A 72,089-nucleotide genomic window follows, 5' to 3' on the forward strand; every position below is an offset into this window, starting at 1 on the left:
TGCACATTAGAGCTCAGGTCCATTGTCATGACAGCTTAAACATTCAAATGAGGTAATTCCACAACACCTGGGTACAGATCCTACTGGATCATTACTGAGGCTGTCTATAGATTTGCTATGTGCTCCATGATGAACTGAAGTGTTAGCAAGAGTAAAACTGCATAAATACAATGAATATCAGCGCCACACAATTTGGCACACTTTGCAAATTAATTAGACAGTAGCCAATAGTTTCTGAAACATTTATCTTCATTGATAAAAATATCAGCAACCAAAAGAAGAGGTAAGCTCAAACACCATGTTGCTTGTTCTTCAAACTCCTATTACTTGAGTTTTATCATTTTCATTCCTTTATTATCAAATGCAGTAAAAGCAAATGACTCTGATGCCCCTCTGAGGGATTTCTTAACAATTCCATCTGCGGTGAGTCTGGGAAGAGTTTTCTGTAGCCACCATCATGATAAAGCCGCCTGGAAGGAGTGACTTATGGTCAGCATCGCAGTGAAGCAGTCTGGGAGGACTGACAGTGTTAGGGACCTGGGTTCAATTCCACCCTTAAGCGACTGTCTGTGTGGAGTTTTTACTTTCTCCCTGGGTCTGCGTGGGTTTCCTTCGGGTGCTTTGGTTTCTTCCCACAGTCCAAAGTTATGCAGGCTAAGTGGATTGGTCATGCTAAGTTGCCTGTAGTGTTCAGGGATTTGTGCATTAGGTGTGTTTTAGGGGGATGGGTTTGGGTGGGTGCTCAGAGGGTTGGTGCGGACTTGTTGGGCCAAAGGGCCTGTTTCCACACTGTTGGGATTCTATGATTGAGTGTCCTGCAGTCAGCATCACGGTTAAGCAGTCTGGGAGGAGTGTCTTGCAGTGAGTTATTTTGAAAAGAAGACAAGAGTGATGTCACAGAAAATCTATAAGTTCTTTGGCTGGTGAGAATCTGTTGTTAGGACCATCTGTATATTATAAATCTCAAAGAAATATAAAAATAATAAGATTATATTAGAAGATTTCAAATTTCCCAACTTAATACTGGGATGGATGAAATGTGAAAGGCTAAGAGGAATGAAATTCTTAAGAAGCATTGAGGAAAGTCTCACAGGAGAAGAAGTGGTGTTAGACTTAAGTTTAAGGAACAAAGACAGGCAAGTGGTAGATGTTGCAGCTGGATAGCATCATTGTCAGTCCCTTGCAGATGAGGATGACTCTCTTTCATCCTCAGGGTGAGTCTGTAGTTGGCTGTAGAGACTGATACAGCTACTGCAAATTCTGTTACACTTGGGGTAAGTGGTGGTCATGAGAAGAGGTGGGTGGGATATTGATGTGGCAGTGTGCTCCTTTTGCTGTTTTCACCTGGCTTCCATTTTTCCCTACGGCAAGTCTTGAGGTTCTCAATGCCTTACTAGTTGCTCCTCCTCCATTTTGGATGGTCTTGGGCTAGTGATTCCCAGGCGGCTGTGGGAATGTTGCACTTCACCAGTGAGAACTTGAGGGTATCACTGAAGCACTTCTTCTATCCACCTGGGGTTCTCCTGCCATTTCAGAGCTGTAATGGAGCACCTGCTTGGGAATACTCCTCTTGGTTATGCAGATGATATGCCCAGCCCACTGTGGCTGATCAAGGGTGGTCAGTGCCTCGATGCTGAGGATGGTGGCCTGGCCAAGGATTCTGGTGTTGATGCAGCTTTCTCCCCAGTGGATCTTCTGCAGACAGCATTGGTGGTACTGCTCCAGTGCCTTGAGGTGTCTGATATAAATACTCCATGTCTCAGAGGCATAAAGGATGGCAAGAGCCACCATAGCTCTGAAAACCACGATCTTGGTGTCAGATCTGATGTTGTTCTCCAACACTCTCTTGCTCGGGCAGCTGAAGGCTGCGCTAGCACACTGGAGGTACTGGATCTCTTCATAAATACCTGCATTGACTGACAGGATACTCCCTAGGTATTTGAAGTGATTAACATTCTGCAAGGCCTCCCAGTGGATCTTGATGATTGGGAATTTGCTCCACAATGCCAGGCCAGGTTAGTGATGGACCTTCTTCTTGCGCATGTTCATTGTGAAACCCATGCTCTCATTTGCCTCTGTAAAGGTGCTGACAACGGTCTGGAGTGCATCCTCTGAGATTGCATGTACACAAGTATCATCTGTGTACTACAGCTTGATGACACTGGTTGGGGTGACTTTGGTTTTGGCTTGAAGGCAACGGAAGTTGAATAATTTCCCACAGGTTCTGTAAGTTAGCTCCATTCCAGCGGGGAGCTTGTCGGTGGTGAGGTGAAGCATTGCAGCGAGGTAGATTGAGAGATACATCTCATTTGGCCCTGATGATTTATGCATTTTCAAGCCTGGTAAACCTGTTAATGCCTCCTCACTCTCAATGCTAATTAATTCAAGTATATCATAGTCCCACTCCCCGATTTCTATACCTTGGGGTGATGATGAGGCCCTGCTTGACACCGGTCTAACAGAGAATGGGTCAGTGATGGAGCCATTTGTCATTACCATGACTTCCATGTCATGGTAGAGCAGGCAAAAGATGGTGAAAAATTTCATGGTACAACCAAAGCAGAAAAGAACAGTTCCTGATTGACAGTGTCAAAATTCTTTGTAAGGTTGAAGAAAGCCAACTAGGACTATGATATACTTGAATTAATTAGCATAGAGAGTGAGGAGGCATTAACAGTTTTACCAGGCTTGAAAATGCATAAATCATCAGGGCCAAATGAGATGTATCTCAGGCTGCTGTGGGAGGCAAGGGAATAGATTGCAGGGGCTCTGACATGAATTTTTGAATCCTCTCTGGCCATAGAAGGGATCCAGAGGACTGGGGAACAGCTAATGTGGTTCCATTATTCCATATGGACCAGGAAACTAGTTGAAGGCAAGGGGATACAGTTTTAGGGTGAAAGGCAGAAGGTTTAGAGGAGTTGAGGAGAACGTCTTTCATCCAGAAAGGATGTGAGTCTGGAATTCACTGCCAGTTGAGACGAGTCATCCACAACCTTTAAACAGTGCTTGGATCAACACTTGAAGTGTCATAACATTTAAGGTGGTGCCTCAAGTGCTGGTAAGTGAGACTAGAATATATTTAGCTTTGTGTTGGCAGTACAGATGTGATGGGCTGAAGATCCTTTTTTGTACTGTATGATTTTAACATTCTATAATTAGGTGAACACCTGAAATGTTATAGCATACAAGGCTGCAGGCCAAGTGTTTGAAAATGGGATTAGAAAATTGATGCTTTGCTCAAACACAATGGGCTGAAGGGCATCGATTATGGCATGTAACAAACCTTCCAGAATTCTGCAAACATCTTCTATCCCTCAAAGATAAAAAGACTTTTGGAGTGTTTGCTTACAAATGAGTGTACATCAGAAAATCACATTCAGCTGGATCATGTTGTACATTTAGAATGTGCAACATTTCCCATTGGCTGTTGGAACAGAGGTAATGTCTCCTTTAAATTTCAGAAAAAACTGAGGGAGAGTACACCAGATTGCATTTTGAACATTTGATCCTATATGCAATCTGATTTTCTCAACTAAAATATATTGGGAGATTCGTAGTAAAGATGAATTTAACTAAGTTATATTTTGGATTAGAATTTAAATTCAATATTCTGGAAATAATGGCAACATTTATTTGTATATCTGTTGTATGCTGCCAGCTGGCAAACTTCTCTACAGTCAGAATAGCTTCATGAAATTACACAAATCTAATTTAGGATCTAGCTTAAGAAGGGAAAGTTAAAATGTTCTGGCTAACTTTTTAAGCCACTTGTGAATAATAGTTCACAACAAAAAGTCAGTTTTTTGATACAATCTTGGCACAGTTTTTCTGGCTGATGGATCAGATTTAGATTTACTTTTATTGTCATGTGTACTCAAGCACAGAAGTACAGGAGTATAGTGAAAAGTGTACAAAGTCGCCAGTCTCCAGATCCATTTTAGTGTACAAAAAGCAGAATTAAAAACAGAAGCAGAAATAACAGAAACAGCCAAAAGAAAATGGACCATCCAGATCACTCTCCCACCTCCATCCCTGTGTCCTCATTACTGGAGAATAAAGCCACAAAGTCCACCTGTCCGTCTGTAAACACTCAGGTACCCGAGTATCCAATGCTACCATACTGTTGGAAAATATTCCATCCACTGGATTCCCACTGGATTAGTTCAGAGTGCTATTTTGGATCTTCAAGCCCAAAGGAAATGCCCAAATGAAATGTATGAAAGCTTCATTGAAATTATCATTCATTCTGGAATAGTGTGCAGACATAAATACTTTTTAATTTTTACATCAAAATGAAAACTGAAAACATTAGACAAGGCGCAGTTTTGTCAACATTAACAGCCTATTCCAATACCAATTGCTAGATGGCAGTGTGAGTTGGTTCTTTGATTTAAAAAAAACATTTTGATGACAAACAGATGAAGTTAGCATGATTCTGATTATTCACTGAGGAAACATTTCTTAGAATTTTTCAAACATTTCCAGAAATATTTACGAAGATTCGTCATGGATTTGATTCATTTTGTTAACAAAGGATCACATAGAATTGCAGTGATCACGAGGACAGAAACAGGCCATTCAGCCTAACTGGTCAATGTTTGGGCTTATGCACAATTTGAACCATACCCAGTCCTTCCTCATCTTACTCTATCAGCATTACTCCCTGATATCTTCTCCTTTACTTGTTTAGATAGTTTCCCCTAAAACATATACATAAAATTTGCTTCAGCTAGTTTCTGAGCTAGGAAGTTTCCTAATATTTTTGGTCTATCTTGAATTATAATCTTGTATTATTTGCCTTTAGTTTTTCTATTCCCCTTAAGTGAAAAGTCTCATTCTCTCACTGTTTAAAATTTTCAATCAAAGTAAAATTCTAAATTCCGTGATGGCAGAAAGCTGGAATGATACCAATACTGAGGAGGATTGCAAGAAATTACCAGGTAAACATTAATAAACTCGCAGAATGGGGAAATTATTTGCAAATGATGTTGAACAGAGATAAATGTGAGGGAGTGTACTTTTGTAGGAAAAATAGGAGCAAATTGGAAGGTGCAATTTGAATGGGGTCATGGAATGAAAGGATCCCCAGTACAGACACCCTAATCACTGAAATTGGGCCATAGGAAAATTTTATTGCAAAATCTTGTAACTCAGGGCAATTCAGGGGTCATGAAAGAAGAATTCAAAGCTTACAGTCTGTGCGTGTGTAAGAAGGGGGGAGATACAGAGGGAGAGAAATGCTGAGTACATATTAGGTCTGCTGCAGTTGTCTGTATTGCTAGGTAGGCAGCTGAACCACACAAATTCTGGGTAGGGAACTTGGCAAGGAGTTAGATGGGTCTGTGCTGTTTGAACTCAGGAGGATATTCTTCAAGTTAGTGGGCAGCTAAATATTGGAGTCATGCTTCAGAAGAAGTCCTGCGAAATTAAGAAAGTGACATGCTCATTGGTTGTGTTGTGGGAAAACATGAAGGGTTCAGAGGAAGGCTGCACGTGTCACGACTTCAGTACAACTGAGTGAATGGGAATTGTAAAGCCAATAAGCAGAATTTTCTGGATGTAACTGAGGAAGATTAGACCTCAGAGCGAGAAAAAAATCATAGAAAGCTTTAGCTTGTTGAAAATAGCTGTCAGTGAAGAACTAGAGTTATGTGTATGAATAAACATTGGGGAGCATTTTTGAAGTCCAGCTAAGCATAGAGGTAAAGGTATGCTTGACCAGAATTTTGAGGCTATTCATGATGGTACTGTACTAGAGAGGGAGTTTCAATGGAGGCAAGATCAATACATGTGAAGAATTGTAATCCTTTATGAAGTTTGATGAGTCTTAATGATCCATTATCTAATTAACATCTGGGGGATAATGTAGAGAAAATGGTTGGGGGCGGTGTTTATTTTGTGTCTGCCATACGCTGTGTGCTCTTGGGTGTTTGATCATAAACTGAGACAAATGTTTATTCTGTGTTACGCCATAATTTGAGTTTATATTACAGATTGCCTTACAAATGTTGTATCATAAAGCTTACTGTTTGCCCAAAATTGTAAAATCTTCTTTCTCTTTCTCAATATGTCCCCATAATCTTACATTTTGAAGAGTTTGGAAATAACAGGTTACTGGTCCCTAGCCAGACTGTAACATAAATTTATTGGTTTAGCCCCGGATCAAAACACAATACTCATGTTTATGTTAATAGTATCAATTTAGAACTCAATCATTGGTGTTTAATTTTTTTCTTCAATTTAGCCTATTTTGGTTTAATCAACCTGTTCAGAGATGTTATTACACACATTTGAAGCACGTAGGACTTGAACCTAGACCTCCTGGTCTGGGGTAGGGACGCTACCACTATGCAATAAAGGCCTCTTCATTGCTTGTTTACTCTTTCCTCCAGAATAAACTTCAGCTGCTCAGTAACATTCTGAACCTAGTCACCACAGAAGCAATATATTAAATTGACTTATACTGCAGCTGCAGAAATGCCTGTCTGTTCTGTTAACAATTGATCCTCTTTCACTATTGCATTTGCAATCTCCCTTCTGCCTTGCTTCCATGCTCATACGGGTGAAACATCCTTGATGTTAAGGACTTGAAAGACAGGAACTTGTCTGGGAGAAGTTTGCATCATCAACATCATTATGAAGTTGATTGGTAGGAGGGTGTTGCAGGTCAGTATCAGTGTAAAGCAGAATAGGAGAATAGATTTCTTGAAAAGACAGCAGTTGTAGGAGAGATAAAACAATGGCAGAGTGTCCTGTTTACTTGTTCTACCTGTCAGAGCTAAAGTGTGAAGGAAAATAGCTAGATGATTTTTGGGTAATTTCCTGTGTGTCTCTTTAGAGTGACTAAGTGGTTTGAATCAGGAAATGCTATTACAGCTGAGGAGTACAGTTAGGAAATTAATTACTGAAATACAGTAGATGACACGTTGCAGCTGTAGCATGTGGGATCTTGTGGATGCCAATATGATTCACTGTTGCCATGTCTGCAGCAAGTGTTAGCTGCTCAAGGAACTTCGACTCAGGGTTGATAAGCTGGAGTCTGAATTGCAGTGGGCACTGCAACACCACATCAAGAAGGGGGAGAGGTACGTGGACATGTGTTTCAGGAGACACACATCCATTAATTACGTGAAATTTAGTCCTTGATCAAGGACAGGAGGGTGTGGCTGCAAGTGAGGTAGGTATTAGGATTCAGAATTTAGCTTTGGACAGGAAAGGGGAAGAAAAGATATGCAGAAGACAACAGCAGAAATTAAGACCAGAATAAGTAATAAAGTGAAAAGACAAAGCATGAATCTGTTTTTTTTTTGAATGCTCACAGCATTTCTAACAAGTTCGATAAGTTGAAAGGACAAATTCAAATAAATGAATACAGCATGATAGATTTAATGAGATGTGGTTGCATGGTGACCAGTAGTGTGAGCTCAATATTCAAGGGAGTTGATTGTCAGGAAGAATAAGCAAAAAGGAAATGGAGGTGGGGTAGCATTGTTCATTGGTGGCAGTCAGGAAATCTCTCTTCAAATACATTAGACTTTTCAGTGGTGACGGTTTGAAACTAACGTTTATGGAAATCAATACCTACTACCCCCACTGCCCTTCTCATGTCTTCCTCTAATTTACTAAATACTCTTTTTTTCCCCCTCCATAATATCCTGCTTCAGTTCTATTTTATGTCTAGGAGCTGGTGGCTGTTTGAAATCACTAACTCCAGGATATGAGATTCTAAACATTTCCTTTTTTGATGTAAGAAGAAGGATATCAAAACTCATATCTATTGTCATAACCAATTCTTCCCTTAATGGCCTAGCCTCAGCTGGTGACAGAGGTCTCTACATGGTTGTGAATTCCTCTTTAACCGCAGCAGGGCTCCCTTCTCGCCTTCAAGTCTTGACACCCTACCTCACTTTTCAGCATGGCTCTTGTTACCACATATACTGGCTTTGCTTTGTTTCACTTCTATGAAAGAAGGAGAGATTGCTTTCAACTGCAATGTCTCAAAAAGGCTTGAAATCACCAGGGGAAAGCATTCTTGTACTTGCTTTCCCCATATGTATCAAGGCCGCTTATCACACTAGCAAAGAATGTAGATTCACTGCTTGTTGTGGGCTAATTTCTGTCTGGAGTTGTTTAATTTTAGTTAACTCTTTTATTCTCTAGTTCTCCCATCAATCCTGCATCCTCTGCTCTCAACTCAATATTTTCCAATATTTTCTCTGTTTCTCCTTATAGTATCCCTCATTACATGTTTCTATCTGCTGTCTTAATTCTAAGATGTCACTTTCCCTTTTTAACTTTGTAACTCGTTCCCTAGATTCCTTGCATTTCTTACTCAACTGCAAGGCGCACACGTGGGTGCTGAAGGCCAGTTTATTACAGAATTTCTTTATCTTAACTTCATCCTTCAAAACCTCCTGACAGACTCTGTCAAAAATAGATTTGTAATTCCCATCACAGTCATCTTTTGCTTCAGGTGTCCTACTTTCTCAATCAAGCTTTCTATTAACTGTCTAGAAAAGGCCAAAGCCATTGCACCTTTCTGGTTTCACTTCAGGGTTATTCCACAAATGTTTAGCTACAATCTAAGACTGATGCTTCCCAAATTTAAAGCCAATTAAATTTTGACTTCTGTTCAGACATCTGATATCAGATATACCACTTCTGACAGCCTGCTGATTTTGGATGTCATGATCACATTACCTGATATAGGCAGTGGACAATTTGAAACACTTTTTAAATAGTTTCCTGAAGTTGTTAAGAAGCAGCAGTTGATTATAATACATTATAGCTGTTCCTGTTCTTCCTCCCACCTCAAGCTGCACCTCCATTTCCTACCTACTAACCTCATCCCACCTCCTTGACCTGTCCGTCTTCCCTGGACTGGCATATCACCTCCCCACCTATACACTCCTCTCTCCATCTTCGATCCGCCTCCCCCTCTCTCCCTATTTATTTCAGAACCCTTTCCCCATTCCCCTCTCTGATGAAGGCCCAAAACGTCAGCTTTTGTGCTCCTAAGATGCTGCTTGGCCTGCTGTGTTCATCCAGCTTCACATTTTATTATCTTGGGAACTGCAGATGCTGGAGAATCCATTATCTCTGAATATAATACTTTGGTTAGTTATACAAAAAATATTCAAGAGTGACCGATGAGACTATTCCACTAATCCCAAAACTAGGAGCGCTGGACTGTTCATCATTCATATCATGTAGTCTGAGTTGGACCTGTCTTCGTTCATCTCTTGGACTGATGTAGGGCAGCTCTTGGTCCCATCAAGGTAGTGCATCCACTTTTTCTCTTTCTTCCCACCTGTCCCTGTTGATGTATCTTAATTTGGTGCTACTCATCTCTGCTGTGTCAAGCAACTGTCTAAACCTTCTCAGGCAATGATTATGGGAAGATACACGATGCCAGGATGACCGTTGTCTCCCCTGCCCATCTCCTTTATGAAGATTAGTTTTTGTTCCTTCTCAGAACAAAAGTTTCTGATTTTCTAAAATGCTGTATTCATAATTGAGTAGTGTGGTGCCTGGTAAATCTCTTGTGTATCTTTGTCAAAAGCTAGTTTATACTGCAACACAGTTAAGTGAGGTGACAGGAAACACTAAACATGGAATACTAATACAAACTCAATTCTAAAGGTGACCCCAATGTCCAACGCTTAGGTATTAGAGCTTAATAATAGGAAACCTCTGTTAGGAAAAGAGTTAACATTTCGAGTCCAGTGATTCTTGTGCTCTGACGAAAGGTCCCTTCTCGAAACGTTATAGCTGTTTTCTCTTCGTAGCTGCTGCCAGACCTGTTGTGTTTCGATTTTTGTTTGGATTTTTGTTTCAGATTTCCAGCCTCCACAGTTCTTTGCTTTTTGCAAAATAAAGTCTAGTATGGTTCTCATTTTCAAAACAAAAAATAAATTTTATTTCATGCTCTGATGAACAGTCATTTAGACTTGCTCTCTCTCCAAGGATGCTACCTGACCCGCTGTGATTTCCAAAATGTTCTGTTTTCAGATCTCTTAATTTAAAAGCGTGAGTTTACTTGCTTTTATTTGAGTCGGCGTCGTCGGAATAATCTCCTTTGGTTCTGTGTTATATCTCGTCAGATCACAGTTTGTTTGCTGCTGGAAGTGTGATCTAATCCGTATCGAGTCTGTGGAATATGGTTTAGAGCCTTGGGTATTAGTGGTCTGCTCAGAGATGTAACTTCTTTCTCACGTGATGCGCTGGGGAATCCCTCGTTTGGCGGAGCCCCCAGTTCGACGCGATGACGTTGCCGCGCGAGGATTGTGCATGCGGACGTCGTGAGCGACCGCTGGGCGCTCGCGATCCTGAGGCCAATTCAGTCGGCGCCATATTGCGATCCACTGGGGAAAGAGAAAGAAAGTGAGTGAGCGCGGACCGGGAGACGAAGGCAAAACTTTGGAGAGAAGCTGAGGGAGCCGACGCCCGCTTCAGGCTGAAGCAAACTGCACCCAGTTTGACGCCTGGCGAACTCAATGGTGAGCGATGGAGGGCAGCAGGAGGCGGCTGTTGTCGTTTGTGGAAGTTGTGAGTCCGCCCTGGCCGTTTACGGGGATTCGAGTGAGAAAGAGGATGGACTGTTGTCCCATGTCCTCGGGAACTTAGCGCAGGGCGGAGCGGGGAGGACAGGCTCCGGGGCGAGCGGTAACATCCAGCCCAGCCCGGCCGGTAAACGGGTAGCGAAAATGGTCACCTTGGGAACTTGTGCCCTGTCAGTGATTGTACTTCAAATGAAAAGCAACCATACTTGGGCGGCTGGTGCCGGGATGCGAGAGGTTCAGAGGCAGTCCCGAGTGCCCGGGAGGTGCGGTAGGGGTCCCCGTCCCCAAGGCAGTCGGCTGTGAGGCGTTGTTTTCCCCGGAAAAGTTTCTGTTTTCGCCTACAGGACCCGTTGCAATTAAGACAAAATCACCGTTTTTTGATACTTTTGTGTTCACTGGTGATATGTTGTATTGGGCTTTGCGCCGGTCCCGAGTTAATTATACTCTCAGATCATAGGCGTTGACTTTTCATTTTCCCTAACAAAAAAGTCGTAGCAACAAGTCCTTGTTTTCTCAAGTTGTCGTTTTTGGGCGTATGCTTCTGGTTGAACTGGTAATACGAGCTTTCACTGGGTTTGAATTTATCGGTTAAATCTAGCGCTGGAGTTGTTCGGATTGAACGCCAGTGTCTGAAATTGACACACATGCTGTCAAAAAATTGTTTAAATTGGTCCACTTGTCAGTGTAGAACATACAGTGCTTAACAATTACGTACATATACATCTCGGAAAGAACTTGTTTAAACTAATCCAGTTTCTACGGTCTCTCAACTCAAACTTTAATGTTGTTTGAGGATCTGAATGTGAACTAATTTATCAAGCCTGAAATCAGGAAGCGCTTCGTACAACGGCTAGTGCAAATTCAAAGGGCTGTGGATGTGAATTGAATTGTTGAGGACTGTGGTCAGAAAACTTGCTGGGTGCCTGTGTAGAGTTATGGAACAAAGACAGGTAAATGGAAGTTTAGGTATGGATCACCTCTTGAATATTTGAGTGTTTGAATGGTCAACTCCTATTTCCGTGTGTTTCAGTTTAACATTTAAATGTCGTAAGTAGTCAATTTATAATTATCCTGATATTTCATGGAATTCATTCAATGTATTCCTCTTGCAGCGCTCCTAATTTAGCAGAACATTTTAAATGCTTTTTACCCGAAGAGAATATGCTGCCTTATTCAAGTTATAAAAGCACATTACTAATGAAGAGAGTTTACTTTTCTTAATTGAATTTCTCAGTCAAGTTAACATCAATTTTTTTAAAAATTAAAAACATTTGCATTGGAGCTGTATCTGAGTACTCCGTTGTGATCTTTTGTTCATCAGTGCTATTAAATCTAATTGTTACAGGGCAGTCTGCTGATTTTTCTAGTGACTTCTTGAAGGAAACTCAGAACGTTTTTGGAAATCTTGGCAATGCTAAGAGGTTGACTTTTGGGGCTACAAAGTTTATAATTTAAATTAACTAAGTTTTATGTTGATGCGGCATTGCTGCAGTCATGTTCTGGACTCTGCTTGAAAGAATGCCTTGTGTGATGGGATTGGTTTGTGTAGTGATAGTAACTTAAAGAAATAAAACAAACAACTGTGAATGCTGAAAATCTGAAACAGAAGTAGAAATTGCTGGAGAAACTCAGCACATCTGGCACCATCTATGGAGAGAAGGCAGAGTTAATGTTTTGAGTCCATTGATCCAGTCTTGTGCATTTTCTGTTTGTGATAATTTAAATATTAGTTAAGCTGTATTTGGACTCTTTGTCCCTCCTGTCCATTCCAAAAGTACTCGACATCTTGCGTAAAATGTATTTAAGATTTTAGAATGCACATAAATTGTGGGATGTTTAGTTTTTCTATTAAAATTCAAGATAATGATCTAAAGCTCTAATTGTAACACAGAAATATTTAGAAATTGCACCTATGTTGGTGATGTTCCTCCAAATTGTTCTAAAACACATCCTAATTTCAATCTGTGAGACTGGTTTCCATTCGCTTATCACTCTTCAATTTTTTCCTTCTGGAAAAATGTTTTAATGCATTTTCTTGTGAAAGAAGTATGTAGGATCTTGAAGGTGGACTATTTCATTGAGTTATTGGAATGATTTATAAAGGAAGAAATGTCAAAAGATTGATGGAAAGCACTCTGCAAATGGTGAAACCAGGTTATGGGGTTTTGGATATCACCAGTTCTCAAGTTCGCTTGTCATCTACCGGCATAAAATGGCGAATGTATAAAATGAATCTGCAACACATTTCTCCATTTGCTAAAGTAATTGCTTTCAAGAAAAACATCTATAAAGATTAGATTACAGTTTAATAGTAAAATTGAAAGGTATGAAAAAGCTTCAGTTAAGTAATTAGTTTGCATCTCAAGATGTTCATGGAGATAGACTTGGAGGTGATGCTACCATTAAATCAAATTAATCTAGCCTTTCTTTTATCAAAGGTAGCCACTGCTTGGCACTGCATGGTGCTATTGTTACCAGTTACTTATTAACAAAAGCTTGAATTTCATAGAAGTTCTGTTGGCTGGCAGGACTTGCTTTATTGTTAAAGGAGTTAAAAGTTGATTTGCAGAAATGTCAGCAAGTAACCTGACATTGTCAAAGATCAAAAGTCATTGAGCCAACCAGTTGGTTTGGCCAAAGTTGTTTCCCTCAGGACATGATGATAGGTACGTAATAGGTATTGCCAAATTCTTTGCTTTACTTATTCCTGACCACTAGTTGATTTTACTGTTGGCTTTCCACTGATTTTGATTTTAAGGCTCCTATTCTTTGTCACTGATCTTGAACGTGGTTATTGTAGTGTTGTCTCTGGATTTTTAGCTCGTCCCCATGTCTGGATTAATGAACGTTGAGATGTGAAATCTAGTAGAGTCAGTAAGGAGAGATTTTAGGTGAATAATTGTAGCTTGATTGTGCCACTGTTGACTCCTTCAGTTGCTTTACATGTGACCCATCCTTTGTAGCTGAAATCTCCATACCTGGAACAATTCTGGTGAATCTTCTCTCAACCTGGCAAAGGTCCTAGAATATTTTGTAAACTATGGTGATCAGTAATGAGGCAAAGCACGTGACTTTTGGTCTCACCCAAATTTTATATAGGCTAGGCATAACTTCCTTACAATCGATACATGTTGACTACTGTCAGTGTGCCGTTTAACCTTCAAAGATTGAAACACACAGGCCCTTGGCATGCTGTATTTCTGCATGCTAATCAGAACTGTCAGTCAGACTGTTTTGCAGCCACATGTCTCTTCTGTCGAATACGTCACCTTTCACCACTTGCTATTGAATTCCATCTGCCATTGTCTGCGGGTTATAATAATATATCTAACAGCTGATTAGTATCATCAAGGTTTGACACACATCTAAGTTTGGCATAATCAACTACTTAATTTTTAACTGTGTTCTCATAACTATATCCCTAATCTGTCAAAGATAAAAGCAGTGATTGGAGCTCTGACCCTTGGGGAATGCCACTGTCAATCACGCTCCAGTCTGAAAAAACATCTGAACAGTTCTGAGAGGCCACCAGATCTGAAATGTTAACTCTGATTTCTCTTCACAGATGCTGCCAGACCTACTGAGTTTTTCTAGCAACTTTGGCGTTTGTTTCTGAAAAATATCTATTTACCACCTATGTTTGTGGCTGATGTTATTGGTGGACAAGTTGAATCTCAGGTTGAATTCTTGTTATCCTGGATATTTTGGTTTGCTTTAGTTTTCTTGAAGTGGTTTCTTGTGCAAAATGCTGCAGCGTTTAAACTAGAAATGAAGATAGAATAAACCAAACAATTTACTTGGAACGATAGTTCAAGCATTTTCACCCACACAATAAATATATAATCGCAGTAATTACAAAATGCCACTTTGTAAATTGAAAATAAAAACAACAGGCTTTGTGTTGAATCCAAAAGACACCTTGTGTAATATCCAAAGTTGCAACTCCAACAATACTCATGAGTCCAAGTCTGGAACACCTTGGTTGGTTTCTTCCACTTGTGATTTCATTTTATGGCCTGGAACTGTATGTAGCTTATTCCTGAAGCTATTGTAAGCCTGACCTTAAATGTACTAGCTTTAAGTAACCTCTTCAAGGTTTTATCCCAATACTTCTGATCTGGGACAAATGTTAACTCTTCACTCAACAGTAACCTACTTCATTATATCCTTTCTTTCGCAGGGTTGCTTGCTTACAGACATCTTTGTCCAAGTTATGGAACTGTACAACATGAACACAGACCCTCCGGTTCAACTTGTCCATTGGCAACCAGATATCCTAAATTTAATCTAGTCCCATTTTCCAGCATTTGGCCCATATTCCCCTCAACCCTTCTTATTCATATACTCACCCAGATGCCTTTTAAATGTGGTAATTGTACCAGCCTCTTATGTTTGCATCTAAATCATTTATATAAATGATATGAAGCAGTGGACCCAGCACTGATCCTTGTGGCACAGGTCACAGGCCTACAATCTGGAAAGCAACCCTCCACCATCACCCTCTATCTTCTACCTTCAAAGTCAGTTCTTGTCCAAATGGCTAATTCTCCCTCTACTCCATGTGATATAACCTTGCTGACCAGTCTACCATGAGAAACCTTGTTGAACGCCTTACTGAAGTTCGTATAGATCAGGCCCATTGCTCTGCCCTCATCAATCTTCTTTGTTACTTCAAAAAAACTCAGTCAAGTTACTAGACTGAGCAAAACTAAACCAAAAATAAATCCCTCTAAGTTTTCATTCAGTTTAAAAATATTGTAAGTTCAAAAATCTCTATAACAAACCTTAAGGATAGGTGGCTGCTTCGCCAAACAATCTTAGACAAAAATCTATTAAGGTGTGCAAAAATCCATTAATTCCAAAGCTCGACCTTGAAGACTGTTTAAAAGAAAACAACATGGCTACAATAATATTTGTTAATTTTTAAGCTTTGGGCACAACCAACATGATACTAACACTCAATCTCTCAATTTACATCATATGTGACTTATCATTGTTAGTCCTTAAACTGTTTTTTAACCAAACTAACAGTCCATTCCATATGTCTCAATTTTGTTAACCAGATTTTGTGACACTTTGCCAAATATGTACTAAAATCAATACTACATCTATTGCATTTCCTTCCTTCATAAATCTTCTATTGCTTCGTAAAATAATTGAATTACATTAGAAAAAGACCATCTGTCTTTTTTGGATCTAAGTTGGTTCTCTTTAATGAACTTGCACAAACATAGAAAATAGGAGCAGTTATTGGTCATTCAGCCTGCTACACTGTTAACTAACTAATCATCCAACTCAGCACTTTGTTTCTGTCTTCTGCTAACACCTTTTGCTCGCATCAGCCTGAAGAACCGTATTTATCTCCCTCTTAAAAACATATTTTGGCCTCGGTTGCTTTTGTTGCAGAGAATTTCACAGGCTTACCATTCTCTGCCTGAAGAAATTTTTCCTGTGACCCTAGGTTCTGAACTCCTTGGTTATTGGGAGCATACTTTCTATGTTTACCTGTCTCATCCTGTGAGAATTTTGTAGGTTTCTCCGAGACTTCCTTCATTCTTCCAAACTACAATGCATGTGATCTTAACCGATCCAGTCTCTTTTTGAAGGTCAGTCTTGCTGTGTCAGGTATTGGTTTGTTAAATCTCTATTGCGCTCATCCCATTGACAAAAAATTCTTCCTCAGATAAGGAGATCACAACCACGCAGTACTCCAGCAGGGCCCTGTACAAATCAGATTTCTCCAAATGCCATTTTAAAAAATTCTAATCATTGTTTTTAAACCTTACCATTGATGTTAAATAGATCATCCTCTCGTCTCCATAATACCCTTCCTTGCACAGAGGTCGTTACTGTCATTTTCCAATCCATTGGAAGCCCCTGTATCCACAGAAGAATGGGAAAATATGGACAGCCATGGACACACTCTCCAATTCCTCCTCCTGATGATCTGGATATAACACCTCTGAGCAAAGTGATATATTCAGTCTAGCACAGTCAGCTTTTCTAGCAGATCTTTCCCTTCAGATTTCATCCCAACTGCTAACTCAATCATCTCTGCTACTACAGATATTTTGAGATTCTTCATTCTTGGTGAGAATTTTTTTTATGTTTACTGAGTATTGCGGCCTTCCCTGATGCCTTTAAGTATTTATCGCTGTGTTTGTGTTAGTTGGCATCTACAGACATACCTACTTTCCGTTTAGTTGTGGTAGAAGAAAAGTTACTTTCATTGCCTTGTTTGTCTGATTGTTTCCTCACCAGTTTTATTTTCGTCTCCATTTCACTTCTCAATGTTTGTATTGGTCTGGTTCTTGCTTGAAGTATTTACCCGACATGCAACACGCATACATATTGTATCATGTTTTCTATTCCCCCTTGTGTTGTACTTATTGGAATGCACATCTAAGAAAACTCCTTAGATTGCCAGTTCTTTAACTTTCCCTTGCGTTGATTCTGTTGCATCTAAATGAAAGGGGTGTATATACGTATTTGGGGGTGGGAGGGGGGGGAAACATATGTAGTTCCACAAGAGAGAGCGTTGAGCAGTGCTAATTGGAAACGTTCTTTGCAAGACCTGGCACTGGCACGTCGTGCTAAATAGCTAAATTTCTGTATTCATTGCTTCACTGTGTATATTTCTCATTCTTGGCTATGGCTGGTGCTGTATGCATAAAGCCCACAATGTGTTGGAGTTTTGCTGTCTTGATGGTGACCAAGAAGTGGGAAACCTGATAGTGCTGCTGCTAATAGAATCAGAGTATTGCAATGCTTGAAAGATTCTGGTGCAAAGCTGTATTTGCAGGCTATAAATGAGGTCTTCAAATATTTAAATATTAGAAGCTTTTGACCTTCTGCTCCTAAGGACTAGGATGCAACGAATAGATTTGAAAAAAGCAACAGCAATTTATCCAGCATGGGGAATAAAATGCTGATTGGTTGGACCATTGGCATGGAGAGTTTTTTTTAAATATTCACTCATGACATGTTATTGTTGGCTGGTGCAGATTTATTGCATCTAGTTACCATTGAGATAGTGGAGGTGGGTTTCTGCTTTGAACTGCTGCAGTCTGTGTTCTGTAGGTAGACCCACAATGTTGTTAGGGAGGAAGTTCTAGTGTTTTGCACATGGAAATCTATTGCCTTTGCTTCAAAGTCAGGATGGTGAGCAGTTTGGAGGTGAAATTGCAGGTCGTGGTGTTCCCATGTATCTGCTGCCCATATCCTCCTATCAGTTTTTATGGTGGAATATACTTCAAGTATTCCTTTTATGAGAGACTATATGGGAGGAGTTGAGTAACACCATCATCACTAAATAACTAATATTACCAAACCAGTGGCACTAAAGGCAGAAAAGTCCCTTGGCCCTGATGGCTTGCATCCTAAAAGAGCTAGCAGATGAAATAGTGGATACGTTGGGTTGTAATTTTTAAAAAAAATTGGATTCTGGTGAAGTGCCAAAGCATTAGAAAACTGTCAGCATGACGCCTCTTTTCAAAATGGGAGGGAAGGACAAAGTAGGTAGCTATTGATAAATTAGCGTAACAGCTATTGTTGGGAAAGTATTGGAATCAACTATGAAGGAAGTAATAGAATGTGTGGAAAGTCATTATCTAACCAAGCAGAGCCAGTATGACTTTGTGAAAGTGTAGTCGTGTCTGACAAATCTATTGGAGTTTTTCAAGAAAGTCTGAACTAAAGTGGATAGATGTGTTGTGCTTGGACTTGAAGACGACATTGGACAATGCACCTCTCAATTGGTTACATCATAAGAGCCCACTATTGGAGATAGTATATTGGCATGGATAAAGAATTGGCTCATGGGTCGGAATTAGTGAGTGGGGATAAAGGTTTCTTTTTCAAGTTGGTGACCTGTATTCACTGGGTTTCCACAGGGATCTGTGCTGGAGTTCCGACTGTTCACAAGATATATCAGTGAGCTAGATCAGTGATCAATGTACTGTAGCCAAATTTGCAGAAGATGTAAATAGGTGGAAAGGCAAGTAGCAACAAGTGTACAAAGTTTACAGAGATATTGATGGGTTAAGTAGCAAAAAGTTGGCAAATGGAGTTTAGCGTGGGAATATGCAAAGTTCATTTTGGAAGAGAGAACAAAATAACAGAATATTAAGTGGAGACAAGCTGCAAGACAAAAGGACTTGGAGATATTTATTCACAAAAAAGAAAGCTCGTACATGAGTGCAACAGTTAGTCAGGAAGGTTAATGGAATGTTGGTCCTTATTTCAAGTGCCTTGAAGTATCAGAGTAGGCAAGTCTTAGTGCAACTGTGCAAGGTGCTGCTATGACCATGCCTGAAATACTGAGAGCAGTTTTTGTCCCATTATTTAAGGAAAAATATCGTTTCATTGGAGGCAGTTCAGAGAAGGTTCACCAGAATAATCCCTGGTAGAAAGAGATTAGCCCTTGCTCATAAGTCAAACATGTTGGATCTCACTCATTGGAATTTCGAAGAATGAAAGGTGATCTCCCTGAAACATTTGGATTCTTAAGGGACTTGACAGTATTAATGCTGACAGGATGGTTCCCTTCATGGGAGAGTTCCAGAATAAAAGGATGCCAGTTTAATACAGAGATTAATAATTTCTTTTCTGAGGGTTGTGTCTTTGGATTCCTTGCCATAGAGCACTGTGGAGGTATAGTCCTTGTGTATATTTAAGGCAGAGAGAGAGATTGGTCAGTAAGGGAATCACTGGTTATGGGAAAGGGCAGGAAGTGGATGTGAGAAATGTCATCAGATCAGCCATGATTTTATTGAATGGCAGAGCAGGTTTGAGGAGCTGAACAGCCTACTCCTACGGTCTTAATGTCATGGTTTGGAAGATACTCTCGAGCTTGGTCAATTTCTGCAGTGCATCTTGTAGGTGTTACACAATGCTACTACTAAATGGTCGTGGGAGTGAATATTTGAATGTTCAGGTGGGCTGTTTTGAATTGGATTGTGTCAAGCCTTTTGATACTATTCTCATTCTTGCAAGTGCTTTATATTCCATCACACTCCTGATTTATGCCTTGTAGATGGACTTTGTAATTGGAAGCTTTGGAGAGTCAGGAGGTCTGTTACTCATTGCAGGATTCTTAGCCTCCGACCTTCTTTTGTAGCCATTGTATTTCTATGACTAGCCCAGTTGAGTTTCTAGTTTAATGGTACACTGCAGATGTTGACAGTGATGAGTTCAGTGATGGTAACACCATTGTGTTAAGGGGCAATTATTAGATTGCCTCATGTTAGAGGTGGTCATTGCTGGTCGACATATCGTGTGAAAATTAACTATGAGTGACTTGGCACTTGTCAATCTAATCCTGGATGTTATCCAACTCTTGCTGCATTTAGGCATGGACTACTTTTAGTAATCTAAAGAATAAGGAATGGTATTCTGATGGAGAGAAAATCATTGAAACCATTGAAGATGGTTGAGTCTCGGATGTTACCCTGACAAACGGGGGTTCTTGGTGCAATTGTAGTGCTTCTACCTCTGGACCAGGAGGCCTGTGTTCAACTCCCACCTGCTTTAGCGGCATATAATAACATCTTTGAACTGGTTGATTCTAAAATAGGTTCCTTGAGGAATTCCTGCGGAAATTTCCTGGAACTGTTGAGATGTTATTACATACCTCTGAAACAGGTGGGAGTTGAACACAGGCCTCCTGGTCCACAGATTGAAACACTACAATTGCACCAAGAACCCTAGTTCGTCAGGGTAACATCTGAAACCCAGCCATCTTCAATGGTTTCAATGTGGATCGGCCGTGCTGAATTGCCCGTAGTGTTCAGGTGTGCGTGGGTTATAGGGGGATGGGTCTGGGTGGGATGTTGCAAGGGGCGGTGTGGACTTGTTGGGCCGAAGGGCCTGTTTCCACATTGTAGCAAATCTTATCTTCCTTTTATAGTAGGTATGACTCCAACAAGCAGAGACTTTCCCCAATTCCGGTTGACTTCAGTTTTTCAGTTAAGAGGCAACCACATTGCTATGCGTCTGGAGTCGCATGCAGGCCACTAGGTTAAAGATGGCAGTTTCTTTCCCTAAAGGATATCATTGAACCAGGTGGGATTTCCTAACAGTGGACTATGGTCATTAGATTGTTAATTCCAGATTTTTGTTTTATTAAATTCAAATTCCACCATCTGTCATGTGATTTGTATCCAGGTTCCCAGTATCCTTCCTCAGTAACTGGATTGATCTTAATTCTTGGAAAAGGCAGGTGGACAGATTCTGATTGCTCAAGATGTTGCCATCATAAATGCAGTAGAAGTTGACAGTCTTCATGACCTTCTTGTCATATAAAGTTATGTACAAATTCCTTTTGCCTTGATAAAACGGGATCCAATGTCTTTGTATGTGTGTATTTACTTGAGTAGTTGACGATCTTAAGTTGATTTCTGCTGTAACTCAGTGCGTTCAAGATTATTTAGTGGTTTTTTCAGTGGCAGAATTGCATCTGATAGACACGTTTTTTTTGAGGCTTGCAAACATGGCCTCATTGAGCATGATTAGTTTTATGTCTGTAGCAAATGTTCAATGGGACATTGTTGCTTGATATGGTCTGCTCGTCATTGAAACAAATGACTACCTACCTGACCGCACACCATCACTGAAATACATTTGGTTACTTGCTTGACTGATAGGCTTGGTGGCAGTATCTTACTAGTGGAGAAATTCATGTTTAAACTAGCAGAGAATGGTTTACTATATGGGAGAAACATGAGACAACTGGTTTCACCTGTTCAGTTTATTGAGACACCTTCCTCTTCTGGGGTAACCAGAGGTAGAATGAGCACTGCTCAGAGCCAGAAGTGGTGAATACAGGCTCTTTTGTGTGATTGCACATTATGCACTGATCATCTGGTGATGGCATCTGTATTATGCAGGATAGCCTAAAAATGTCCTGACTTACCAGTAAGCCTACAATGAACACGTGGCTAGGGCCCTACTAACAAAGTTATCAATCAGATCTATTGTGTAGTACGTGGAACTATAGGAGTCCTAATGTGTATATTGTCCAGTGAACCTTGGTTTGATAGTATTTCACAACCCATTGACCATCTTCAACAAGAATAGATGGTTTGTTCTTGCTGCATCACCTTGCTAATGATGGCCCAGCCAACCAGCGCTCTCACTGTGGAAATGGTATCTTATTTTTCATGTCTGCTTCTTGCATGGTCCTGTTGAGTGCAGGATGAAAAAGCTTCAACTGTTTGTCTCCTTTTTAGCAATGTTGAAATTCTATACAACGAAGCAATTGTTAATCATAGAATAATTAGAGCAGAGAAGGAGAATGTTGTGCATATTGTGTGCACACTGTCTCCCTGCAAGTGAAATTCAGCTTGTCTGGCTCACCGTATACTTTCCTGTCTCGCTACTGTTTTAGTCCCTTCAGATAATTGCACAGTTCTCTCTCAAAAGCTGTAATTAAATTGCCTACAGCACACTTTTCAGGCAATGCATTGCAAATCAAAATCATTGGCTGTGTTTATATAAAAAAACTCATCTTAGTACTTTTGCTATGACCTTAAATTAGCATCTTGTAATTCTTGATTTTTACTCACCGTATCTATTTTGCCCGTATTCCTCATGATTTTGAACATCTCTATCAAATTTCCTCCCAATTTTGGCTTTAAGGAGAACAACTCTGCTCCTCTACATTCACAAATCTGAGATTCCTCATCCATGGAAGCATTTTCTTCAATTTTTTTTTGTGTGTATCCTCTTTGAAATCTTTCCTGTCTGAAGTGTTCCACCCAGCACTTGGCACAATTTTAAAGCATTCTTTCATGGGGTGGCATTATTGTCGAGGTCAGCATTTGCCCATCCCAGAAGGCAGTTAAGAGTCACTCACATTTTTGTGTGTTTGGACTCCTTTGACGACTTGACTGGGAAAGAATGGTGGATTTCCTTCCCTTTAAAGGCATTATTGAATCAGATTTTTTTCCCCACAATAATCAAAAGCGGACAAATGGTTGCCGTAAGGCTAGCTTTTTGTTCCAGATTTTGGTTTCATTAAACTCAAATTTCACCATCAGCCTTGGTCAGATTTAAATCCATGTCTCCAGATGTGGAACTTGAGCCTCTGGATTATTAGTACAGTGACATTACCAGTACACAGCAGTTTTCCCATGTTTCTCCAGTTGAGGCTGACTTTTATTAATATTATCAATATTAAAGATTTATCAATGCCTTCTCCCCTTTACGCTCTTGGCTTTTTTCTCAATGTGCTATGCAGCCTTCAATAATTTATGCACTTATACTCCGGTGCCTCCACTCCTACATCGCCCTTAAGTTGCCTCTTGTTTTACGTTGTTTATTCCTGCTCCCTCCTATCAAAATCTACTTCATACTAGTCTGCACAAAATTTCTCACCATATGCTCAGCTGCTTGCATTACCGTCTTTTCTGTGTTTTCTTGTGGTAAGTCGAGTTTATGATGCATCCAAATTGTGCATCATCAGCAAATAGTGAAATTAAACCCTTCGCCCACAATCATTAAAGTAGGTCAAGTAAAGTAGTGATCCTAATACTCATCCCCGAGGGAGCCCACTACGTATGTTCCTCAAGTCTGGAAAAACAATCCTCCTCTGTTTTCTGTCACTCTGCAAACTTTTGTATCCCTGCTGCCACTCCTAATTATTACCGTAGCTTTGTTATGGAGGTCAGTGTTGCACTGGGCTGGACAAGGTCAGAAGCCTCATGACAGCAGGTTTTAGTCCAATAAGTTTGTTTGAAATCACAAGCTTTTGGAGTACTGCCCCTTTGTCAGGTGAATTGCATCCTTTATTTTACATTGTTCCTCCTGCTTTCTCTCAAAATCTACCTCTTCACACTAGTCTGTATTAGTCTGCACGAGCCACCTGAAGAAGAGGCAGCACTCTGAAAGCTTGTGATTTCAAATAAACCTGTTGGACTATAACCTGATGTTGTGTGACTTCTGACCTTGCCGTAGCTTGTTTCACTTCTTGCCGTAGCTTGTTTCACTTCTTGCCGTAGCTTGTTTCACTTCTTGCCGTAGCTTGTTTCACTTCTTGCCGTAGCTTGTTTCACTTCTTGCCGTAGCTTGTTTCACTTCTTGCCGTAGCTTGTTTCACTTCTTGCCGTAGCTTGTTTCACTTCTTGCCGTAGCTTGTTTCACTTCTTGCCTCACCTTTTCTTGCCCTTTGATAGCTTCCTGACTTCTTCTCTTCCTACCTGTGCGAGCTTCATTTAGCAGCTCTGCCTACCTGACGCCTAAGTTTTCTGATTCTCTGTGGTTGTCTCGTATGTATTTTTTTTTGTTTGATCATTCCGCTTTGCCAGCGTTGTCTCCAGTTGATTATTTCTCGGCTCGAACCATAAACAGGTAAGAAATTTTAAAAAACTTTTCAGCCAGCCAATGTGGTGTCTGTTCTCCTCTTAAGACCCACTGGAGTAGTGTGTTGTTTATGAGCCTTGATGTTGTGAGTTATACCAGATGTTCATTTTTTTAAAAAAGTGCAGTACCCCAGTTTACATGACTTTCAGACCAAAGCATGAACCAGGTTTCTGTACTGATCAAGAATTGTTTATTGCAACTAATTAGACAATTGCTATAAGTAAATAGATACAAACCCTACATACAACACTACTAACTAAAATTCTCATCCCCTTATAAACTTCCGTATTTACACAGAGAAACAAATAGGAAAAATAGGTTATTGGAGATAGAAAAACTAGAATGTCAGTTCGTTGGCATTCGCTTCCCAATTCTGATCTTGAGGTGTTCCTTCTTTGGCTGGCCAGACCCCTTGTTTTGATATCTTTCTCTGTATAGTTACATTCGTTTATAAGAAGTATAGAGTAACTGATTCACTTGGCAAATGTCTCTGATTTATCAATTCGAAAGTTTTATGGCATGAAGCAATTGCTGCAGGCAAGGCCATTAATCACAGAATCCCTACAGTGTGGAAACAGACCATTCAGCCCAACAAGTCCATACTGCTGCTCTGAAGAGCATCCCACCCTGACTTATTCTCCTACCCTTTCATTTTCCCATGTCTTACCCAAACATCTCTGGACACGATGGGCAAGTTAGCATGGCCAATCCAGCTATCCTGCACATCTTCGGACTGTGAAGGGAACCTGGAGGAAACCCGTGCAAACTCCACAGAGACAGTGGCTTGAGGGTGTAATTGAACCCTCGTCCCTGGTGCTGTGATGCAGCATTGCATATCCACTGAGCTATCTGAATTTTGGGAATAGAGAGCAGTAGCCTCTGGGCTGGGAGAAGATATACACACTTTCTTTTTCTTCTTTCTCACTATATCTCTGTGACTTGTTTTCCACTTCAAGCTGCTCAGCCATCTGAGAATGAATCTCAGTTGCTAGCAAGCAAAAGGTTTCAATCATCAACTCATTAGTCCATGGACCAATCAATGACTTAATTCCAACTAGAGCTGTATCAGTACAAACCCTTGGCTCCAGATCATCTCCAATGAAAACTTCAATTTCTGTTTAGTCAAATAGCTGTTTACCATTGGTATCAGGTTATTGGCTTTCAAAACTGCAGTCTTTTGCTTTCAAACACTGGTCTGTAAAACAGTTTTATCCATTTCAGCCCCCACTTGTTAAAACATGAAAATAAGAATGCACAATCTTTCCACTCTGTTTGAACTTTGTCCAACTTTTATCATCTTTATGTACCATTGTAATCCTTTATTCCTTTTGCCTTCACATATATTTGTCCAGTTTCCCTTAAGTGCATCTATACTATTGACTTCAACTACTCGCTGTGATAGTGAGTTCTACGTTCTTACAAGGCTTAAAGATTCTTCTGAATCCTTGTCTGAAAAACACATACAAATATAAGTGAAATTATGTGGCATGCAAGTCCTAGACTCGCTTTTCCAATTTTGCAGCAGCTTAACTGGCAAACTGTAAATGAATGCTGAAGAAATGATAGACAGTAATGCATTTTTTAGCATCAAAGCATCACTGCTGCAGATCTGTGCTTGGTCTTTATAATTTTGTTTTCTCCTGGTGATACATGAGACACTTATGAATTTTCAGAATCTTTCTACCACAAGTAAAATAAGCTGGTTTTGGAGACTGTATCCTGCCTGCGTTATTAAAATGAGCCTTGAGGCCAAATTTTAGATGAGCATCAGGTCTCATCAAGATGCTGAGTTATCATTGACGGAGGAACTAAAGACTGCAGCTTGCAGTTACGCCAGTGTTGAAGTTTGCTGTTGAAAAATCAATGTCCAATTTTGTAGACACGTTGAACCGTTAGCCTCCATCCATTTTTTTTTCCTCATCTAGCTTTCTAATATCCCTTAAATGGATAATCAGCTGTCCTTGCTAATTTGGCCTACGTGTGACTCCAGACCTACAGTACTATGGTTGATACAGAAATGTCCTAACAAGTGTTTGTCTAAAGTTGGGCAGTAAATACTAACGTTGGTAGTGATGCTCTTACCCTTTTAAAGCATTAAAAAGAAAAACATTCGTAGCACAAGGTTTCATTCCTATTTCTATTGGCTGCTTCTCTTAGTTTGCGCACATGTTCTTGCTCCTAGATCTGCAGGACATTCTGGATAATTTGTCCATATCTTATGATTGCATTCTCCAATCTTATATTTTAACCAAACCCTGCTGCCCCAGCTCAAATCTCCCAGTTCCATTCCATACATGTTTCTTAAGTGACCACTGTTAGTCTCTCTCCTTGTGTCTAAATCTCCCAAGTCCATTTCTCCTATCTGTTGTCCCCTCTGACCACCATGTGGATAACCTAGGTCATCCCAACGTTGCATTTTCCTGCACCATTTGTCCAAAAAAACCATCCCTTTCCCATCACACCCGGAAAAAGATCGGGCATTGACATTACAAAGCGATGAGTGCTGTTCGGACTACGAATCTACAAAGCAGTCCTTGGGAGATTTGGCAGCCACATTGTGGCTGGATTGAAGTATTCCAGCCATGGTTTGATGTCTGTTCTCATAGATATGAATTTCTGTTTAAAAGTAAGACTAAATAGAACTTTGGTTATCAGAGCTAGGTTCAAGATTTCTTTCCTTGGACTGATGATGATTACTCATTGCTGCAATTTTTGTGGTATAGGTTTAGGGGATTGAATGAAGCAATGGAACTGGATCAAGGATGTGATTAATAGAGCCGATGATGAATGTCAAGTCTTTTGATATTGAATGCTTAGCATGACCTTGTCCTGGTTGCTAATACCTACAATCCTCCTTCCTTGGACAAAATGTTACTAATGCCAATAATCTGTTAATCCCTAATGTTCATCGTATCTCTGTTTTTGAGGCTTGAGTTTATTTGTTTATGCCATTTCCTTCTGTTCCCCTGTTCAATTCCCACCGCTTTTTATTTGTTTGATTTATAAAATATTAGTTGTCATGTGTCAGCATGCGACTTATGTTTTTTGTACTGCTAATGTCAGATCATTATTGAGTGCATCTGTAATTTTGAATATACTACCTGTATTGAAAACTTGCAATGTCACTTGCAATTAATTGTGTTAATTTGTATGTGTTTTAATCCAAATGCATTCAATGGAAGCAGATTGTGAGAAGTAACTTTTTTACATTTATTGTCAATTCTCAGACATAACCATTGATTCATTTTTAATACATTTAGTGAGTAATGTAGTGTGGCTCATGGTAAATAGGCAACATTTCAAGGCCTGGATCAATGATCCAGAGGCACAAATTTAACTTTAACTTGAGCAACTGGCGAATTAGTTTCAGTAATTAAATGTGGGATAGAAAGCTGGTAACTGTAATGATGACTGTCCAATTAGTAAATTGTTGTAAAAGTCCATCAATTTTACCTATGTCTGTTGAAAAAAGGAATTGGCTAGCCTTTATTGGTCAGATCTGTGTGGCTCTTAACTGTCAGCAACAAGGTTGACCTATAGCTGCCTTCTGAAATGAGTTTGGGACTGTTATAAATGGGTGGTGCTAGTCTTAGTGTTAACATTCTGTGAATAAAGAAAATAATTCAGCTGTGAAACCGAGATATTTAAACTGCACTATCTAAATTGCCATTTAACTTATTCAAGAGATTAGTTTATTTATAAAACAAGTCTTAAACTGAAATTATTCAAGAAAAGGTCAGATTTTAGGTTTGATCAGTTTTCCAGTATAAATAGAGCTGTTCTATATTTCAAGCTACTGATTGTATATGATTCTTCAAGCCATTATTATATTTTGGTCTAATTTTTCTCGAGTATCACTTTTACTTTTTAGTATAGATGTATAGATGACCTAATTCATATCAAACAGCATGTCAGAAATTTCCCATTTTCCTTGACCATTTTTAAAATGCAACTGTACAGTTTTCTTAATGGTTTTGTAAAGAAAAATGCAATATTTTATCTTTCCATAATTCCAAACAAATTCTCTCCCAACCCCGAGACCCATGTTTTGGCTCCCCTCTCCGTACCTGGATCCTTGACTTCTTGACCTGTAGACTGCAATCATAAGAATAGGCGATAGCACCACCTCCACAATAATCCTCAACACCAGTGCCCTGCAAGGCTCCATACTCAGCCCCATACTGTATACTGTTTATAATTTCACCCCAACTCAATTTACAAGTTTACTGACAACGCCACCATTGTAGATCAGCTCTCGGGCAATGCTGAATCAAAGTACAGAAAAGAAATTGAGTGCATAGCAGCATGGTGTAAAGATAATCTCTCCCTCTTTATTTTTGTATGGGCAAAACAAAGGAGCTGATCATTGACTTTAGGAACCAGAGTGGTAGACTTATCCCTGTCTGCTGCAATGATGCTAAGGTGGAGATGGCATCAAGATCCTGGAAGTGATGATTGCCAGCAACCAGGCCTGGTCTACCCAAGTGGATGTGACATTCAAAAAAGCACAACAATATCTCTTTCCTCGGGTGGCTAAGGAAATTTGGCATGTCCACAAAGACTTAAATTTTTATAGATGCTTCATAGTAAGTGTCCTATTTTTGTGCAACACAGTATGGTATGGCTACTGCTCTTCCCAAGACCAAGAAACTGCAGAGTGTCATGAACATAGTTCAGTCCATCATACAAACCACCCTTCCATCTGTTGACTTTGTCTGTAGTTCCTGCCGCCTCACGAGAGCAACCAACATAAAGACCCCTTCCTACCCGTTATACTCTCTTCCACCCTCTTCCATTGGGCAGAGTTGTGAACTGCTGTCGTACTCAGTGCTGTTCGGAAGGGAATTCCAGAATTTTGGCCTGGCAAAAGTAAAGGCGCAACATCATAATTCAGTCACAATGGCAAATTTGCAGATAATTGTGTTCCTAATCAACTGCTGCCCTGTCCTTCTAGGTGTAGAGGTCACAAGTTCAAAAATTGATGGAATGCAGAAATTGAAACAACATGCTTTCATTGTGCGTTGTTGGTGGACGGAGTGTGTCTTAGTTTGGAGCATAATTGTCCTGAATGGGGTTGAGCTTTGAGTGATATTGGAGCCATAATCATCCAAGCAAGTGGAAGATATTGCATCACACTGTTGAATTGTGTCTTGTTGGTGGACAGGCTTTGAGGACGTGAGTTACTCACCTCAGAGTTTCCAGCCTCTTAAATACTGCCGTAGCCACAGTATTTATATGCTGGACCAGTTCAACTTCTAGGATGTTGTTTGTACAGATTCAGTTATATTAAAACCATTGAATGTAAATGGGATATAGTTCACTTTCTACTTATTGAAGATGGTTAAGCCCACAAATCTGTAGTGTGAATTCTACTTGCCACTGGTCAGCCCAAGTCTGAGTATTGTCCAGGTTTTGTTGCATGTGAACATGGACTGCTTCTGTATCTGGACTGTTGCAAATGGCATTGATATTTGACTTCTAAATTTGACCATTTAAGCCAATTTGTGTCAATCCCATGAAATTGAAATTAATAAAAGGGTTAAAAATCTTGCTATAGATAACACAGTGGAGCTAGGGGAATACAGGTCAGGCAGCATCAGAGAAGCAGGAAAGTTGACGTTTCCGGTCGGGACTTTTCTTCAGAAATGAGGGAGGCGGAAGGGAGCTCTGGAATAAATTGAGGGGAGAGGGCTAGGGAAGGTCGGTGGGATTGTGATAAATGATTGCACGTAGGGAGTGGTGGGGATTGGTCAAAGGGGGAGGAGTGGATGGTTGGGAGATACATGTTGTGTCAGGTCAAGGAGTTGGGGCTGAGAGGGAGGGTTGGGCATGGGATGAGGCTGGGGGTGGTGAGATTTTGAAACTGGTAAAATCCACATTTAGGCCACTGGGTTGGAGGCTCCCAAGGCGGGATATGAGGTGCTGCTCCTCCAGTTTCCTGGTGGTATCAGTGTGACATCTTGCTAATGCATTTTTGAGAAATTCTTATGAAAAAGAAATTCATTGTAAAAAGAGGATATTACTTTCATAAAATCATTCTGAAAATTCAGTTTGACTTGGCAGTTCAAACTACTATATTTATGGGACTGAGAGATCAAAGAACTAATTCTGCCACAAACTACAATATCTTCATAAAAAATAATGAAATTAAATGGAAAATAAGCTTTCACCAATTTCAAGAGCATTAACTTATAATTCAGCCGGCATTACACTCTCACCTGTGTATAGAATCTCTCCAGTGCAGATAGAGGCCATTTGGCCCTTAGAGTCTGCACTGACTTTCAATAGTATCCCAACCAGACCCCCTTCTCAACCCTATCTCTGGAATCAACCATCGCTAAACCACCTAGCCTGCACATCCCTGGGCACTCCGGGGCAATTTGCCCTGGCCAATCCACCTAACCCACATATCCTTGGACTTTGGGAGGAAACTGGAGCACCTGGTGGAAACCCTGCAGACATAGGGTAAATGGACAAACTCCACTCAGACAATCAGAAAATGCTGGAATTGAACCTTGGTCCCTGGTGCTCTGAAACAGCAGGGCTAACCACTGCCACCATGCCGCCCCATGTAATATAAATTACACGACACTTCAATCTTTGATGCTCTGAATATGTATATATGATATGTATATTTATATCATGTGTTTATTTTTTCACGACATAGTTTGATGTAGAGTTGTTGTATGAGGAGGACCATTACGATATTCTGCAAGAAGGGCTTGAAGATGAAGCCACAAATTTATTTTCCACACTGAGATCCTTTGGAGCCTATTTGGTTGTAAATGTCCTGACCTGATGAAATGGCATGTAATTTGATCATGAAGGAGGTGATCTGTTTGATTTGTAAATCAGTGGCTTTATTTCTGTACACTTTAAAAGAGTGATGTGGAGATGCTGGTGTTAGACTGGTGTAGACAAGGTCAAAAATCACAACACCGAGTTATAAACCAACAGATTTACTTGAAAACACGAGCTTTTGGAGTCTTAATCCTTCAGGTATTGGTGAAATAGGTAGTATCGGACCCAGAATTTATAAGTAAAAGATCAAAGGATCATAGCACTTACGAGGATGTGCTAAACAAACCTGAAATGTTGTTAAATCCTTAAGCAGCTAGAATATTTTAATTGATTAATATGTATATGTAAATCCTGAAATTCCTTTGAAGTCACTGTCCTGAGAGAACTGAAGGTTTTATCAATATAAAAGAGGTGACATTTTCATTCAGACAGTGTATGTTAGATGTGAGGCCTTGTTCAGAATTGGTTCGTGATTTGGTTTGGAGTCAGGCTGGTTTTAATTCTAAAATAGGAATTTGTAAAACGCCGCATTGACTGTTTATAAATTGTGTGCTTATTGAATAAAGTAGAATGTATTGGCAAATACACATTCATCCCGTAGATACGTGTGCAAGTGTGCACATCTGTGGAATATGGATAGTGTCCTGTGTGCGACATGAACCCAAGTGGCAGTTAAGCACATTCGGCCTTGGATCTTCGGGTAAATGTCCTCCAATGCAGACTTTGGGATATGCAACAATGCAGAGTTGCCGAGCAGAAGCTGATAGCCACGTTCGGTACCCATGAGGATGGCCATAACCGGGATCTTGGGTTCACCTCACTACAGGTGACCCCACTACTCTATACATTCTTTCCTGCGCACCCACACGCGCACATTTGCACAAACACTCTAACACTCTCCCTCTCTTCCACTCTCTCAGATTTTTCTCTCATACAGAGTCTCGTGTTTTCTCTTTTCCCCCACCCCACTCACTCTATATTTCATGTACACATGCTTTCGCACACAAGTCTATGGGGTAAATTTGTTTTTGTGGACACATTCTATTTTGTTCAAAAAAAACGCGGTTTGATTAAAGCCGTTTGGTTTTCTCAGGACAATGACTTCCAAGGATTGCAGGGATTTACATATACATACTAATCTATTAAAACCTTGTAACTGTGTAAAGGTTTAATAACATCTTAGGTTTGTTTAGTACATCCTCATCGGTGGTGTGACCATTTGATCTTGTACTTATAAGGATACTACCCTTATCTCTCACACCTGAAGGAGGAGTAAGACTCTGAAAGTTTACTTTCAAATAAACCTGTTGGACTATAACCTGGTGTTGTGATTTACACCTTTTACTCTTTGAAAGGTCAGTGTGACATAGAACATTTTGACATAGCTATATGAGATGCACATACTGTCTTGAGTATCGAATGCACTGTCATAAGTTTCAAAGTAAACTTTATTTAATCATTACTAGATTGTGCTACCAATTTTTCAGTTAATTGTATTGTTACGAGAATGTCCCAGTTATTTTCTTTATCATTTACCCTTGGTAACCAAAAATTAACATTTTAAACTGTTCTTTAACTTAGTGAGATTGAATAATTGTGTTAAATTCCTGAAGTAGTCGACTTTATCTGACAGTTGTCCTTTGATATAGGGTCATTAGTGTTTTTATATTGTGATGTTTGACTTTAGATAAAGCATAGAATTAAAGTTTATAACTTATTAATGTTACTTAAGAGAAAGCCAGACTGGCAGCCTGTCTCACTTTTATTTGAGGCCTAAATATTGTTTTCTTTCAGTAAAGAACTCTGTTTTGGCTTCAGTGCAGTTATGGAATTTTTCTTTTCCCTTGAATATGAAGTTGTTCTCAACTGTCAAATTTTTCCAATTGATAACAAGTATTTACCTTAGTTCGAGATGTTGCTCCTCTCTTCTGTTTGACTGGTCAGTATAATGCCTGTTTTGCAACCTTTAATAAATACCACTTGATCACAAGTCTTAAGTGCTTTAAATTCTGTCAATGCTGGCGTGTAGTTACTACTTTACAGCATGAAAGCTAGGTGCGGAAAGAGACAGCATTGCTCTTGAGCCTGCTATGCTGTTCATCATGATTATAGCTGAACTTGTGCATCAATTGCTCTTCTCACTCTCCTCCCTCCACTCCCTGAAAAATATGTTGATCTTGGTCTTAAACATGCTATTTGTGTAATCCGTGGTCTTTCGGGATCATGAACTTCAAAGATTTACACTGGTATAAAGAAGAAATCCCGCTGCACTTTGGTTTTAAATGGCTTCCCCAATATTATGATCCATAGTTGTCTTTTCTCCAGTCACTGTAAGCAGCCTCTCAGCATCTATCCATACAAGCTCCCTTGGAAACTTACTTATGCCAGTGAGAAAAGCTCGTTCTAAACCTTGGAGATACAGGTCATTTTCTTTAAGTACACTGTTAGGATTGCAATCCGACTGCTTGTTAGCTCCCATAGACAAGTATATTCAACTTGCTGCTAGTTGTAACAGATCTGTCTTGCAATCTGAGTGTATGTCGTGTGGAAATGTCAAGACCTCCATTCTGCTGTCTATAGTCAAGGTTTCAGTTCAGAGGCCAAGAAAGATGTTCACGCAGGTGCTTTTAATACTTGCATAAGTTGTCAAACTGGTTTGCTCAATGTTGGCTCACACTTGTGTAGAGAGAGAGAGAAATTTCTGACCCAGCCTTTTTAAACCTAGCATGGCAAGCCAACCTGAAAATCTCCCACAAACCCTAATTTCTTTTCCATGATTTACGATTAATTCAAATGATCGCATACAAGAACAGGCAGGAGAAGGCTATTTGGCCTCTTAACCTTACTGCACTATTTGTTAAGATCATGGCTGATTTGACTGTACAAATCCATATTACCACCCGCCTTTCACTCTCATATCTGCCTTGAAGGTGCTCAAGGATACTTTCCCTGAAAAGATAGTGGAAATAGAGTTCTGATGACTCGTTATCCTCCAAGAGAAACAGTTTTATGACATCGCTTAAGTCAGGGCAATTCCCTGGCTTTTAAACACTGACCCTCCATGTTCTCAATTCTGAGACAATAAGAAACATCCGCTCCACATCCAACTTCTCAAAAACACCTTAGGATCTTTTTTTATGTTTCAATCAATTGGCCTCTTGCTCTACTAAACTTCACTGGATCTAAGCATGGCCTGTCCATCCATCCTTCATTACACAGCCCACCATTCCAGGTAATGTCTACAAAGTCACTTCTGTGAGTTTCATATAGACTTATATTCTTCCTTTTAAGTACTGTGACTGTTACTGTACGCAGTGTTCTGGATGTGGTTCAGCTGACTCCCTGCACAAATGAAGTATAACCTCCTTCCTTTTGCATTCAATTCCCTTCTCAATAAATGAAAACATCCTGCTAGCTTTTTTAATTACCCGGCTCATGCTCTGGGGCACCCAGGTCACTCTGCAATCGCTTAACATTTAATGTTTTCTTATTCTTCCTGCTGAAATGGGCACTTTTAATATTTTTCAACATTATACTCCATTTACCATATCTTTTGTCGACTCAGGCAAACTTTTTATTTTTGTATCTTCCTTATGTTATCTTGTTGCATGTATGTTTAATACACTGTTACTTCCTGATAGACTGATTATCTTCCGTGATGAATTTAGAAAAACGACTATGGCATTAGCCCATGATAAAAATCAAAGGTGGCATTGTCACGTGTTCATGAAATAATTGGCTTCAGTTGAGGTTTGTAGATGAAGGCCTTGCCATGTTTGTTCGGAGACAGAATGGAAATGATGTGAACTGAAACAACTGCATTTGAAAATCTTCAACTTTAAAACTTAATTTGTAAAGGATTACAACTCTGCTGCTGGATGGAAAACTGAGAATCAGTTTTGGGAAGTGTGAAGCAATTAAGTGTGTTGTTGGAAGATTTTTGTGTAGCTTTTCTGTTTGCAGAATCTCCGGATGTTCAGCAGTGATAGATCCTGCTCATTGTACGGTGGTAGATCTTTAACTGTCTCTAGCTAATTTCACTTCTTATTTCTTTTTGGTTCTGATGAAGGATCTAGGGTAAATTTTGGAAAGCTTGCATATGAACGTACAGTTACATTGTTTAAATATATTATTGGATAAATGTATGAATAGGAAAGGTTTGGAAGGATATGGTACAAAAGCAGCCAAGTGGGACTAATTTAGTTTTGCAAAATGGTCAGTGTGTACTCGTTAGACTAAAGGGTCTGTTTCCATGCTGTACGACAGTATGACTGATATTTGCAAATAAGTACCTGACAGTTTAATTTGCAACAACAATGTGGCTCAATCCCTTGCATGCTTTCACAGTGAAACAATATCCGTTGCCGAAATTCTTCAGTCTGGAGAAAGCCAATACCTACCAGTTTTTCAGCTCTGAATTTATCAGTGTTTGTTTTATACCAATAAAGCTCCACTTTAAAGCTTATATCCTGCTTTAAATCTTTTATATGAATCTAAAACTTATGGTAACAAAGTATATCAATACTAGCGCTATACTGGAAGAGTATTAAGTGCTTTCTCAATTTTGTGAATGCTTTTAGTTAATTTATATTTCTTTTATCATTTCATTCTGCACTAGAAAGGGAATTTCAGCCATTTTTTGTGTACTATAGTTTTGTAATATTTTCAAGTGTAACCAAAGTGCAAAAGGACAGTGGTCATAATTGCATTGCTGGGTCTTTTATGGCTTTGGATAACATGAAAACTTGACAACCCTTTCCTGGTTCTCTATTGATTGCCCAAGATAGTAATGTTAAGTATACACTTCTAACATTCCTGCTTTTGAGTGCATCCATCTAGATATTGTTTTGCTTCAATCCATTGTGTATTTCGTTTTAAATAACAGCATTACTGCTAACTTGCATTTTCATTGACCGACAAAAACCTAAAGAATTAGTACACAATGTACTTTTTTCAGACTTTTCTTGAGACAGCAGTGCCTTTAACTTTTCTTTTGGCCTCTAGCTGAGTCCTGAACCCACAAAGTGTTTCTCTGTTTTAAATACATTTATCATGTGTTTAAGGAAGGGGAGCAACAGATTCTTCATGTACATGGCTGTTGGAACTAATACATCTTTGTGTCATTATGATGCAATTTTTAATATTCTTGAACTATGTTTGTAATCAATAAGATCAGTTAGCTGTCAAGTTAATAAGTTTGGGCTCAGTGGTAGGACTCTGTCTTGTCTTTGTCAGAATTAAGCTGAAGTTCCATTCAAGAATCCTGTGCATCAAATCTCGGTCAATGCTCCAGTGCAGCACTGAAGTTTAACACTCTTTGAAGTACCACTTTTCTAAGCTGAGCCACTGTCTAATTTCTCAGGTAGATTTAGAAGTTCCTGAGCACTATCGTAAAGAGCACAATGTTCTAACAGTTTATATTTCCACTGATATCACTAAAATTAAATTTCTGGTCATTATTGCACTTTCAATGTAGGACTTTGCTGTGTCCAATTTGGCTCCTATATTTTCTGCATTATAACAGCAACTACCCTTTTGATAAGTAATTAATTGGCTGTAAAATATTTTTCCATGTGCTGACAGAGATCTTCTATTTTTTTCTTCCTTGTCTAAATAGTAATGAATTATACAGAAATAGGCATACTTAAATACATTTTCCTTGGCTGTGAAGCTTTTATTGCTGTATGACTAGATGATGCAAATTTGTCAGCTTTGAGAACGTTCTTTTTGTGCTGACCTAATGTTAAAGCTAATGATTGCCATTAGTTATAAAAAAATGTTAGAGCAATTTGAGGTGAGAGGCTGAATTCAAAAGGTGTGTAAATTACATTGCTCTGCTGTTAGTTATGTTCAAATGGCATCCTGCTGTTTTCTTTACGCTTGATTGGCTAACAAATGCTGTATTTGTGAGGCGGGTATACACTAAACCTGACAAAGTTAAGACTTTCAGTCGAAGTATTGTTTAAAAAATGTACTAAGTACTCATTTTTGCCAGTCAATCTTAGGTATTGAAAATTAACAATGACAAGGTGAAACCTCTTGCTTATGGCCTTCATCATTGTAAATTTTAAAAATGTCAAATTTGAAGTTGAACTATTTTCCTTCTCGTTTGAAGCATAGTCAGGGCACTAAGAAACAGAAACCTGACTTATTGCAATCTCAAAAATCTCCTAATTTTGTCTGACGGTTGTCAACTTCTCATTCATAAAACTATATTGACGCTGTTTGTTCAGAACTCGAGTCAAATTGGACACAATGTTAAGTCTGTCCACAAGGCTTGCATATATGCAAACTATATTCTGCCTCACGAAAATTTGAGACATTTTGTCAACAGATGAGTTTTTGCTGCTCTATATTAACATAAAATTTAGATTGCCTGGATTGACTTAAGATTACTGTTGTTTAGAGGAAGAGAGAGCAACAAGTTGGAGCTGGAATATTTTTATTTTAAATATTAAGCAAACTGGGCAGCATCTTTAGACAGAAGCAAAAGTTAATGTTTGCGGTTAAGGACAATTCTGGAGTGGTAATATTGCCACTAGACTATTAAACTAGTCTTCTCTAGTTCAAATCCTGCAATGGCAAATGGTGGAATTTGAATTAAGAAAATCTGTAATTGAGATTTGAGTGATGACCATAAGACTGTTGTGGATTGTCAGAAAGACCCATCTGGCTCACTAATATATTTTAGGAAAGGAAACTGCTGTCCTTTGTCTGTTCTACATTAGTCCAACATTGTGATTGACTTTAACTGCCCTCTGGGCGATTGGAGGGGGAAGTAAATGCTGGCTTAGACAGCAACGCCCATGTCTTATGAATAGATAAAGAAAATTTGCTTCTGAACGTTGTTCCCAAATCAATTGTGTTTGAAACATTTTTAAATTCACTGAGTCCATTTCAATAGATATTTGCTGCAGTGAGTACTGAAGCAAGTGGATAATGTGTACTCCATGTAAAGATTGCAAGCTAATCAGTTTTATAGAGCTTTATCTTGTTTAAACATTTAACATTGTATCATCATTTTCTATTTATGTCAGATGACCTCTTCAGTTGACAAAGATCTGTTTTGAAGCTCTTCGCACTTGGCCCTTGCTACAGGAAAGATTCTTTACTCTTGTTACTGAAAATTGAATCTTAGTTTCTACCAGGAAAAGATTATAACTTTGTAAATATCTTATTCTCGTCCTTTTATCTTGATTGCTCCGCCTATAAATTTGGGCGTTTTACAGAGGATCCAGAAAAAGCCTAGATTTTTAGGATCTGTAGGATATAGATTCAAAATACAAATTCACCAATGTATCTGATACTCACAATTTGACCTTAAATATTAAAACTTTAAAACTATATATAGTCTAAACATGCTGAAAATTCTTGTGTATAATTTGCATCAATATGATGTCATGCTTTACACAAAAAACTGAGTTAGTTTCAAGTCCAGTGACCCTTTAAAATAATGTTACCATAGTCTTAGCAGACTATAGAGCTGTTCTGTCATTGGTGAGAGACAATTGCTTGTGGTTTAACTTGGCGGTCACTATGCCTCAGGCGTGTCCTTCATGGAAACCTCAGCCCTTGAAGGAATTGTCATCACTCTGCATCAGAAACCAATATCCAGCTAACTGAACTTGGCATGTACCCTCCCTGCATTTCTCAAATGTTAACTGTTTTCTGTCGCCAATGCTACCAGACTGCTGAGTTTCTCCAGCAGTTTGTTTCTATGCCAGTTAAATTAACATCTCCTGTCGGGAAATGTGCTAGAGTGTATTATAAATAATATAATAGCAGAGCATTTAGAAATACATAAATCCAAGCAGAGTAGCATGGTTTCATGAAGAAGAAATAGGCCCAACAAACTGAGTTTTTTAAGGGAACAAGCAGGAGTAATGAAAAGGATCTGGCACACACACTTGGGTTTTCAGAAAACTTTTAATAAGGTACTGTATATAAGGTAGTTTAATAAGATACCCTCTTGGTAGAGGTGGGTGTAAATTAGCACTTAGTGGATTGGCTAATTAATAGAACACAGTTGGGTTAAAAGGGGCATTTTAAAGGATAACCTGTAGCTGTGGAAAGCCACAAGGATCATTGCAAGGTCCAATATTATTTCTAATTTACATCAATGACTTGGATCTGAAGCGAATGTATTGTTAGCAGATAACACAAATAAGGCAAGAAGTGAACATGATACAGGAGTCTGGATAGGGATATAAACAGGCTAAGCAAGTGAGCAAGAATTTGGCAGAATATAAGGGATAATGAGATGTTGTGCACTTTAGCAGCATGAATAGAAGAGCTGAATATTTAATTAGAGAAATACTGCAGAAAGCTGCAGCACATAATGTGGGGGAACTTTATGTTTGAATCACAAGTTAGTCAGCTAATGGGGAGTGTATGTGGATTGTTGGTCTTTATTTTGAAGGGAATGGTGTATAAAAATGAGGCCTTGCTAAAATTAAAAAAGACTCTAGTCAGACCAAGCTGGAGTACTGTGAACAGTGTTCCTTAGGAAAGATAAACTGGGATTGGAGAGAGAGTCCAGAGGAGGTTCGCTAGTTGATTTCATGTATGAAGTGATTTTCTTATAAGGAGAGCCCAAATAGGACCGGCTTCTACTTGAAGTTCATAAGAATAAGATATGACCTTATTGAAACGTAAAAAATTCTTAGTGCACTTGACAGAGTAGATGCAGAGGGTTTTCCCCTTGTGAGAGAATCCTAAAACCAGAGGATATAATCTCAAAATAAGCGGTTACACATTTAATACACAACTCCTCCTCGGAGTGTTTCTGAAGTTAATTTATTTGTGGAATTCTTTACTGCAGAGGGCTGTTGAGGGCACCAAAATTATTAACATAAAATATGTTTAATCAGTAAGGGAATTGTGTTATGCTCATAAGGCAGGAAAATGGAGGTGAGGATTCAGCCATAATCTCGTTGAATGGCAGAGCAGTCTTAATGAGCTGAACAGCCGCCTTCTGCTCCTACATCTTATGGTCCTACGAGTGTTTTTGACTGGTGGGTAGATTGATAGATGATTTTCCTCTTGTGGTAAATCCTGATCAAAGGACAAAATCTTAAAAATAGAGCCATCCTACTCAAGGACCGTGTCAGCTTGTGTTTCTTTCAACAAAGGATTGTGAAAATTTTGAATCTACACGGAGAAAATAACTTGGCTTAACTGGACAATTTAAACTTCAAATTGAGATTGTCACATTTTTCTAATGATTTGTTTTAAGGATTGTGGAACTAAAGTGGGCAGTTGGAATTATGATCAGATGAAACATGACCAGTTGAAGACCGAATTGCCTTTGCTGCTTAGGAATGGTAGAAAAAGTTTAGGAGTAGACCACAAACAGACTTCTGGTCTCAGAATTGTTGGAAGTGGAGTTGAAGCCGAGGATCATCCTCTTAGTCATCTATATTGACCTCCGCCTGACACAATTTTGTAACCTCATTTAAGTGCTCATTGTCTAGTGGCAGCTTTTACACGACTATATTGCCTAACTTGATGTCATCAGCAAGTGTAGATATATAACTTTCAACATTGATGAAAGTCATCATTAATGTAGTAAAATTTTGAAAGACCCAGTGCAGATTCTTAGGAGACACCATAGATTATATATTTACAATTTGAGTAGATACCTATTGTCTTTATCCAATTTTCAATTTCCAGCCAATTCTGTCTTCATGTCGAGATTGGACAAGTGGCAGTGTGCTGATGCTTTTATTGCCTTGGAATTGGAAACTTTTTAATTTCCTTCTGGGAGTCTATTAATGTAATAACTGTTGTCTGCCATGGTCATGACCTTTTTGAAATACTCTACTCTGTTTCAGTTGGCCACGACATGTACTTCACAAATCCAAACTGGTCTTCACTGATCTGTTCATAACTGACCAAATGTTTGGTATGCCTGATCCATGTATGTATTCTGCTAACTTCTCATCACAGATGTTCAACTGATGGGCATAATAGTTCCTAGGTTAGTTTTCTTTTAATTCACCTGTATGGGTGTTGCTGGCTGGGTAGCATTTATTGCCCCTCCATATGTATCCCTGAGAATGTGTTAGTGAAAGCTGCCTTTATGAACTGCTGAAATGTATTTGGTGTAGTTTCCCCCTCAATACATAACTTCAGGACTTTGAGAAATTTCATCCGGTGTCACCAAAGACCACTGACATATTCCCAAGTCAGTATGGTGAATGTCTTGAATAGGATCTTGCAGGTGATGGTGTTCCCTGTGGCTGCCTTCTGTATACAGAGGGTACCAGGGAAATTTTCCATGTCAGGTAGAGACCAATGCTGTAACTGGTTAGGGTGCAGGAAGTTCTGGAGTGCATGTGTTCAGTACTATTGTCAGAACGTTGGTGGGCCTCAGCTGTTGGAATGTCCAGTGCCTTCAGTTGTACCCTGATATAATGTGGAGTGAATTGAATTGGCTGAATGTTTGCTTCTCTGATAGAGAGGACCTTTGGAGAATGCTGAGATGGATCACCCACTCACCACTTCTATTGGAGTTTCAACTTGAAATTTCCATACTACCCAGTGATATGAGATTCACTGAAAGCCATTCCCTTCATCCTGACACATTAAACTAGCATTAGGATTTGAACTTTTCATACACATTGTATCATAGTTTCTCTTATGTTAGTATTAGTCTGCAGAGTGTAATTTAGAACAGTTTGTACATGCAATTTCATGTGATCTTACAGTTCCAGGATTCTTTCTTCAAATGATTAATAGAGCAAGCCGTTGTTTGTGCTTACCTGCCCTTGTAGCAGTCCAAGAATATGGTTCACAACCACCATAACCCATGAAATAATTTGTTTTTGGATTGATTCTACCAAAGGGCAAGTCCCTAATATCCATGAATTGTCTGGAAATACATGTTTGGAAAACTGGAACTGGAAGAGTTGGGTGGCAGAATGTGCTTGTTTCAGCTGCATCTTTGACCTTAATCTACATGAGGGATTGGTCAGTTGAACTATTGATTCAAACCTGCTACTGGTCTCCCTAGCATGTACTTCGCACTGGGCTGAAATGTTCCCCATTGTTTTAAAGTGGTATGCCATGAATAAATTCTGCGAGCCTTGTATGCCAATTGTTTTGGATGGTAAATCTCAACTCATGGCTAGGATAGTTTAATTAAAATTGTTTGCCTGTAAACTGGAGATTAGGGGCATGGCAAATTTGATTAACTCTTTAGGTTAATGTCATTTAAACTTCAGTGTGTATAAAAGTTGCCAGGTCATGTTGCCGCTGTATAAAACCTTAGCAGGTGAACATCTGTTTGATGTGGAAAGTCATCTTGGGGCCTGGGATGGGGGCGAGGGAGGTGGTGTGGGGCCAGGTGTTGCACTTCCTGCGGTTGCAGGGGAAAGTGCCGGGTGTGGTGGGGTTGGAGGGGAGTGTGGAGTGGACCAGGGAGTTGCGGAAAGAGTGGTCTCTCCAGAAGGCAGACAAGGGTGGGGTTGGAAAAATGTCTTTCGTGGTGGGGTCGGATTGTAGATGGCGGAACTGTTGGAGGATGATGCGTTGTATCCAGAGGTTGGTGGGGTGATGTGTGAGGACTAGGGGTATTCTCTTTTGGTGGTTATTGTGGGAGTGAGGTGTGGGAAATGCGGGAGACATGGTCGAGGCGTTCTTGACCACTGCAGGGTGGGTGGGAGTGGAAGTTGCGGTCCTTGAAGAACGAGGACATCTGGATGTATGGGAGTGGAGTGCCTCATCCTGGGAGCAGATGCGGTGGAGGCAAAGGAATTGGGAATAGGGGGTGGAATTTTCGCAGGAAGGTTTTTGGGAGGAGGTGTATTCCAGGTAGCTGTGGGAGTCGGTGGGCTTGAAATGGACATCGGTTTGTAGTTGGTGCCTGAGATGGAAACAAAGGTCTAGGAAGGTGAGGGATGTGTTAGAGATGGTCCAGGTGAACTTAAGGTTGGGGTGGAAGTTGTTGGTGAAGTGGATGAACTGTTCGAGCTCCTTTTGGGAGCATGAGGTCGCACCGATACAGTCATCAATGTAACGGAGAAAAAGGTGGGGTTTAGGGCCAGTGTAGCTCCGAAAGAGGGACTGTTCCACCGAACCTAGAAAGAGGCAGGCATAGCTTGGGTCCATTCGGGTACTCATGGCCAACCCCTCTATCTAGAAAGTGGGAGGAATTGTAAAGAGGAGTTGTTGAGGGTGAGTAAGAGTTTGGCTAGACGGATGAGGGTGTTGGTGGAGGGGGACTGTTTGGGTCTGCGGGACAGGAAGAAGCGGAGGGCCTTGAGGCCATCTGCATGGGGAATGCAGGTGTATAGGGACTGTACGTCCATGGTGAAAACGAGGTGTTGGGGACCTGGGAATTGGAAGCTCTGGAGGTGGTGGAGGGCGTGGGTGGTGTCATGGATGTACGTAGTTTCTGTGCCTCTTCGTAGGTTACGTACAAAGTGTGTGGCCATGGGTACTAGGATGGGCCCAAGCTATGCCTGCCTCTCTGGTTATGTGGAACAGTCCCTCTTTCGGACCTACACTGGCCCTAAACCCTACCTCTTCCTCCGTTACATTGATGACTGGAGCATGAGGCAGTGCCGATGCAAAGAGGAGCTCAAACAGTTCATCCACTTGACCAACACCTTCCACCCGAACCTTAAGTTCACCTGAACCATCGCCAACACATCCCTCACCTTCCTGTACCTTTCTGTCTCTATCTCGGGCATCACCTACAAACCGATGTCCATTTCAAGCCCACTGTCTCCCACAGCTACTTGGAATACACCTCCTCCTACCCACCCTCCTGCAAAATTTCCATCCCCTATTCACAATTCCTTCGCCTCTGCTGCATTTTCTCCCAGGATGAGGCATTCCACTGTCACATATCACAGATGTCCTCGTTCTCCAAGGACCGCAACATCCCCCGCAGTGGTCAAGAACACCCTCGACACTGTCTCCCGCATTTCCTGCACTATCCCTCACACCCCGCCCCTGCAATAGTCACCAAAAGAGAAACCCCCTAGTCTACACGTACCACCCTACCAACCTCCAGATACAACGCATCATCCTCCGACTCTTCCGCCATTTACAATCCGACCCCACCACTAACGACATTTTTCCAACCCCACCCTTGTCTGCCTTCTGGAGAGACCCCACTCTCTGCAACTCCCTGGTCCGCTCCACACTCCCCTCCAACCCCACCACAACGGCACTTTGCGCTGCAACCGCAGAAAGTGCAACACCTGCCCCCACACCACCTCCCTCAATCCCATCCCAGGCTCCAAGATGACTTTCCACATCAAACAGATGTTCATCTGCTCATCTGCCAGTGTGGTATACTGCATCCGCTGTACCTGGTGTGGCTCCCTCTACATTGGGGAAACCAAGCGGAGGCGTGGGGACCGCTTTGCAGAAAACGTACGCTTGGTTCGCAATAAAAATCTTCACCTCCCAGTCGCGAACCATTTCAACTCCCCCTCCCCCTCCCATTTCTTAGACGACATGTCCATCCTGGGCCTCTTGCAGTGCCATAATGATGCCACCAGTAGGTTGCAGGAACAGCAACTCATATTCCGCTTTGATACCATTGAGCTGCAGGGTTCCCATGTGGATTTCACCAGCTTCAAAATCTCTCCTTCCCCTACTGCATCCCAAAACCAGTCCAGCTCGTCCCTGCCTGCCTAACCTGTTCTTCCCCTCACCTATCCCCTCCTCCCACCGCAAGCCGCACCTCCATTTCCTACCTACTAACCTCATCCTGCCTCCTTGATCTGTCCGGACTGCCTTATCCCCTCCCTACCTCCCCACCCATACTCTCCTCTCCACCTATCTTCTCCTCTATCCATCTTTGGTCCGCCTCCCCCCTCTCCCTATTTATTTCAGAATCCTCTTCTCATTCCCCTTTTCTGATGAAGGTTCTAGGCCTGAAACGTCAGCCTGTGTGCTCCTGAGATGCTGCTTGGCCTGCTGTGTTCATCCAGCGCCACACTTCGGTATCTTGGACAAACTTGGATTGTTTTTGCTTGAGCTTTGCAGCCTGAGGCCTGGCCTAACCTGACACAACTATATAAAAGGAGGCATGGATTGGGTGCATAGTCAGCCTTCTCTCAAAGTGGAAATGTCAGATACTAGGGGGCATAAGTTTAAGGGGTGGTACGTGCTTGGAACACACTGCTAGGGGAGGTGATAGATGGCAACGTTTAAGAAGCATTTAGATACATGAAGTTAGAGGGATTTGGACCATTTGCAGGCCATTGAGATTAATTTAGATGGTCACCAAAGATATGGTGGGTTTCAGTGGCCTGTTATGTGCTATATTGTTCTGTGTTTTAACTGAAGAATGCTGCATCAATCTTTTGAGAGTTGCTTTGTTTCCTAAGAATTACATCAAATTAATTCTGCCAAAAGTAAGTACTTGTATTGAAACACAATGCTTGCTGATATTTCACCAAGTTCCTGACACCCGTTCCTAACCCATGCTGAAAAATTGCATCACACTTGTGACAAGTTCCAGGTTGTTTCAGATGAGTGTAACAAAATTGGGATGTGTAGGGTTAAACGACAATCCAGCAGCTAAGCTGAGGTAATTTGTTGAAAAGAAACACAAGTCTGAAATTAGTCTATGGTTCAGACATCTTCTGTAGAGAGAAGCAGCGTTTAGGGTGATTGGCCTTGCATCAGAAAGTGAATGTGAAGTCTTCTGTTGTAGTAACGTACAAGAGGAATGGGGTATATGAGTAGTTATCAACAGAAAAATACCTCCCTGAAAGGGGAAGCAGCAGCTGATTAAATAGTACAGTAACTTTTAAAGAAATAATGTGAAAGAGGGGAGAAATAAATTGCAATTTTCATTCAGAGCCAGGGACGTTACCCTCCGTCATAAGACTTCCCGCACCTTTGATTAAGGGAAGCCGCATGCACACAACCATTCCTACAAAGCTTCGCTGATGCCTTTTAGAGAAGGCAAGTGGTCTAAATGTGAATCCAGACCCCCAGCGATGTGGTTGATTCTGAATTGGCTTCTGAGCAATTTAGCATGGGTGATAAATGATGGCCTAACTGTGAATGAATGAAAATGTTTTGTTCCCAACTAAACATCTCCCTTCTATTACTCTGTTTGTTTTAAGATGCTCCTTCTGTCTCTTTGACAGAGCATTCGACCATGTGCTCTTAATTGTTTTTAAACGTTTGATGTCTTAACTATAGCTGGTAGCACTGATGTAAATATAAGTTCTGATGAGAATACACAGACTAAAATTTTGAGAAGAGCTTTTGACAGATTTTTGAGTCCTCTATTATAGTTGAGAGGAAAGATAAGAATTTGGACAGATGTAATCTCTATCTGGTTGAAGTGGGTAAGTCTTTTCTTAATGCTACCAAATCATACGTAAGATTACTTGAAGAATTTGAAACTATCAAGTTTGTACATTGCTCCTAATAAAGGATCCAAAGCTCATTTTGTGCAATGGATATTAATGTAAATCAAAATTACTATGGTTGACTGTTTGGAAATATTCAGTTGATACAGTTATAGAGCAAAAGGAGGTCATTTAGTCCATCAGGCCTGACTTGCTAAAAGAGCTAGCCGAATGGTCCCTTCCCATCATTTTTCCCCAGATGTTTGTCTGGTTTTAAATGCTCCTAAGGGTTCTCGTTCCATCATTGTTCTTAGTTGCATGTTTAATTGTCTAACAATCTATTTGGATTTAATGCATTTGCCGTTGTTTTCATTGTGTACTGTCCAGATATACTCCAGTAGCTTTTTTTCTTAGATCTTCATTTTTATAATTTTTATTCTTGATGGCTTGTCTTGTAAATACCTGCTTTGGCTATAGCAGTGGATGCTGTGGATTACTACTGTTTTTTTAATGGGTTTTGTCACTCGTAAAGATCGTTTATCTTGGAAAGAGACTAAGTCAAATATAAGTTCCATTTAAATATGCCATGTAATTCATGTCTTTCTCCCTTACAGAGAGCAAGATGGTGGACCGTTTAGCCAACAGTGAGGCAAATGCTCGACGCATTGGCATGGTTGAAAGTTGTTTTGGAGCAGCTGGCCAACCTCTAACTATTCCCGGTCGAGTACTTATAGGGGAAGGTGTTCTTACAAAGCTTTGTCGAAAGAAACCGAAAGCAAGGCAGTTTTTCTTATTCAATGACATCCTTGTTTATGGTAATATTGTCATCCAAAAGAAAAAGTACAACAAACAGCATATAATTCCATTGGAGAATGTTACAATTGATTCCATCGAAGATGATGGTGAGTTGCGTAATGGCTGGCTTATTAAGACACCAACCAAATCTTTTGCTGTTTATGCTGCTACTGCCACTGAGAAATCTGAATGGATGAATCATATTAACAAGTGTGTTACTGATTTGTTATCAAAAAGTGGGAAAGTACCCAGTAATGAGCACGCGGCTGTTTGGGTGCCTGATTCAGAGGCAAATATATGCATGCGTTGTCAGAAAGTCAAATTCACACCAGTCAGTCGTCGACATCATTGCCGAAAATGTGGATTTGTTGTCTGTGGGCCTTGTTCAGAAAAACGGTTTCTTCTTCCCAGCCAATCCTCCAAACCAGTACGTGTCTGCTCCTTCTGCTATGATCTGCTCTCTACTGGCCAGCTGACTGCAACTCTGCCAAATCGCTCTGAGTTTTACCGTGGCTCCCTCCAGTCCCCTAGAAATTTATCAGATGAAGATGATGATGACGACAGCAGTGATTAAGAAGTGAAATGTCAGCTTTGGCATTTAAATAATTGGGGTAGAACTTCAAATGAACTGCTTTTGAGATGAATTAACTTCACACAAATGTCCTACGACAATTAGCCATAAATTATACCGACAAACCTTAATACAAAACTTGTGCCTGAATGTTGGATATACTAATGGTTTGTACTCTATTTTTTGCTGATACACATGTTGGCTGAAAAATATAATTCTTGACTGTAATTTTTAGTTGATTTACTTTCTGGCTGCACAAAAATAAATAAATCTCGCTGCCTTCCATTTGTATTATTCTGTCTGTTTACCTAAATATTTTAAGTTTGAAATTTCATTTGATAACTGCTCTGAATATTCATGTTTGGATGCAGCAATTATGATTTAAAAGTGGGAGAAAATAATTAAGATTTGGCCAGATGAAAGTTTAGGCATATATTACTGTCAAATATTAACATTGGTCAGATTTAAAAATAATCTTGAAGCTTTGTAATTTGAACAATGGCTTGTACAAAATCATAACTGAATGTCTGATCTAAACAATGCAGACAAGCTGAATTTAATGTTACACGTCGAGATGGAACGTTAATGAAGGAAACGTTTTATGTTTCAAACTCATAGAACCCCTCTCCAATCTCATGCCATGTTCTAAATATCTTGTTTAATCTCAAATAACAGCATTTTATGGAGCTCTACTGCAGGTGGTTATATGTTTAGTAAATAAGCCTGAACCCTCATCCTTTCAAATAGTATTGAGCTGACGAAAGATTATTTTGGGCAACAGTGTTTTATTCCACACCAAATATTAATTAATATATTGTAGAGGCATTTCGCTTCTGAATTGATGTCTTTAATGCAATTCAGATAGTTCAGGTTACATATAATAGGTAACTTCCCTTTCCTTTACCTGTCCCAACTTAGCTACTAAAATGTTGCCTCTTTAGGAAAAGAGCTGAAACGGATATTAATCCTTTACTTATTCAACTCCAAAAGCATTTTATGGAAAGCTGTGAACTGCTGCAGTTGGTAGAAATTTGGAATAAAACAGCCGTTCTGGAAATACTTAAGCAGTATCTGTTGGGAGAAATATGTAGCTTTTCAAGCTGATGACCTTTTTATCTCTCTCTCTCTCTCTCTCTCTCTCTCTCTCTCTCTCTCTCTCTCTCTCTCTCTCTCTCTCTCTCTCTCCTCTCCTCTCCCCCCTCTCCTCTCTCTATCTCTCTCTCTCCCTCACGTAGCAGTATGAATGCTCTGTTTAAAAATTAATCAGCTCAATTCAAACAGTATGGTGATTTGCAAACTGCCAGAACAAACTGATATGAATTAGTTATAGTCAGTTGACTTGCATGGACTTAACATCATTACCTCATTAGATCAACTGACTTGAAAGTGGATTTGGAGAAATTGTAATCTAATTGCTTTCCTTCATGGTCAAGAACCCACCATTTGTCAGTATAAATGGGCAATAACACCTTTGCCGCCAATTGGAAATCTGAATTATATGGTCACATTTATAGTACTGTGATTTCCAGTTACTAGTATGATAACAATCATCCTAAATCCGTTTGGCTGAGGAATTTCCATTCCAATGTTTATAGTAAAGTTGATGTAGGACTAAGTACCATGTTATGTATTACTTTCAGTGGTGTAATTAAATTTGGTAAGACTTTTTAAGTGAGGCACTCGAGTATTCAGTTAATGAAATGCTTATTTAGTTGGATTAAATTAGTTCTTTTGAAAGCCTCATGGGTTGTTCTTAAAACATTGAGCTATAAGGTCATTAACTGAAACCTGGCATTCACGTTTGTTTTAATTGTCTGGAAGCAGTGAATAAATTTAACCAGCTGAGTATCTTTAACAAATGCAAGCACGTGAGCAAGTTGGCAGGGAGGCTGAAGGAGACAGAGGTGAACGGGAATTGAGAAATCCTTAGACCATGTAGTGCCTTGACAAGTGTGTTACAAGGAAACCAACCCTTTGTACACTGGTAAAGTTTTACAGTTTTATTGCCACCTAGATAAATGTAATTTGTCTGGTAACAGAGGCATAATCCTGATCATAGTCCAAAACTATCCATCTTTTGCTTTCCCTTTTGTAAAGTTGATTTGACCAGCATATTTTAAAAAGCTAAATTTGAAAATAGCTTAATAGTTACATCCTGCACATAGACAGTCTTGCAAGTTTGTGGTGAATGTGTGCTGTAGAGATTGTCCTTTTGGCTTATGCGTTTTTAATACCATCGGTATGCAGCAGCTATCTTCATGATGTGAAGTATTTGTAAGAGCAAACATCAACAGAGGCAGTATTCCATTATTTTCTAAATGCCAATTCTAGAGAATAAATTTAGTCTTTCAAAGGTGCTTTGATGTCCAATGCCAGGAAACAGTAATTATCAACTCTGATAGTGTGGTTCACTTTGTGGTAATATCAAAGATGTAGCAGCAAATCACATTAGATTTTATCTCATCTTTATAGCCACAGCTTTAACCATACTCAGTTGCTGTCTCTTACATTGACCCACTGAAAAACCACTTTGAATGGACAGTGTTGTTTCCATTTGCTGGAACAACTGGTATTTTATTTTTCTCAATTCTCAGTTTAACCAGCTATAACACGTAACAAAATTCAAATTTTGATTGTAACATCTTTGGAGGAACCTGAGCTCTGCTAATTTTGATAAGAATGACTTTACTTCCTTAGGTTCCTTTTGTCTTGTGTTTTAGTAGCGTATATTTTCTCCTTGGCTGGTTAATTAGTAATGTGGAGTAGCATGAAATATAACTATTTTAATACTTAACTGCACTGTTTAACTTGTTTTTCATTTGTAATCCCTATATTTATTCAGCAATGGTGTAGTTTTCTTGAAGTACCAAAGTACCTAAAATACTCTCTTCTCCAGTTTGACACCCAAGTAAATGAGTTCCACTGAGTTCCATTTGGCTGATTCTCCAAATTTTTTGTCTGTAATTGAGCTTGTGAATGTCTGACATTGTGCTCGTATGCAGTGATGTAGTGAACAGTGTATACATATCAGTGTGAAGGTTTTTGTTCAACAGATTTAGTCACAGGATCAATAATCTAAAGTCAATTGAGATCACCCCTCACTCCTGACTTGAATTAAGAATTGCATTTAGTATACACAACTTTTATTAAGCTCCCGCTCTGATTTTACTGAGTTTTTTTGACTTCAAAGTTGCTAATCAGTTACTTTGTGGAATAGAATTTTCATAGAGCTGTGCGTTGAGTCCTTTTGATTATTAAATATCATGACTGCACGAGATTACTGAGCTGGCTGACGTTTTTTGAAGATTGTATTGATTTTGAATCCTGAGAAACAACTTTTCTCAACTCCATTTTCTGTTGCTTATCAGCTGAATACGTGGAGTGTCAATAGAAAATCTGTGGTGCAGTTTTCTGTACCCCTCCTTGTGCATTCAGCTGTTAAAGCAGAGAGAAGGAAAGAAAGCTTGCACCCAAGAGAAACTAAGTTTTTTTAATTTTCTGTATACCAGATCCATTTCATGAGGTAACCTAGGAAGTCATGTTACTTCCAGTTATGTGAAACAGTAGGATGACTAAAACCACAATTTGAAAATCTAATCTTTCCAAACATACACTCGAGAAAGATCAGTGTACAAAGGGTACATAAATTTAAGGAAGATTTTCAAAATGAGTTAGACTTAGCCTTCAGCTTGCATCCTACAGATATCCTATAATATAAAGGAATGGCTTTATTTTAAACTTGCAGTTCTTTTGTTAAGGTGTACCATTTTTCTATGATGTATGTTTTTCAAAATTGGCACTTTATTTTGCTAAGTATGTTGCTTCAATGAGAATTTTACAAAAGTTATAAATATGATATTATCTTTTCCATTCAAGCTTTTTCTTGCAAATCTAGAAGCTTGCACTATCCTGCACTGAGTTTGATAGTGAAATATCTGAATTCAGCACAGTTAAATGTTTTATTTTCTGCAGTTAATGATTAAAGTATTCATGCAAGCTGCTTTTGTATATGTTGATGTAGAATTCCTTCAGTTATTCATCTTTAAGGTGTGAGATGTAGATTTTTGTTTTGGTGTTGACTGTTAATGCGTAAGCTTAACTTTTTGAAAGGGCTTAGTACTCTGTATAGATACGTTGTGTAACAAAATATATTGCATTACTTAAAATACTTTTAGTGGATATCTGACACTAATATCAAGTTATGAAGTGATTTAGGGCAGACTGTGTAATGAAATACAACTAAAATTGTCTTTAAAAATAAACTCTTTTTAACTGTTTCTAGTTGTTTAGATCTTGATGCACATTTTGTCTGAGATCTCAGTTTATCAAGATGCACAGTTGTGTTCCTGTGACAAGCTGATTTCCTTGTCAGGCCAATTGCTATTCAACAGGGAAAGTGGTACCTGCACCAAATGTGCATAAATTGCCAGTTCACATTTTGTGTAACATTTTTGGGAGACAAGTGAAAAATTTCTTCATTATGGTTTGTCTAAAAAAAACTTTATCCCATATTATTATGGGGACAGAAAATGTTTGTGTTTATAAACTTGTCATTTGAAGCAAGCTAATCACTCCACTGTCCACTGGACTTTAATCTTCATCGTACTGTTGGTGTAAAGCAGTCAAAACATTTGTCACTTTAATCCTCAGGAACACAACCGTTTGGATTTCATTAGGATGTATCCATCATGTGTGCACTCTGTGCAAAACTGGAAATTATTATTTCAAATGGTAAAATTTAGATATAGCTTTAAAACAATTGTCAAGTCCCTATAATTTGCATGTGTATGTTCAGGCTAATAGTTATCAACACTTGTGGACACAAGTGAATGAAAAGTGCTGGAAATACTCAGCAGGTCAGGGAATACTTGTGGATCAATGTGCAAAATTTATTCTGCTTCTCTGACAGCAAGAATGGCATTTCAATAAAAGCCCTGCTAAAAATGCATATCAAGTTAACCTTTCCATTCATGTTGTTCTTCATTATTTAAAGACTTTTTGTAGTTAAAAGCCCAAAGGATTTAGTGATGCTGCATCTTCTGCGTATTCCTAACGGTTTTTGTTATACTTCATGTTTCTGATATTTGTATAGGGCCTTTAACAGAAAATGCTGTTACTACTTTTGAGAGAACACAGCATTACATTGCTCTGTTTAGTATGAATTATTCATACATTTTTGTACTGATTTTGAAGACAAATCTGAAATCATTAAGTAGGTAAATTTAGAGTGACTGGAGTTTTAGATATAAGCATTTCAAATACATGATTGGGCTGGAAATAAGCTGCAATTCTGAAGTGTGAATCTCTTGATATAAACCTAAGTTATTACTGATATTTGTAAACTTATTAAATTTTTTCTTCCTTGTTTTTACAAATGAAATATTATTTAAATACAATGTAAACATACTTTATGTAGTCCCTTTGGAAAAAATAAAAATGTAGAAGTTGAAAAACCAAGATTACTATAAAACATTTAAGACATAATAAAATTGGTATGTTTTGGTGCCTTCAAATGTCAAATTTTCTGAGCTTTGGATAATAAATTTTTGCATGCGAACTGCAAGTAGAAAAATGTGGGTTGTATGGGGATGGGTCTGGTTGGGATACCGTGAGGTTTGCTGTGAACTTGTTGGGCTGAAGGCCCGGTTTCCACACTATAGGGATTCTGTGATTCATATGATACTTGGATTTGAGTTGCCAATGCAAACGTGATTTTTTTTAAAAAAAAGCATGGTTGATTTTTAGTTTTGCTTCATATTTCAGACCAACCAGTTGAATTGTTCAAATCTTGCATTCAATTTTCTTTACTATGTCAGGTGTCATTCTTGCTAATGAAAACACTCGAGTTAAGCAGCCATCTGCTGTTATTGTTACAAGTGGAACTTTGGAAAAGCTTTTGCTGTCTAGCAAGCTGGCCGTGTTGAAGAAGAGAACTGGCTGCAGTTATTTTGTCCAGTCTGTTAAGATTATGGCACTTTCAATGTCCCAGATCTCCTCCAAACAAGTTATGGTGTTTCTCCAACTGAGGACTGCAGTAGTCCAGGATGACAGCTCTGTGTTGCCTTGTCTAGGTCACGTGGATGAGTGGTAAATGCTGGACCCGGTCAGCGGTGACCATGACCCAGGAGTGAATGCAGAGAAAAATACTGACTGAAATATGAGTCATAAATGTGATTCATTACATCCTGGGAGTTGGTTCTGTGGCTAGTCACTGCTGTTGCATGGAGATTGGTTTTGGTTATGAAGGAAGCAATTGCTTCATGGCTTCGACAGGAAACAGACAAAAGGTTTACAGCACGTGTTTGGCTAGTAGTTATTGGAATTGGTGTTGGAAGCAATAGCTGTGCGTAGCAATTAAGCTTTCTAGTTGCAATATTTAAAAAAAAAACTCTGTTTGACTGTCAGCTATGATCCTTTCAAAATGTTCATGTTCTCCCACTTAACTCTCTCCCTTTCCTCTGAAGTCAGAGTGGGAGTGGAGGAAAGCTATTTTTTCAGTAGCTCACCAAAGCAGATTTCAGTTAGATTTGTCAGTGAAAGCATACTTTGATTTAGGGCGTTCAAATTTTTTTCACTTTGTCAGCATTATCACTTCAAGATTACATGCAGAATAAGGCATTCCTTCTTCTAATTGCTGTTACACTCAAATCTTACGTCATTAAGGTTGACTGTATGTGTATATAAACATTAATATCGTGAGTTCCAAAGAACAAAGTACAGCACAGAAACAGGCCCTTCGACCTACCAAGACTATGATATATGATGCCTTTCTAAACTTAAAAACATTTTGCCTCTGCATGGTCCATAGTGCACTATCCCCACTATTCACATTCTGTCAAGATGTTATTTAAATATTGCTATTGTATCCATCTTCACCACCCCTCGCAGTGTGTTCCAGGCACTTAACCCCCTCTGCATTTTAAAAAAAACTTGATTCTCACTTCTTTAAACTTTCCCTCTTTTACCATAAACCTACATCCCCCAGTAATGGACTGGAGAAAAAGACACTGACTGTCCATTCTATCTACACCCCTCATAATTTTGCAAAGTTCTATCAGGTTGCTCCTCATCCTTTGTTCAGTGGACCAACTTAGCTTGTTTTCACGTCTCTCCCCATAGCTAATACCTTCCAAACCAGGTAATGTCCTGGTAAACTGTTTCTGTACCTTCCACAAAGCCTGCACATCCTTCTGGTAGTGTGGTGACCAGAACTCCATACAATCTTCCAAATGTGGCTTTAATAAAATTCTATATAGCTGCAACATAACTTGCCAATTTCTAATCTGTATGCCCTAATTTATGAAGGCAAGCATGCTATATACATTCTTGATGACCTTATCCACTTGTGTTGCCACTTTGAGGAAACTGTGGACCTGTATGCTTCTATCCCTCTATGTTGATGCCACCAAGGGTTCTGCCATTTACTGTATACTTCCTGTTTGCAATAGATCGTCCAAAAATCACCACCATGCAATTGTCCAGATTAAACTATATCTGCAATATCCAGCCTATCTTTATTGTCTGGTAATCCTCCTCACTATCTGGAGCCACCCCAATCTATGCGTCATCTGCAAACCTATTCATCAGGTTACCTATATTGTCCTCCAAATCATTTGTATAATAAACAGCAGGGGTCCCAGCACTGCACACGGGTACTAAATTAGTGGTTTGTGGTGTTGGTTTATTTTTGTGAAGAGGTTTACGCATTAACCAGATTAGTCTTTCGGCAAAGTGCCATGACTTAAAACTAATGTGTTAAACAGAGCAGGTAGTTGTGAGGACCCTGGAGTATTAATAAAAGTTGTTTATTTTCTTGGGGTTTACAATAGAGAGAAAAGGTATTAAGCCATTTGCTGAAGCAGATCTCCTCCTCCCACCTCAAGCCACACCTCCATTTCCTACCTACTAACCTCATCCTGTCCCCTTGACCTGTCAGTCCTCCACGGACTGACATTCCCTCCTTACCTTCCCACCTATACTCACCTCCCACAGGCTCCATCCCCATCCCTTTAACTTGCCTGTCTCCTCTCCACCTATCTTCTCCTCTATCCATCTTTGATCCGCCTCCCCCGCTCTCCCTATTTATTTCAGAATCCTCTCCCTATCCTCTTCTGATGAAGGGTCTAGGCCCGAAACGTCAGCTTTTATGCTCCTAAGATGCTTATTGGCCTGCTGTGTTCATCCAGCTCCACGCTTTGTTGTCTGGGATGTTTTTGTTCAGTTGGAAGGAAATCTGAGTCAGAAACCAGTTCATTCTCTCCTAGAAAATGGAGATTGTTTAGAGCAGCTAACGGAATAGATTATCTCAGTGAAAGAATGTGAACTGCACACCAGGGATTTTTGGCTTGAACTGTGCAGATTGTTCAAAGTTATGCATGCATTCAAAGGAAAAGACCTCATAGCTCATAGTAGAGGACCTGGAGAAGAAGTGGGTAAGTCAACCCTATGGATTATTGGACAGGGAAGTAACATTTCCCTGAATTATGATTAACTTTATAGTGATTGTATTTCGTTTTGCTATGTTTCGAAATCTTTTAAACTCGTGTTTGTTAATTTGGTTAGGTTTATTTTTGTTATAAAATTTTCATTATTGAATTGAAATCTGCAATCTTTGTGCGTTTTTAAAGTCATACCATACAACAAGGAAACAGACTCTTTGGTCCAACCAGTCCATGTCAAACATAATTCCAAACTAAATTAATCCCACCTGCCTGCTCCTGGCCCATATCCCTCCAAAACTTTCCTATTCAAGTACTTATCCAAATGTCTTTTTAAATGTTGTAATTGTACCCACATCCACCACTTCCTCAAGAAGTTCACTCCACACATGAACCACCCTCTGTATAAAAAAACTTGGCTCATGTCTTTTTTTTAAAAACTGTCTCCTCTCACCTTAAAAAATTGCACCCCAGGCTTGAAATTCCCCATCCTAGGGAAAAGACAGCTACCATTAATTCTGTCTATACCTCTCTCTTTATTTTGTAAACTTCTATCAAGTTGCCCGTCAACCTCCTACACTCCAGTGAAAAAAGCCTAGCCTTTCTTTATAACTCAAACCTTCCATATCTGGCAACATCCTGGTATATCTCTTCTGAACCCTTTCCAGCTTGATAATATCCTTCCTATATCTTGGTGACCAGAACTGGTGAGGCCTCTTCTGGAATACTCTGTCCAATGTTCTATAACAACCTCAACATGACCTCCCAACTCCAATACTCAAAGGACTGAGCAATGAATGATCGGTGAAAGATAGCTTTTTTTTAAATTAAGGTGGCAAAGTATGATCCATCAAACCAGATATCAATTTGGGATCTGACTTGACCAGTAGTAACATTAGCTGGGTTCATAACACCTTGTGATTGATCTCTCTATTCTAGTGGATAGTTTTTCCCACATCGTTCATCCTTTTGGCCTTAGCGAGCAAGCTTGGGACATTTTCAGCTGTGTTTGAGACTATATGACCACCAAGAGCATTAAAGCAGTATGTAAGAGAATATTTTGTCGGATGGATTTTTGTTGTACTAGTGTACTATTCTTTGTGGCGTTAGATTGCAGGATGACCTAATATTAAAACACAGCTTCTTCCCAAGTTGACTGCTATTTTGTCAATGTGCTCTTGTGGGAAGTTGAAGATTCTTCCATTAGTCTATACATGAAACAGTTGTGTGAGCATGGAGTATCATACAATGGGATCACTGTTTTCCTTGCCTGTTAAGTTTGTTAATCAGATGGAACATCTAATTAAAATGAATTTATGACAAGTTTAGCATATCGGTATATAGAGTTAGTTTTGTCGGTGCTGTCAACCATATGTGGAATTATCTTGGCCTAGAAGTAGTGTTACTGGATGGATTCCCAAGGTAATGATCTGGAGAAAAATGTTTGAATACCACAATGGCAGATGTATTTGAATGCAATAAAATTTATCATTTAAAATGGCTAGCCACATGATGACCTTGTAACTTGATTATGTAGAAATTCTGTGATTCACTAATGATCTTTTACAGAAGGAAATCTGCGATCCTTCTGTTTTTCTATATTCTATCATGGAATGTGTCAGAGCTATCATTAGTGCCCATCACTACTGACCTTGAACCAAATGGTTTGCTTCAAGGGTGATTGAGAGCCCTGTATTCCATTGTAGGACTGGAGTCTCATACAGGCCAGATTGATTTAAGGATAGCAGATTTCCTTTCTTAAAGGATGTTGGTATGAAAACCTGTTGGCTCAGTTTCTAAATGAGTAATTGGCCTTGCTGGAACTAAGGCGATGGCATTCAACAGGAAATTAGAGACACACAACAAGGATGGTACGGTGATCATGAGTGACTTTATAGTTTGCATAAGAGACTGGACAAAATTATGCAATAATATGGTAGCAGATGAATTCCTGAAGTGTTTACATGATGCCTTTTTAAATCATTATGTTGAGGAACCAAGTAGGGAAATGAATTAATAAATAATCTTGTGTGTAGTCCTTCAGGGAAGCATGACTGTGACATGATATTCTTTGAGATTAAAAAGTGAAGTAATCCAATCTGCTGTCAGGGACCTAAATCTAAAAGGAAGCTGCGCAGGTATGAGGCATGCGTCGACCGCGATAAATTGTGTCACTTCATTAATTGATGGTGGGTAGGAAATGGTTAATGTTTAAGGAATGAATGCATACATGGCAACAGTTGCACATTCCATTCTGGTTCCAATAACAGGAAATGTGACCAACCATGGTAAACAAAAGAAATTAAGAATAGTTTTAAGTCCAAAAAGAAGTTATACAAAGTTGCTAGAAAAAGTTACAAGCCTCAGGCTTGGGGATAGTTTAGAATTAAACAAAAGCGGGCCAAAGAAATTGTTTCAAAAGGAAGAAGTAAAATAAGAGTAACCATGCAAGGAACACAAAATACAGTGTAAAAGCTTTCAAATGTAAAAAGAGAAACAAAATGATGACAAAATGTAAGTGTTTTGTAGTCTGAAATGGGAGGTGATAATGGAGAGCAAATATATTGTAGAGCAAGTAAACAACTACTTTATTCTAGAGAGTGGTGGAGGATCTCACCAGGTATGGCAGCATCTGTGCAGGGAGAAAAATGCCAAGTTAAGACTTCAAACCGGATACAACTGTTCAGAACTGGTGCAGAGTCATATCGGACTCAAAGTTAACTCCGTTTCTCTCCCCACTGCCAAACCAGTGTAGCTTCTCAAGCATTTGAGTTTTTTTTCAGCATTTGTATTATTTTGATTTATTTAACAAATTTAGTTCAGTCTCTAGAGAAGAAGACAAAAAGAACTTCCCAGAAAGAAGAGCACTTTGGGAAAGAGATTGAAGGAAATTAGAATTCATTAAATAAAAAATCTTCTGGAGAAATTATTGGGACTGAAAACTGAAATCCCTCTGGCCTGAAAATTTGTATTCTAAAGATGGCAACCAGGCAGAAACTTGCAAAATTCTGTACATTCTGGAGCAGTCCCCGCAGACTTAAAGGTTAGAAAATATGACTCCACTACCTTGATGAAGGAGGGAGGAAGGGTGAAAATGAGGAATTATAGACTAGATAGGCTCCTGCATTTCTAGCATTAGACTAATACAAAAAATGTGATAAGAGCACTGAGAAAATATAACTGATTACACAAAGTTAACACTTCCAAATTGGAAATTATGTAATGAACAAAATTGAACAGTGACAGAAGCTTTTTGGGGGATGACATAACTTGTAGAAGAAACGTGGGAGAACAGGTGAATGGTGGCATGTTTGGATTTTCAGAAGCTTGCACAGGATATTAGTGTATAAGGTTCTAGCACCTGGGATTGTGGCTAATTTACTGGCATGGATTGAAAATTGGTCAGCAACAGTTGTAATTAATAGGCCTTTTACAGAGTGGAAGGTAGTGAGCAGCAGCATACCCTGAGATCAGGACTTCAGCCTCAGCTCCAACTTTTCTACTAGCACAAAATAGGAATTGACTGTAGTTAGGAAGTCAGGAGTTAAAGGGAATATAAGCAAGACTTAGTGGGGAAAATGTGGCTCATAAAGCATTACGTATGATTGACATAATCACTTTGGTAGGAAAAACAATGGCAGTTATTTAAATCTTAGTTTGGGAAACAACGTATAAAGGGACCTGGGTGTTTGTGTGTATCAGTCAATGAAAGTACTCATTCAGGTGCAGCAAGCAATTATGAATTTTGGCCTTTTTTTGCAGGAGGATTTGAGTACAGGAGCAGGTACGTCTTGCTGCCACTGTGTACAGGGCCTTGAGTACTACTTTGAGGAATATGTGTATTTTCAGTTATGTTCCCAAGAAGGTAATGGCCATTGAGAGCAGCAAAGTATCACCAGGTTGAATTTTGGAATTGCTGATCTGTGATACAAGGAATGATTAAATTGCCTTAGCTTGTATTTGTGCAGCTTAGCAGAATGAGGGATCTCTTGGAATCCATATTCTCCATGGCTTGTGAGGATTTTTAAGAATGAGATGAAAAATCTGTTCGTTCAGAAGGTGGTGACCTTGTGGAGCTCTCTGCATGAAAGCTGTGGAGGCCACATTTTTGAACACTATGAAGAAAACAAGGTAGATTTCTAGATGCAAAAGACATCAAGCGATCTGAGGAGAGCAGAACTATGATGTTGAGATAGAGGATGAACCATGGCCATATTGAATGAAGGAGCAGACACAGTTGATTGTCCTATTCTTGCTTATGTTTAAAATGATTAATGAACCAGATGGGTTGAAAACCCATCAAGAGTGGGTTTGTTACCATTAAATTAACTTCTAATTTTAGATGATTTGCATTTAAATTCCGTCAATCTTTGCCTGGTCTGGCCTATATGTGACTCCAGGCCGATTCAATGCAGTTGTCTTTAACCACTGTGAAATGACCTAGCAAACCATTGAGTTGCCTGCTACAGAGTTGAAACCAAGGAATTAAATTGGATGGCATGATTCCTTGAGAATAATTATATTCTAGATGCTATTATCACCATCCCAAGCAGAACATATTCAGCACAAGTTAAAGAACAGTATGCGGCCTGGAAGGAATTTCCCTGTGACTCTTCAACGTTGACCCTGAATCCCATGAGGATCAGGTCAGACTGCGCAAACAAAAAACTGTTGATTATCACCACCTGCCTGTTTGTAACTAACAAATCAACGTTCCTGCACATAGAACAACGTTTGACACAAGCACTCAGACTAGTAGGAGCTCATAGTTCACTTTTGACTGAGGGAATTCATTACCCATCACGAGTAGCTCAGTAGAGCACTATTCACCAACCTAGCAAGGTCTTAAATGAGATGGTGGAGTTACAACACAGACCCACAGTCAATCTGGAGGCAGTGTGCAATAAACGGCAGCAAATGATTTCATTACCAACAGATCAGGTTCATGGTCGGCAGTGTATGTATAATTGAACAACTTGCGCCAGGTGGAAATTCCACAGATCTCCCCATCCTCAATGATGGGAAGCCCAGCATAAAAGACCAGGCTGAAATATTTTCATGAGTCTTCAAGAATTGCCAAGTGGATACTTCATTTTGACCACCTCAGCATCACAGATGCCAGCCTTCAATTAATTCACTCCACCTGTTTATTCTAATGTGAAGTGACTGGATCCTAAGATAAGTCATAGTCAGTGTCATGAGCCATACAGCATGGAAACAGATCCTTAAGTCCTGAGGAAAGGTCACCAGACCCAAAACGTTAACTCTGTTTTTCTCCTCCCCAGATGCTGCCAGACCTGAGCTTTTCCAGCCACTTTGTGTTTGTTCCTGATTTACAGCTTCTGCTGTTCTTTTGGTATTTCTTCAGTGCTTGTTTGACCATAATTCCAAACTAAACTTGTCCCATCTGCCTGCGCGTCCTGACAATGTTCTAGCAATAGCATGGAAGATGCGCTCCAAAGTTTGCTGTACCTCTAGTCCAGCGGTTTCAGTACAACTAAAGCACTGGCATTCACCTGACAATGTGGAAAAATTGCTCAGGTATGTCTTCTACACCTAATGCAGGACAAACTCTACCCTGCTAATTACCACCACATTGATTTACTCTTGATAATTAGTAAAGTGACAGCTGGAATCAGAGTGCTATCAGGTGGTATTTACAGAGGAATAATCTGATCACTGAGTTTGGGTTCTGTCAGGGCCACTCTATTCCTGACCTTATGACCAACCTTGGTTCCAAATGGATATGATCTGAATTTGAGGTGCGAGATCGAACTCCCCTGACATTTTAAGTGGCATTTGACAGATTATGGCAGCAAAGAACCGTAGAAAAACTCAAGTCCATGGGAATCAAGGATTTGGCTTTCCATTGTTTGCAAACATACCTGACACAAAGGGAGATGTCTATGATTGTTGAAGGTAAATGATCTTATCCCAAATATATGATGACAGGAGTTCCTCAGGGTTACAGCCTTGTTCCATCTATCTTAAGCTGCTCACCATGCATAAATGGTGAAGTTCACAGATTGCAAAATATTCAGCACCTTTGTCACTCCTCAGATACCAACACAATCTGTGTCATATGCAGCAAGATCTGGACAGCATTCAAGTGGCAATTAGTTTTGCACTACACATGTCCCAGGTAATGGTCGTCTCCATCAAGAGAAAATTTAAAGATCATCTCTTGATGTTCAATAACATTATTGTCACTTAACTGAATCCTCCATTATCAGCATCCTGGTGTTTGCATTGAGAAACTGAACTGGTCTAGCCATGTGAATACTGTGTCTGCAAGAGCCCATCAGAAGTTAGGAATTCTACAACAAGTAACTTGCCCAGTGCCCACCATCTATGAGTTGCAATTTTGCAAGTGTAGGGGAATACTTTCCTTTCTGCCTATCTGGGTGCAGCTCCAAGAATTTGAGACCCTTCAGGATAAAACAGCTTGCTTAATTCACATTGCATCCACCACCTTGAAAAGCTTCACAATTGCAGCATAGTTGTAGCTGTGTGTATCATTTACAAGATGCCCTTCAGTAATTCACCAAGCCTCCTCCTAAAGCGCCTTCCAAATCTGTGATATCTTCCAACTAGGACAATGGTAGCCCGTGCATAGGAACACTACCTGCAATTCCACTTCAAGCCACATTTTAGATACAAACTTAGATTTTTGTTTTAGTGACAATGAAGGATTGTTATTATCATTCCTTTGTCACTGAACCAAAAATCCTGGAAGTCCCCAACTGCATTGTATGAATCCCCGTGCTCCAAGAATTGCAGTGATTCAAGAAAGGAGTCTTTGACAACCTCTTCCTCATCTTGGGGCAATGAGGGATGTGCAATAAATCCTAGCCTATCCAGTGATTTCCCTATCCTCTAACCAATTATTTTTCATTCACAAGGCATGGATGTTGCTGGTTTAACCTTTTTGAGCTTTGATGTTACCTCAGCATCTGAGTCGATGAGGCAGCAAGTGATGGCGTCAGGAGGACATAATAAAACTGTCTGGTTAGCATGGCCAGAAACATTAGTTCACTTTAGGGTTGGTAATATGGTGGGGGGTTTACAAGATAGCTACAAGACGAAAGTAGTGTTGGCGTGGATCAATCAATATGAGTGATCGGGTGTTATTTTTGTGGCTTCACGGAATTTAGATTAGGTTTCTAATCTGTTTTCTCTTGCATAACTGTTTGGATAAGCACCTTGGAACTTGCATGTGAGATTTAGAATAAAGTGCTGGCCATTTGGTGAATAGGAGTTTGGAGCGCCTTTTCTTCACTTTTGTTTTCAACATCTACAAATTAACTTGTACTCTACTGCAAGGAAGAAACTAACATTTTGGTGAGTATCTTGTAAATTGCTTGAGTTTATTCCATTCCTAAAGTTTGAAATAATACAGGAATGGGTCAATAAAATATCTAAAAACAAGGAAAATATTGAATAACTTTTGCAAGCAGTTAATTAAAACAATAAGAGGACAAGAAGAGGCTGCAAAATGCGGGAACAACTGGATGCATTTTTTTAATTCACCTGATGCAAGTGTTGCTGGATGGTCAGCATTTATTGCTTATCCCTGGATGCCTTTGAGAAGATGGTGGCTAACTGCCACCCTGAACTGTTGCAGTCTATTTAGGTACTCCCACAGCTCTGTTGGGAGGATAGTTCCAGGTTTTTGGATGCTATTGTGACCCAGGTCTTGTGGGTACAAAAGATGAGCTAGATGATGTGAACTGGTGTAACCAAGCTAAGGATAGATCGTAAGAGACAGAGTGGCATACATTTGAGGGGATATTTTGGAATGGTCAATAAATATATTTTAACCTTAAAGAAAAATTCTAAAGCAAGGATCCACCATCCATGGTAAACTAAAGCCAAGGAAAGCATCAGAATTAAGGAAAAAGCATAATTCTTCCAAGGATCGTGTGACATTGAAACATAGAAAAAATAGGAGCAGGTGAACTATATCCTATACCTCCTCTTGAAGACATGATTTGGCTTAAACGATAGAGCATTCCATGGACTTGCCACTCTCTAGGTGAAGAAATCTGTCATCTCAGTCTTAAATGGAATACCTCATATCTTTGGACTTTGGCCTCTGTTTCTAGACACCCTGGTCAACGGGAACATCCTTCTACATTTTCATTGTCTGTTCCTGTTGGAATTTTCAGTTTCAATGAGCACTCTCTTTTATTCTTCTAAACTCTAATGAATATAGTGCTAACTGACTATTTCAATGTGTCAGTGCTGCAATGCCAAAAAATCTGTCTGGTAAAACTTTGCTGCACTCCTCCTCTAGCTATAACATCCTTCTTTAAATGAGACCTAAATTGCGCACAATATTTTAGATGTGGTCTAATCAAGGCCCTATCAATTATAGCAAGGCAATTCTGTACTCAAATCCTTTCACAAAGAAGACCACTATATCATTGCGTACGTCACCTGTATGTTTATTCGAGGACTCCGAGGTCTCATTGCACCTTCCCTTTTCTCAATTTATCACCATGCAGATAATAATCTACCTTCCTGCTTTTGCTATCAAAGTGGATAATGTCAGATTTATCATGACTAATGACAGCAAGGGGTGGTCAGGATATTTAAAAATGGCAGAATGTCTAATTGGTTAAACAGGAGAAAGGAATTAAAGGAAGAGGGGAAGCTCACTAAATTGTAAAACTGGATAGCAAAAGTTTCTACGGATATTTAAAAAGGAATCTAGTAAAGTGACGTAACAAGGTGTAGAACTGGCTGATCACAGCAGTCCAAGTACCATCAGAGGAACAGGAAAGCTGACGTTTCAAGCCTCGACCCTTCTTCAGGAAAAACCTTTTTTGAAGAATGGTCTAGGCTCGAAATGTCAGCTTTCCTATTCCTCTGCTGCTTGGCCTGCTGTGTTCATCCAGCTCTACACCTTGTTATCTCAGATTCTCCAGCATCAGCAGTTCCTACTATGTCCAAGTAAAGTGAGGGTTCCATTCTACAAAATAAGAACGAGAGTTAACAGAAAGAAAATGGTAGGTGAAACAAACATATCTTTAACTTCTGAATTCACATTAGAGGAAGAAAAACATTTCAGTAACAGTTGTAAATCAGGAAGTGGAAGAAAGAAAGGACATTTAGCAAAATTATACTAAGAAGGAGATAATTCCAAACAAACTGTCAATTCTGATTCCAGATGGACTTGACTCCTAATATTTCACGAGAGATTTCTAATGAGGTAATGAATGTGATGGGCTCAATTCTCCAAAATTCTGTAAATTCAGAAAGTTTTTCATTGAGTGGGGGTAGCAAATCTAACTCCTCAATTCAAGAGTGGAGGAAAGCAGAAAAGAGAAATCTATCGGCCAGAGACAGGTGGTAACTGCAGATGCTGGTGAATGAGATAACCAGGTGTAGAGCTGGATGAACACAGCAGGCCAAGCAGCATCAGAAGTGCAGGAAGGCTGACATTTCAGGTCTAGACCCTTCCTCAGAAATGGGGGAGGAGAAGGGGGTTCTGAAATAAATGGAGAGAAAAGGGGAGGTGGATGGAAGATGGATAGAGGAGGAGACAGGTCAAGGAGGTGGGGTTGGAGCCAGCAAAGGTGAGTTAGGGAGGGGATAGGTTGGTCCAGGGAGGATGGGATGAAGCTTGTAAGGAGGAGATGGGGGTGGGGCTTGAGGTGGGAGGGGGGGATAGATGGGAGGACAGGTTAGGGAGGTGGGTACGAGCTGGACTGGTTTTAGGATGCAGTCCGGGGCAGAGTGGGTGCAGATTTTGAAGCTTGTGAAGTCCACATTGATACCATTGGGCTGCAGGGTTCCCATGTGAAATATGAGATGCTGTTCCTGCAACCTTTGGGTAGCATCATTGTGGCACTGCAATAGGCCCAGGATGGACATGTCATTCAAGGAGTGGGAGGGGGAGTTGAACTGGTTCACAACCGGGAGATGCAGATGTTTGTTGCGAACTGATCGTAGGCATTACACAAAGCAGTCCCCAAGCCTCCATTTGGTTTCCCCCAGGGTAGGGGAGACCACAACGGGAACTGCAGATGCGGTATACCACATTAACAGATGTGTAGGTGAGCATCTGTTTGATGTGGAAGGTTTTCTTAGGGCCTGGGATGGGGGTGAGGGACGAGGTGTAGGGGCAGGGTTAGCACTTACTGCAGTTGCAGGGAAAAGTGCTGGGCGTGATGGGGCTGGAGGGGAGTGTGGAGCAGACGAGGGAGTCACTGAGAGTGGTCCCTCTGGAAAGCAGATAAGGGTGGGGACGGGAAAATGTCTTTGGTAGTTGGGTCGGATTGCAGATGGTGGAAGTGTCGGAGGGTGATGGGTTGGATCCGGACGTTGGTGGGGTGGTATGTGAGGACGAGGGGGATTCTGTTTTGGTTGTTGTGGGGAGGTGGTGTGAGGGATGAGTTGCAGGAAATGCGAGAGACACAGTCGAGGGCGTTTTCAACCACTGTGGAAGGGAAGTTGTGGTCCTTGAAAAACAAGGACATCTGGGATGTCCTGGATTGGAATGCTTCATCTCGGGAGCAGATGCGGCGGAGGCGGAGGAATTGGGAATAGGGGATGGCCTTTTTGCAGGAAGGTGGGTGGGAGGAGGTGTACTGTAGGTAGCTGTGGGAGTTGGTAGGCCTGAAATGGATATTGGTTTCCAGGTTGTTGCCAGAGATGGAAACAGAGAAGTCTAGGAAGGTGAGAGAGGTATCGGAGATGGTCCAGGTGAACTTGAGGTTGGGGTGGAAGGTGTTGAAGTGGATGAATTGTTCGCGCTCCTTGTGGGAGCACGAAGCGGTGCAGATACAGTCATTGATGTAGTGGAGGAAGAGGTGGGGTTTAGGGCCAGTGTAGGTGGGCAGGAGGAATTGTTCCACATCCTACGAAGAGGCAGGCATAGCTTGGGCCCATGTGAGTACCCATGGCAACCCCCTTTGTAGGAAGTGGGAGGAATTAAAAAGAAGTTGTTGAATGTGAGGATGAGTTTGGCTAGGCAGATGAGGGGGTCAGTGGAGGGGAACTGTCTGGGTCTGCAGGACAGGAAGAAAGAGGACCTTTTGGCCATTTGCATGTGGAATGCAAGTATATAGGACAGGACATCCATGTTAAAGATGAGGTGTTGGGGACCAGGGAATCGGAAATTTTGGAGGAGGTGGAGAGCGTGGGGGGGGTGTCACAGACGTAGGTGGGGCGTTCCTGGACCAAGGGGGAGAAGACGGAGTCAAGATAAGTGGAGATGTGTGCTACAGCAGTAAAAGAATACTATAATAGAAAGACAATCCAAAAGTTGTAAGGAGTCAGGTGGAGACAATGGGTCGACAAGGGCAGTCAGGTTTGTGGATTTTGGGAAGGAAATAGAAATGGGTGGTGCGGGGTTGGGGAACAATGAGATTGGAGGCTGTGGGTTGGAGGTCACCTGAGGTGATGAGGTTGCTGGTGGTTTGGTGGTCGGGGGTGTGGTCATGATTCGGGTCGGTAGGAGGAGGTGTCAGAGTTGGCACCTGGCCTCGGCAATTGTAGAGGTCATCAGTGGTTTTGAGAAAGGCAAGTCTTTTCTGCACCCTCTGCAGTGTTTTTGATGTAAAATGTTGATCAGAACTGCACTGTGCTAGAACGATTTACTAAATCAGTGTGGCAAGTTCAACTTAGCTTCTTGACTGTTGAATTTGATTCCTCAAGAAATTAACTCAACTAATAGATTTGCTTTCTGTGAATGGCCTTACTGACCTACCTTACAACTTTTGGATTGTCTTTCTATTATAGTATTCTTTTACTGCTGTAGCCCATCTATATTTATTAGTTCAAATAATTGACTTGGCAGTAAAATGACTGTAGTTGCAGAAAGAAAGCAAGAACTGTGAACAGGATTGTGATGCATGAGACAAACTTGAAGAAAGGGTCACTAATTTCTACAACATGATTTGTTGGGTTATTGTTCTCAGACCATCCAGGTAAACTGTGATTGTTCAGGGTCTTGCCGTGGGAACGCAGCACATTAGTAGTGGTCATGATCCCCTTCCTTCCACAGTAAAAGTGCAATGCAGGCACAAAATGTTCAAAGAGGAGCAAGGACAGTGAGCATGGAGCCATCGTGATCACAAATTCAGTTCAGAGTCTCGTTCCACCCTGACTTGTGACTATTGCTGTTGCTTTGTGATTGGTCAAACTTCTGGAATGCTCTTCCTAACAGCCTGAGAAAGTATTTTCACTACATGAGCTGCAGCACTTCAAGAAAGTTATCCTTCTTGAGGCCAACTGTTTGAGTAATAAATATTCTTGCTAGATAAATGCCAATCCCATGAATGAATTGGAAAGGGAAGGTAATAATGGTGCAGTTCCATGTGTTTTCAAAAACAAAAATTGGATCTGGCTATGATCGACTAATTTAAACTTCAAATCTGGTTCCAAGGTTTTAGTTTCATTTATTTTTGAAAATAAAAATAAGTTAATGCCTTCACTCCTATGTATTCAAGTCATTCATCACTTAATTCTGAGAGAATGTTTGGGCATGTACACTCGAACCTCTGCCAAAGTAGCAATACAGCTAACCTCTGCAAGTGTGGGCTGAGATGTTTAGTCATCTTATTTTCCTTCCCTTTTTTGGTAGGAACCAAGTACATGGTTCTTGCTTGGCACCTTTAACTACTATTTAGTTGAAACTGAGAATTTGAACAAGTCATGACTCATATGGATTAGGCCTGCATCCTATTTTTTTGTGTACAGCATGTTGAAGCAATGATCTACATCATCTTTGTCCCTAAACTTTGTATTTCTGAAGCTGTATTTCTGTTTAAAGTTGACTGAATAATCAAGAATGAAAATGCTTTTATTTGTAAGTGAATTTTTGGCTGATCAATGAATAAAGCAAAGGCATGGTCCTACCAATGGCTGCATTTAAAGTTCAGCTTGTCCAAGAAGGAAAAAAGTTGCGTCTTTTTAAATTACACTAATTACTATATAACCCAATTTCAGAAGAATATTTTATCTTTTAACTAAAAGCACCTTTTAAAACTTTGTTTTAAATATGCCGAAACCTGAGAATGCATTTGATTCCTGTACACTGTTGTTAAGTTGATGCTTTCAAACTTTGAGTTTTTGTGAATAGTTGGGTACTATACCCTATTGAAACAAAGGACTGCACTGAAGGGTCTAGGCCCGAAACGTCTGCTTTTGTGCTCCTAAGATGCCGCTTGGCCTGCTGTGTTCATCCAGCCCCACACTTTGTATCACTAATGTAAATAGTGTCTGGTTTTCTGCACAGAAAAATTAAGTAGATTGACTGGAAAACTTCGCACAATGTAAAATAAACTGACCAATTGTACCAAATATTTCAATTTTCCAAAAAGGAAATGGATATTTAACAAGTAAGGGAAAAGACTAGATTGATAGTCAAGGGATGGGCATTGAATGTCTTAAATCGGAGAGTTTTGGGGGTGAGTTTGAAAGTTGGCCAAAGTGGAATGCTCTACCACTAATCGATAAGTACAGAAGGTGCTGGAATCAGAGGAACTGAGCCTTTAGAAATTGCAATGGCATGTAGAATAAAGACATTGAGAAATTTGAAGACTTATTTAAACTTGGTATGTTAGATAATGGACAGTGAATGCAGGAGAGGGAAAGTGATGGTTACAGCAAGTAGCACTGGTTGAGTATTAGACATGTAGAGGTCAAATTGTATATGAGTGCTAAGAGGAGATTGTGGATAAAATGTGTGCAAGCAAAACAGTAGTTCGATTCAGGCGGTGTGAGAAAAGGAAGATAGACAGTTAGGCAATGCTGTTAATGACCTCACATTTTGCAGACATTGACATTTAGTCATTATTGTGCTCTAGAAATGCAGCAGAAAAGTTTTATACGGCAGGAAATCACAAACAGCAGTGAAATATTGGCCAGATTATTGCCTTTTTGGTTACTCGAGTGATAAATAATGAACAGGTGATCTCCAGCTCTTCTTTCAAAATTGTTCTGGGATCTTCCACATTTACCTGGGAGGGTAACAAATATTATTATCTTAGCCAAAACACTGCAGCACCTTCTCAATAACACATTGACATTTGGTGGCTCATAAGGACAATGAGAAGGGAACAGAATTAGTGCTGTGAACTGAAGATCATAGAGTATGCACTGACAAAAACTACTCTAAATTTACACCAGTCCCACTTTGCAGCACTTGGGTCATAGCCATGAATGTCATGACATTTCAAGTGCTCATCCACATGCTTTTTAAAGATTGTGAAATTTCCCATCTCAACAGCCCCCTGAGGCAGTGCATTGCAAATCCCCACTGCTCTTTGGTTTGTTGTGGCTTAAAGCTGAATAGCTTTCTCGACCGCTTCAGGGTCAACCATAGTGCTGTGGGTCTGGAGTTTAGATCAGGTTTGTGTGGCAAATTAGTATTCGAGATTGTCAATTGTCATAACAGCAATGGTTAGATTTAATTCCAGGATTTATTGAATTCTAATTTCATCAGTTACCATGATCAAGTTTGAGCATATTCCCAGGACATTAAATTACCATTCCTGTGACAATACTGCCATGACTCATTAACTCCTGAGAATAGATTCTGGGCCATATATCTGTGTTATGTTTCTATGTAGCACCGTATAATTGATTCTAATTATTTAAAAGTAGAAGAAAGCTTGTCACTTTAGTCCAACAAGATATCAGTGCATAAACTGTTCTGAGGAAGGGTTACTGGACCTGAAATTTCAACTCTGATTTCTGTTTACAGATACTACCAAACCTGCTGAGCTTTTCCAGCAACCTCTGTTTTTGTTTCTGATTTACAGCATTCGCAGTTCTTTCAGTTTTTATTAAGAAATCGGTGCAAACTGAAATCCAGAGAGCAAGTTACAGAGTTCATTCACTAGCCCATATTACATCTTTTAAAGACATGTTTTATTTGAATATTCAACTTCTGACTTCTAGTATGTACTTAAGAAACACCTTTTTAAGAGCAAAAATAACCCCTTGAGATTAAGAAAAACTAATTGGAAAATTTTGTTCATATGCTGGTTTTGAATAACCATATTCTCCCTCACTAGTCGTGCACCCCAAGTACAATATTTTGAATGAGCTGTGAAAGAAATACAAATATATTGAAAATAACTCAGTTTTAAGTGAGAACTGCTTTTTGCACATTTGAATTGTACAACAATCAGTGATATGTTTATAGGAACCATGCAACAACCTGCTGAATTAGAGGAAATAAGAAGTAATTTTAGACCTCTTAACTTTATTTCTTTACTTACTACATTATATTGAGAAGAACTGAAATATTGTAACTTTTTTATTTTTCTGCTTATTACCTATGATTTTACACCTTGTACCTAAGATGGCGCAGTGAGTAACAACATTGCACACTCTTCACTGTACTCCTGTATCCCTGTACTTGAGTACATGTGACAATAAAACCTAATTCAAATTAAGTATTTGGAAAGCCGCAGCAATAATTGTCCAGTGGAAGAACAAGAACTGCATAGGGTACAGAAATTCTATGATTGCAACATTATGAATTCACATTTATTGTCACAACATAGGGTACGCTTTGCCAATTTAGAACTGTTGAGGCTTACAGCGCAGAAACTGACAGACCATTCAGTGGCGGTTTTCGAGAACAATCTAAAACTTTCTCATGTCCTGCTGACTCCCAATTAAATTGCATTTTCCTCTGCTTTGTGCAACATCCCTATACAAAAAAATGTGGTGGGAAAGTCCACTTCAGAGAGAATTTTCTGGTTATACCCAAACTTGTGTTGATTGGGTGACAGTTTATGTTCACTTTTTCATTGAAACTTCTTTGCATCATTAACCAGAGAAATCAGGTAGTGAAATAGAATGTAATTTCTTTAATTTCTTTTCCAACAAAATGTATACCATGATCATTTCAAGGATATTCAGTTCACCTTATTAATGACACAACAGTTTGGTCATGAAGACTTACTGGTGTTTGACTCATTATTATTAGTGATTTCACTGTCTTTTGTGGGTTCTCCCATGTCTAAAGATTTCGACGCAAGTTTGACAAGGATCTTCTGGAACTGCTGCTTGATAATGATTCTTGTGGCTCTTCTGCTTTGTCACCTCTGACCGTCTCTGGGCTTCTACTTTACATGTTGTATGTATAAGCATAGATGGCCTTCAAAGCATGCTGCAGCAAACTCCAGTGTTAACCTCCACGCTAGCTGGTCAGCTGCAGTGCTCTTCCAAGAGATGTTGCATTCAAAGGAGAGTTTTGGAAGACATTTTT

At 39.8% G+C, this 72,089-nt stretch overlaps 1 protein-coding gene across 4 annotated transcripts; it reads left to right on the forward strand.

Moving 5' to 3' along the window:
• The first annotated feature begins 6,952 nt into the window (after positions 1–6,952).
• Positions 6,953–52,791, forward strand: plekhf2 (pleckstrin homology domain containing, family F (with FYVE domain) member 2). 4 transcript variants are annotated; one of them, XM_048530037.2, is made up of 2 exons: positions 6,953–7,088; positions 46,666–52,791. In XM_048530037.2, exons 1-2 carry the CDS (start codon positions 6,983–6,985, stop codon positions 47,418–47,420), a joined length of 861 nt encoding a protein of 286 aa, XP_048385994.1. In that variant the 5' UTR covers positions 6,953–6,982; the 3' UTR covers positions 47,421–52,791. The 4 variants fall into 4 exon arrangements, with proteins under 4 accessions (XP_048385994.1, XP_048385995.1, XP_048385997.1 ...); XM_048530038.2 differs by lacking the exon at positions 6,953–7,088 and adding an exon at positions 10,278–10,502; XM_048530040.2 differs by lacking the exon at positions 6,953–7,088 and adding an exon at positions 10,697–10,828.
• Positions 52,792–72,089: the final 19,298 nt, after the last annotated feature.

Source organism: Stegostoma tigrinum, chromosome 5 (genome assembly GCF_030684315.1).
Source record: "Stegostoma tigrinum isolate sSteTig4 chromosome 5, sSteTig4.hap1, whole genome shotgun sequence".
Classification (NCBI taxonomy): Eukaryota; Metazoa; Chordata; class Chondrichthyes; order Orectolobiformes; family Stegostomatidae; genus Stegostoma; species Stegostoma tigrinum.

Excerpts from the sequence above, each read along its gene's own strand:
- plekhf2 (XM_048530037.2), top strand. The coding sequence starts at position 6,983 with ATGTCTGCAGCAAGTGTTAGCTGCTCAAGGAACTTCGACTCAGGGTTG. Across the intron at positions 7,089-46,665 it reads CACATCAAGAAGGGGGAGAG|AGAGCAAGATGGTGGACCGT; the intron begins GTACGTGGACAT and ends TCTCCCTTACAG.